The sequence below is a fragment of the Ochotona princeps genome, chromosome X, assembly GCF_030435755.1.
Source record: "Ochotona princeps isolate mOchPri1 chromosome X, mOchPri1.hap1, whole genome shotgun sequence".
NCBI classification, from domain to species: Eukaryota; Metazoa; Chordata; class Mammalia; order Lagomorpha; family Ochotonidae; genus Ochotona; species Ochotona princeps.
This window is the reverse complement of record NC_080865.1, coordinates 47,926,790-47,998,878: the sequence shown is the minus strand read 5'-3', so window position 1 is coordinate 47,998,878 and position 72,089 is coordinate 47,926,790. Positions and strand designations below refer to the sequence as shown.

Sequence of the window (72,089 nt, the reverse complement as noted above, 5' to 3'; positions counted from 1 at the left end):
AGATTTGGATAGAAGTGATATACTCATATTTTCAGTTCTATGTCATTATCCTCTCTACACATAATTCCCCACACTACTTTTTATACATTTTTTATGTAACAAACCAATCAAAAAGTTAATAATTTTGAAAAACAACCAATTGATTTGCTCTTAATTATTTGGATCAGCAAGTTATTTGGGTCAGTTATGCTGAAAGGTTCCTCAGGCTTCAACCATATGCAATCATGAATCTGTGTTCAGCTGCCAGGATGGAGAGAGGTAACATGACCTGTGATGATATTAATTCAATTTGATATCTACTCCATGTAGCTTCTAATTCTCCAACCAAACAGCTCAAGTTTGTTCACAAAGTGGACTCTCAAGACTCTCAAGAAAGTTAATTGATATATATGAGGCATTCTAAGGCTTCAGGTGGCCTATAATTATTTTTCCTATGCTCCATTATCTAAATAGAGTCATAAAACCAGTGAAGTACAATTCAAATATTACCTGTTGATGCACTCATCCCTCAGGGGTCACCCTTGTCAGCAGTCTGTAACTCTATATCATACTTTAGCTCTAAAAACTGTCATAATGTCCATGTATATGCAGCTCAGAGGTGAGCCTTGGATCTCACAGGAAGTTTTGTAAAACATGTTTCTTGAGTCTCCTCTCTGTGTTTCTCCCTTGTTTTATATGTACAAGGAACTCTATTTTCAGTATTTTAGCTAAAAATCTGATATTTACATATTAAATTCTATCATGCTCTTTCACATTTGCTGAGGTCTCCAAGTAAATTCCTGTGGAGAAATACAACAACAAATGAGATTTTGTGTCTACACCTTTGAGTGTATAAGGATCCTTTCCTAATTATTTTGGTCAGAGAGAGAAAGAGTTTTGTCTAAGTTAAAAGTGTCTCTGCATCTATTACTATGACTACTCCTGTTGCCAAAGGGGTAGAGATTTGGTTTGGAGACTCACCAGAGTAGCAAAAGCAGAAACAACAAAGATTCCCCCTTTCTCCAAATCACAGGTGTTCCCATCTAAATAGTCATATAAGCAAGAAGAGATGTGTTCTATCAGAGATTTTTCTATTCCTGGAAGCACCACAGTTAAAGGATTCAAGTCGCTTTGAATCTCTGCTTGTAGATACGGAAAGAAAAAGCAGAAAATTACCCTCTGAATCTTCTGTACTTAAGAGAGTTAATACTGAGAGAGTTGCCTTATGTGTTATGTCTAGGATTTAGCATTGTCATCACTGGAGGGTATAAGATTGAATGTACTTCATCTCATTTGAAACTCTGGTTATTTTTGACACAACTTCTGTTAATATACTTGTTTGTTTAGAGCCAATTTAATGATTTCCGTGAGCTTGTAATTTCTTTTTGGAGTTCTGTAACATCACTATGAGTCTAGGCATGAATTTTATTTCAGCTTTTTCTCTCAGGGTGTATACTTTTGGAATGTGAAGATCTGCAGTTTTCAAGAAAAATGCTTAATCAATATCCCTTTGAATATTCTCTCTCACCCAGAATATCCATTTATTTTGTAGCATTCATTTTTAACTGACTTGTTCATACTTATATTGTTTTTTGTATTTCTCCACATCATATAGGCCATATTTTAAGGAAAACATTTCTACTTCTACGTTATCACAAAGTAGATGACTTTAAAAAAAAAACAGAAATTTGCTTCTTAACAGTCTGGAAGCTGGAAATCTGTGATCAAAACACCAGTATGTTTGGTTTCTGGTTAAAGATCTCCTTATGGCCTATAGAATGCTGCCTTGTTGCTAAATCCCCACTATTCTGATTCAATTTCTATTAAGCCTCTTAAAAATTTGAGGGAAGGGCCTGCAGTGTAGCCTAGCGGCTAAAGTCCTCATTTTGAACACGCCAGGATCCCATATGGGCGCCGGTTCTAATCCCGGCAGCTCCACTTCCCATCCAGCTCCCTGCTTGTGGCCTGGGAAAGCAGTTGAGGACGACCCAAAGCCTTGGGACCCTGCACCCGTGTGGGAGACCTGGAAGAAGTTCCTGGATCCTGGCTTTGGATCGGCACAGCACCGGCCATTGTGCTCACTTTGGGAGTGAATCATCAGACCGAAGATCTTCCTCTCTGTCTCTCCTCCTCTCTGTATATCTGACTTTTCAATAAAAATAAATGTTTAAAAAAATTTGGAGGAAAACTAGAGTGGTTTTTGAACACAAGCAAAACTGATTGCCTGTAATTATATGCTTACATTAAATTCCTGTAAATTTGGGATTTAATAGTGCAAATGAAAACAAGACCTTTTCTTTATACTTATTATTTCCCATGATACAGTTGGATAGGTATAGGGATTCCTCTCTCCCCCTCCTCTTCCTCCTTCCTCATTTTCTCCTCCCACCATTTCCCTGCATATTATTACAGCAGTATATGTTACTAAACTCAGAAACAGTTACAAGTTTAACTTTCCACGATTTAACTGTTTCATGGCATTGTAGTTATAAGCAAAGATAGAACATCCAGCATCGTTCGGCCAAAGTATATTTAATCATTTCGTTGGGAAACCTCCTTTTATTCATAATTAGAGACACATACTGCAACGCATCTTCACTTTCTGGTATGCTAGTCTCCAGTATAGAGTTCATCTATGAGAATATTTGTATATGCTTGATTACACACACACACACACACACACACTATCTGATATTTATCCTTTGAGACTGGCTTATTTCACTAAGCATAATAGTCTCCAATTGGGACCATTTTGTGGCAAATATTAGAATTTCATTTTTATGGCTATAAATAATGTTACATAGAGTAGATGTGCCACAGTTTCTTTAACCAACCATCAGTTGATGGGCATCTGTGTTATTTCCATTTCTTCACTACTGCTTGTAAATAGAGGGTTGCAGATTGTTACCTCACATGCAGATTCCACTTCGTTTGGATATAGTCCCAGGTGTGGGATGGCTGAGTTGTGTGCTACATCAATTCTCAGTTGACTGAACACTTTTCATACTGACTTCCATAGTGGCTAGACTGCTTTCACTCCCACCGACAGTGGAGTAGGGTACTTTTCTCCGTCACAACCCTGTCAGCAGTTGTTGTTAGTTGGTTTCTGTATGTAGGCAGTTCTCACTAGAAATAAGTGGAACTTCAAAGTTTCCAATAATCTCTTAAGCACTCTAGGCTTCAATCCTTGCATTCCTAGAGTATGGTATTTTGTATTGAGCCTGACTTTACTTTCCACAAATGACCACCAGCAATGAGATCATTTGTGGGGTCCATGGGGAAAGGAAGAGTAGTGCTGTTTCTGCGAAAAATAATTGTTCTTCATCTGAAATGATTTAAATGATTTAAGCCCGACAGAGGAGAGCACAAATTTATGGCATTGGTAAGAAGCAAAAGCAGTTCCAATGACAAAACAGAATTATCAAGTGCTTTAAAACAAACTGCCAACACCTTGAACTTAGGTTTTCTAAACTCCAGAAATGTACAAAATATTTATGTAAATTATCTTGTACATGGTAATTTGTCATGGCAATTCTATATTGACTAAAACAATGCTGGGTGGAGTCTATATCAATTTCAAGAAAAGAACTACAATTCACAGGGTTCCATGTGATATAGGGTCCAGGGCAGAATTTTTCCTTTTCCAAGAACTAAGAGTCACTCTGAGTGCTAGTTTATCAATACATTTAATTTTTTTGTTATAAATCATCTTTTAAAGGATTTGTAGTAATTATGAATTCTGTCAACGGTTAGGAGATGACATATTATGATTTCTGGGTTTTTTGTTTGTTTGTTTTTACTTTTTTTTTTTTAAGATTTTGGATTCCTGCTTGCTGTTGGCTCTTTTGGAGAGTTAGAGCCTGTCTCAGTATAAGGATTCCATGGGTGTAATTAGGGCAGGCACAAAACTCCCAACATACATTTACTCTGTACTAATTACCAAGTCCCCTAAAAAAAACTTTTAAGAAACCCAAGGAGTACAATATTTTTCTATAAATTTAAAGGAGAATTCAGTGCGGCCTGTCATATATCCAAATAATCAACATAAATCAAGTAGACTAAGCCCCCAGTTGGTGCTTGAAGTTGCTTTCACTCACTGCCAGTGATCTTCAGAAGTATTGATTGAACATACGTTTAGTACTATCTTCTCTATTAATGTGTTAGTGTCCCTAATACATTAAAAATGTCTTCTCTCTGCCGTGTGGGAGTGTATGCCACTCACACTCTGAATGCATGAACACAGCTTCTGTCCTATCTCTACTCTTTCCAAACCCCCAGAGTGAAAGATTGTGATCGCTGTTTCAAAGGCAATCTATGAGACAAAACATTTCTACTGCATCTGAATGCCTTCTTTGAGTTACTTTAGCCAAAGTAGACTGAGGTGCAGATCAGTAGTAGTTTCAGCTAAATCTGAACAAGATGATGAAGTGGAAAAAGTAAATTTTAAGTTATCATGCCTTTTAAAAATAACACCCAAAGACTCAGTGCTCCCCAGTTTCTTCCTTCCTATTTCCATCTCTAATACTAATTTAGGAAATGCTCTACTTTCAACAGTGAGATATCAGGTTTGTAATATAGGCTTAATTCAGGTGGTAGAAAGAGGCCCAGGATGGGAAAATATTTTCTGTAGCTATTCTAGGAATCTACATGTACAATCCACATTAGTGGCTAGATTGCTATGGCAGGAATAGGACTGGTGTTCAGAAAACATTCTTTTTTGTTTTGTTTTTAAGATTTATTTTATTTTTATTGAAAAGTCAGATATACAGAGAGGAGGAGAGACAGAGAGGAAGATCTTCCGTCCGATGATTCACTCCCCAAGTGACCGCAACAGCCAGTGCTATGCCAATCCAAAGTCAGGATCCAGGAACTTCTTCCAGGTCTTCCATGTGGGTGCAGGGTCCCATGGCTTTCCCAGGCCACAAGCAGGGAGCTGGATGGGAAGTGGAGCTGCCAGGATTAGAACCGGCGCCCATATGGGATCCTGGCGTGTTCAAGATGAGGACTTTAGGCCCTAGGCCACAGTGCCTGGCCAACAGAAAACATTCTTGAATGATTCTCAGTAGAGTATTTCCTATTTGTTACATCTTAAACTAAGTATTGACACTTGCTTTTAGATTGCATATTTGACTTTCTACCATTTTCCAGTAGTACAATACCTGCTGGGGCCTGGTGCAACAGCTCAATGGTTAAATCCTCACCTTGAAAACATCGGGATCCCATCTGGGTGCAGGTTCAGATCCTGGCTGCAACACTTCCCATCCAGCTCTTTGCTTATGACCTGGGAAAGCAATAGTGCATGACCCAAATCCTTGAGACCCTGCACTGGTGTGCATGACCCAGAAGAAGCTCCTGGTTCTTGGCTTCAGATTGGCTTTGCTCCTGTCATTGCAGCCATTTGGGGAGAGAACCAGCAGATGGAAGTTCCTTCTCTCTGTCTTTTCTCCTCTCCAAAAATCTGATCTGCCTTTGCAATAAAGCAAATGAATAAATGAATCTTTAAAGAAGAAAGAATAAACCTTTCCTGGCTCTTGTCTGATTTTCTGCCCTCATCTTATGCTATGCTCTGTTTTTCTCAATGTTCCTGCTACCTAGGTCTTGCCTTTAGCTTACTGAATGGATTAATGTTTTTCTTTACAATAAGACCTTCACATATGCAACAGTCTTTTTTTAGGAATATATATATATATATATATATATATATATATATATATATATATATATATAAATATTTCCCCACCAAGTTAACATGTACTTATTCTATCTCAGCTCAAATTTTACTTTCTTTGGAAAGCTTTCTCTGATCCAAGACACTAGGAAAGGAACTTCCAATACATGCTTTTTGTCATCCTTATTATTTTTATATAGCTCTTACCAAATCATTTTTCCCTTCTATTCTATAAACTTCATGAAGATAGAATGCATGTGGCTTTTTTCTCATCAATGTGTCCCCAGAAGTTAGTACAGTGCCTGACAGAGATTAGGTATTTAACATTTATGAATGATTGAAAAAATTTTGTTAGCTACTTTACAGTTAATCCTACCCAGCAATGATATATTGATCTACATAGAAATTAAATTTAGTCATTCCTTATATATCATTTTTGTAGATTTGCTACTGTCTATGGGATTAATTGAAACTCGTTATCATTACTTACAAGCTTTCATAATCCGCTCCCTTTCTCCATCTTTAATTCACAATCTGGTGGTGATGTATCTTCAATTCTTATGATTTCCTTGCATGTGTCTCTCCCTGAAATTTCCTCCCCTATCCCCAATTTTTGTTGCCTTATTAATTTTTAATGCTCACTTCAAATGCCACTCAATCAAAATTTTTCTGACAACTCGGTTTCATTGTAATTCTTTTTTTGCATGCTGGCATTCCCTGTGCTTTGCAATCCAACTCTGACTGGGCTAAGGGCATGCTTTGTTCTCTAATTGCTTATTGTGAATACTTAAATTTTGTTACAGCGCATTCTGAACTATGAGGGCATAAAGAGATAAGAGATTGTTAGCGTTAAGAGTAGGTTTTCACTCAGACCTGAGGACTGAGCTTTAACTCTGTGCTCTGTCATATAGAATCATAACAATTCACTTTCCTCTCATAAAATGTAGGAAAGCAATATTACCTAAATAATAGGACAATTTTAGGAATAAATGTAATAATGTTATGAGGACTGTAACCAAAAATTCAGATTTTTACTTTACTGATCTTTTCTATCATCTTCGTTTAATTTTTGTTTACCTACTCTCTGATCTTAGTTATTTTCTCCTCTCTAATAATTGGGGGTTTGGGTGGATTAATTTTACATGTTCTTAAAGATAGATCATATATTTGATGCCTTTCTGAGTTCTTGAAAGACACTAATTTCTATGAACTTCCCTCTTACCACAGCTTTTGCTGTATACTGTGTTTGATATGTTGTGCAATAATCTTCATTCATTCCCTGGAAATTTTTAATTTGCATTTTAATTTATTCTATGACTCACTGTTCATTCAGTAGCATACTATTCATTCTCCATGTGTTTGCACGTCTTCTATACTTGCTTAAGCTGTTCAGCATCATTCCATGGTGATCAGAAAAGAAACTTGGTATGATTTCATTTTTTCATTTGCTGATACTTGCTTTTTGTCCAGACTTTGGTCTTAGCCTAAAGTAAGTTCTATGCACTTATGAAAAGAAATTATTCTGCAGCTGCGGGATGGAACGTTTTGTAAATAATAGGTTCATTTGGTTCATAGTGTAGATTAACTATAATGTTTCTTTGTTGATTTTCTAATATATGACTCATTTATGACAGTGGAGTACTGAAGTCCTTCATTACTATTGTATTGGAGTCTACGTATCCTTTTAACACAGTAAACAATTGCTTTAGCAAGCATGGGGACTGAGACCTGGTGGTTTGGAGGGGAGAGTCCATAAGATCTATTTGGGCCAGACTGACTCACCATCCCACATGGGAGTCCTGAGATGGGCTGTTAGTGTAGAGCATTGCTGACTACCACACACCAGTCCACACAAAAGCTATGGGTGGGGGCCTGTTTGGCAGGGCTAGGTATCAGTACTTGACTGAGTGTTGGAACAGGGGATGGGTCATATTAGGCAGGGCCATGACACTAACCAGCACCAGGTCCGGGGGTAGATTCTGTGGAGGATGAGTGGGCCAAACTGTGGAAATACAAGTCCTGCTGGTTAGCTCAAGAGTTGAGGTGGTGATGGGCTGAGCTAGGTGTGACCATGGAACCTGCTATCACTCATGGGTAAAGGAACTGAAAACAGTCTGGGAACGTCAAGGCAGCAGCACCCGACTGTGCATCCTAAAATGGTGTGGGGTGGGCCAGGCTGCAACATTCAACAGCTCATACAAGGTCAAAATAGAAGGGCAGACCATGCTGGGCACTGGCCTACCACCCACTGGCATGTATGAGGTTTGGATCTGGGAGTAGGTCAAGTGGGGGAACTTGGGAAACTCCCTTAGTGATCATTTCAGTGATGATCACATTGTCCAAGCCTGGGGGTCGGACAAGCTGGGCAAAGTAGCTTCAATGGCTGGCTAATGTGTGGATTGGTTATGGAAGGGGGCTGATCAGGCATGGACAAGCAAACCTTAGCTCACAAGCAAGAAGAAATTAGGATGGAGCACAGGTCATGCCGAAATAGGCTCTTACACCTACTAGTCTGCATGAGCCAGGGATGCAAAGCCACAGCATCAAAGGCAAAGGACAAGACAGGTGGGGGACTATGCCAAGCTAGGTCAGAGCAACCACTGGCACGTGTATGATCTATGGCTTCGAACAAGCCTGGTTGGGGAGCTAAGATGACAGCCTAGCTGGGTTGGTGTTCCCACTGGTGAGTGCAGGGGCCGGAGTGGGGGCTGAGAACAGTGTGGAGGTGTGGATACGGCTGCAGCATCCCTTGGCACAGGTGTGGACTGGTGCTGGGTGTACCGAGCTGGGCTAGAATCCAGCACCATCTGGTGCTCTGCAAGACCAGGGTAGATGCAGAACAGGCTAGGCTAGGCCTCTGCCCCTACTGACTCATGTGTGAGCTATGTCTGGAGACGGACAAGCCTTGGCTGGGCTGGAACATCCAACAGTAAGAACCAGAACTGGTTGAAGGCCAGTTAGGAAAGGCCACTGCTTCTGCCAGGATAGGAGATTGAATAGGGCTGGCCCAAGGACCCAGCAGTATGCGTGAGATCTGGTATTGGGAGAGGTTCTGATGGAGGAGCTTGACATTTGGCATAGATTGGGGGTGGACCAGGCTGAACCAGTTCACATCTCCCGCTGGCAAATCTGAGCACCAAAACAGAGTATAGGTCAGGCCAGGTTTGGTCACAACACATACCAGTACACATTACGGATGGAATTGGGTGCCTGCTGGGCTACGCTAAGCTGTAACCCCCACCAACGTCAGCTGGAATTGGTGTGTGTGGGGCTTGGCCAGTCTATAGCACCCACTGGCAAATGCCAAGGCGAGGGGGGCAATGCCAGACTGGGCCGCAGCACCCAACCAGCACTCGTGAGAATCCGTGGGGGAGGGGCAAAGTGGCTAGGGGGAATGTGGAGGGCTCCCCTGTCTGACCACCACTCCCACTGAAGAGCATGAGTTGGGATGGGGGCAGACCAGACCAAGCAAGGATATAACACCAGTCGGCCTCATGTGAGCTAGATCAGGGAAAAACTAGGCTGGGTTGACTGCCCCTACTGGCGTAAGCATAAATCAAAGTGGGTGAGAATATATTGGGCTTTGTTTTAGCATCAGCTGGGGGAGGCTAGTACTGGGGGCTAATTCTATCAAGTTAAACTGCAGAACTACCTGGAGAGTCCATGATCTGGGAGTGGGAGTGGCCCAGTAGGGAAATAGTGGGCACCTCCCTCTTGGGTTACCACTCCCACTGGAGAACATGAAAACCAGGACAGGGGCAGGCATGGCTAGACAGAATAGCACCCGCCAGGATGTGTGTGAGCCAGATAGCCAGTCTGCTTGGGTTGAACTAGTCTTCAAGGCCATTGACATGTATGAGAGCTGAATGGGATGTGGGACAGACTGAACCAGTCTGCTGTGCATACTGGCAAGCACGGGAACCAGGGTAGGGGGCAGGCATGGTGGGAATTATTGGGAGTCACCCTGACTAGGGTGCAGCTCCCACTGATTTGCATGAAGGTCGACTGTGAGGTGGGCAGATTGCAACACAGATTGGTTTGTGTGGAAGACAGGGCTGGAAACAGAACTGACCCAGCAATTGCAACCACCAGCATATGCATAAGCTGATTGGGGCGATGGACTGTGTCAGACCCTGTATTGACATTCACACACAAGAATCCAGCCTGGGATCACCTCAGAAGAAGTTTCTTTGGGGATCGCTCCAACTGAACTGCTGATCTCAGAATCCCAATCATGAAGAGAATTGCAGGTTCAGTGGTCTGACCATCGAGTGCATGCATCAAAGCTGAACCTGCTCAGAGGCTCAGACAGAACAGCGGACAGCATATCGTAGTGCACGTGGATGAAATGGTGGTCCACCTGAGTCTGCAGAGGACACCTGGTACCACAAGAAGATGGAGGACAGAACAAATCGATCAACTGCCTCAGCCATGTGTTGCCAATGAAGATCTGGGCAAATTCTAAGGTGGACTATGTCAGCCAGTAGATTCTGGAGAAATTTCATTGTGCTTGGAATGGCGAGATTGCCAGCAATTCAGAACTGTTGAACTATCGAAACCACTTCAACAGGACCCTCGGAGCATGCCCCACATCAGGAACCCTGGGATGGGGTGAGAGTTTAGGTAGGGCTTCTCCCTTTATCTCCCTCCTTACCTCAGATACACACACACATACAAAATGTGGAAACAATGGTCTTACCCACATTCCTGTAACCCTTGGCCCTTTGTGCCCTAATCAACTATGTAAAGATTATCAAAATTAAAACAAACAACACAAAACTCAATTGCTTTAAAGAGCCAGGTTTCCTAGCCTTGGGTGCATATATATTTGCCACAGTCACTTCTTGTTGAACAGACTCTTTAATCGTTATTCAATGCCCTCCATCCTCTCTTTCACCAGTTTGTGTCAAAGTCTGTTATGTCTGATGCTAGAATAACTAGACTTGCCCATTCTTGGCTCATTTTGAATTGTTGGCTTGGAATATCTTTTCCATCCTTTCACTTTCACTCTGTGGGTATGTTTTTTGGCGAGATGTGTTTCTTGTAGGCAGAAAACAGATGGGTCTTCCTTTATAATCCATTCAGCCAGTTTTTGTTTTTATTGGAGACTTTAAACCATTTGCAATCAAGGTTGTTATTCAAGGTAATGACTCTAACCTACCATTTTCCCCTAAATATTCTCATTGCTTTCTTTGGATTACCATTGTACTTTTACTAGGAGGTTTTCTATCTTCAGAAGTACAAAACAAACAGTCACGTTAAAAATTGGTAACAATACATGAATCATCAGTTCTCCAAAGAAGAAATGCAAATAGCCAAAAATGTTGGAAAAATGCTCACCATCATTAGCAATCAAAGTAGCAATGTATTTAACATTTGTTTACAGTGAAAACACAAAAATTCTTATATTTTTTTAATAGTGAAATCTGCAACAAATTAGCATTATGTATCTGCATGCCACTAGAAAAAACATTACCTATGACAGCATATTTTAAGTGATTAACATAGTAGCACACTTATAGAAGTACCCAATAAAAGTACAGATTTTTAAATCTGTTATAAATATAGTTTTATAAATACTTGGAATCTACAAAATATTGTCTGCTCTTCCCACAGAAAAGCATGTAGCATCCATTTCCACACTTTCTCCATTGGACCTTTCTTTTACACAAATTTAGTTCCTCAGTTTTATTTATCTTATCTCTCCCAAGCCTACAGTATGTGTTGCTGTAGTTTTTTTAGTGCTATATTGACTACTACGATATTCCAACCACATCACCCACAGAGAGAGAAATTATACTGCAAAGTGAGTTCTGCATGGATAGAAATGCAGTATGCAATTGGAGGATAACTTCATTTGCTTTCTGATAGCCATTTTCCTTGATCATCAGCTGCTTTTAGGGTCAGGTAGGAATTTGCACTATCTTTTTTGTTTGGAAACAACTGAAGCGTGATTTCCCCAGAACACTTGATGCATAAGCAAACTGGTTTTGCAAGTAATATTTGCTCATGTTAAAAAAAAAAGTGCAGTCCCTTGCAGCACCAAAAACTGTAATAGTAATAGCTGCTCAGAAAAAGAATTCGTATAAACATGTGGAAATGTGGTGGTTTTGGTCTCTTCAATTGGGAGTATTAATATGAAGATGTATGTCCCCTATCTGATTTAAACTTACATATGTAAAATACAAAGGGGTAATGTTTCATTTAGTTAGGGATCTGTATCTCCTTAAATGTAGTGATAGCAATATAATGTTATTCTTTGTTACTAGAAAATGAGAAAAATCAGCATAAGAGAATATGTAAACTATGGATGATCTCGTCAGCAAAGTGAGTTTAACTAGACTGTTGATGAATGAGATCTATACAAAATCAAGTCCTTCCCAGAATTCTACTGCATAGTGTTCCATGTTTTTATTAATGATTTTTCTTCTGAATTAGCTAGTATGTACAGCTTCAATCCATAACCACATGTCTTTTTATTCCAGCGTTACAAAATACTGCCCAACCCATTCATTTAAGATTCTATATATGAGCCCAGCATGGTAGCCTAATGGCTAAAGTCCTTGCTTTGCATGTGCCAGGATCCCATATGGGCAGCAGTTCTAATCATGGCTGCTCCACTTCCCATTCAGCTCCCTGCCTGTGGTCTAAGAAAGCAGTTGAGGACGACCAAAAATCTTGGGACCCTGCGCCCACGTGGGAGACTCAGAAGAATTTCCCAGCTCCTGGCTTTGGATCAGCTCTGCTCTGGCCATTGTGGCCACTTGAGGCATGAACCAATGGAATGAAGCTCTTTCTCTCTGTATCTCCTTCTATCTGTATCTCTGCTTTTCCAATATAAATAGATAAATCTTTTTTTAAAAAGTTGTTATCTACACATGTCTGTTTTCCTCATCTCTTCATTACTTGACACAGGCTATTTATTTTATTTATTTTATTTTATATACAATACCATAGACTCTGAGATTTCCCCAGCCCCTCTGCAAATCCCCTCAACAAACACACACTGATTTCCCCTAAATATTACAAATAATATAGTCCTTCATAATCAGTCATACTTTTTGGGGGGGAGGATGATTATTTATTTATTTATAAATTTAAAGAAATTTTATTACATGTGTATACATGTGCATACTCAAAATTTAATATATAGCTGCTGACCACTCATTGTTATTACTATTAGGAATAGCTTAAGGATCTCAGTAAATAACTGGTCCATAGAAAGTGCCTTCAGCTATGCTCAATGAATTTTGATTTTGTAATTCTTTTTTTTTTTTAATTTTGAATTTTATGGTACAATTCCATACGGTCTGGGATTTCCCTACCTGCTCCCCAAATTCCCACCCTTGATTGATTTTTCCCATATATTATTACAATGGTATAGTACTACACAAGCAGTCACACTTTTTAAGGATAATTTATTTTGGCTGCTACTTATAGAAGTTTAGAACCCAAGATTAGAGAGATTCGCTGGTTCAGCATTTGATGAACATGTTCTGACACAATTTCAAGGTGGCCCAGGCATTACAGGGCAAAACTAGTGCACACATCTATATCTGCTCATGCAACAGCAAAAATTCAACAATGGGGGCCATCCTAATGATCTAATCAAATCAAACCACTTTTCAATTTCTAATCAACATGACTGGATTAAGTTTCCACATCTTCTAAGTACCATTAATCTAAGGCTTTGACGATCCAAATTCTAAAAAGTGTAGGAGCCAAATCATGTTATAACTATAGGCAGAAAAAACAATAGTGGGAAGTTGTTGCTCTGAAAATTTCCCTGGACCCTGGTGTGTTCCAACTTCAGCAAATTCTGTTTTTACTATAAGTGTGAGCAACTTGGATTTCTCATACTGTTTCACATTAGCAAAAGGGCTTTTCTTGCCACCTCCAAAAAAGTGGCATAACTTTTTAGCTAATCCTGTCTACCCTAATCTACCCCAGCAAAAATCTGTACGTTAAGGAATGAACCCTGGAACAATGAAAGCACATTCATATACAATAGAAATCACACAACTACCTAATTTGTAGCCAGAACCTATCTTTTGCCTCAGTGCCTGTAAGAGTGCCCTCTTGATGACTAAGTGAACTAAGTAACTGCTGTGCACTTGTCCATGCAGAAATTCTGATACCTTCTCATAGGTTTGGGTGTCAAGAAACGTTAATTTTCAGGTAGGTAAAAGAGACAAGTCCCTGAACCAAAGGAGCTAATCTGGAAAGATTTTCTGTCATCTAGCCCTTTAAATTTGAACTATTTTCTGAAGACTTCTATATACCTCTCCTTTTAAAAAATCTATTGTGGAATAATTGTGTTGCATAATTCAATTCTCAGCTAAAAGACCATGGGATAACACATTCACATTCGAGTGTTCATAATTGTGTTTTGTCATTAGTCCCTCACTTTGTAATATTAATGTCTACATTTGAAGTTAGTGGAGCAATTTTAAATGCTAAAATTTAAAATTAAAGAAAAATAATGAGCCTATAATTAAAAAATAGTCAACCCCGCTACTGCAGGGTGGAAGCAGCAATGTATTTTATTTTATTTATTTTTTTTTTTAATATTCATTTATTCATTAATTACATTGCATTACATGACACAATTTCATAGGTACTGGGACTCCCCCCCCTTCACCCCAAACCCTTCCCCCATCATGAATTCCTTCACCTTGATGCATAACCACAGCTCAAGTTCTGTTGAGATTCCCTAATTAAAAGTTTACACCATACAGAGTCCAGCATCCCACTTGTCCAGTTCAAGTTCAACCGCCTCTTAGGGAGGCCCTCTCAGGTTTGTAGGCAGAGCCAGCAGAGCGTCACCTCGATCAATTAGAAGCACCAACATATCATCAGCAACAGTCCAGGTATGATGAGGCTGGTGCAGAGTCCACTGATTGACATAGTCCGTCTTAGGGTTTCCCCTTGTCCAGTTTTCCGCTGCAAGCATAAAGCTGAGGTGGTTGATTCATCTACTCCATTTTCCATCTTTTTTTGATTAATGCTTTGATTCCTCCATTTTGTTCAGGGGAATCCCCCTAAAAAAAACTTTGAGGCATTCCCAGTCCAGGCTCCTACATGTACTACTAGTAAGCACAGTGCCCGCCACCGTCCATCACTCCGATCAGCTGATGGTTTTAACCCCTGGGTTGGTTCTCTTCTGAGCCCCGACCTCTATTGGAACCAATGAGTATCGCATCTCTCCCCGGCTCTGCCCATCACACTCTTGTACCTCACCTAAACCAGTGGGAGGAGTGCTGGTCGGGTGTTGCATTCCCTGCTAGCACAGGCCATTTCACCTTGGCATTTTGTGTTTTGTACTGTTTTTTTTTTTTTTTTTTTTTTTTTTTTATCGCAACCAAACACGGCCAGGCCCCCACACAGTTTCAGCACTTGGGCTTGCCAGTGGATGACGTGAACCGACTCAGCCTGGTCTGCCCCAACCCGAGCCAAGTGTATTCCAGTGGGTCACATTCCAAAGCCTCTTCTGGGTTATTTACCTCCATGCTTCTTGCGTTTATTTGTAGAGTCAGTGTCCTGTCAGAGGATCTGTTCAGGTTCCTCCCTCCGACTCCTTCATGGTGTCGGGCTTCACGCATTCCAGCAGGTCCTTCGGCCAGCACCGCTCTTCAATCCATTCTGGTTCCTGCTGTTGAGAGTTTCAGCCCAGCCACGGCTCGTCCATACCCACGCATATCTCATATATGGCTCAGATGGGGTTGAGGCCTAGCCGAGCCCGTCCAACGTCTATCCTGGTCCTCCAGAGCACCAAACTGTGCTGTGGTCTAATCCGGCATGGTGCGTCAAAGCCGAATTGATATTTGTGCCAAGGGATTACAACTGTGACCCGACCAGAACTCAGCCTCCCTCCAGTTCCTGTGCCCCTTAGTGGTAGGCTCCACGCAGCCAAGGCCTCCACCACGCTCTCCAACCAGGCCTGTTGCCAGCCAGTGTTAACTATGCCAGAGGTTGCTCTGGTCAGCCCAGAGCGTCCTATAGACTGTCATGCCTCCTGCATAGACTCCACCGGCCCTTCTAAACCGTCCAATGGGGTCAGAGTGTCAGGGCATTGGTCCACGTATGCCTTACACATTCTAGCCCCGAGTATAGTTCTTGAATGCCAGTCAGTGTCATAGTAATGCCTTCTGTGACCCCTCTGCTGATCCCTCATCCTATCAGGTAATGGGGCATCCTGCTGGAAAAGCCCGGAATTTTGCCTTTTAAGTGAGCTGATGTTGGCGATCGGCACTATAAAGTGACTACAGGTTCTTCAGAGGAAGATTAAATGCCTTTGAAAAGCTTAAGGACTAATACATATTCTCAGAGTACTGTGGGTTCAGCACGGAGCGTCTCATGCAGCATATCAGAGAAACCAAATTCCAGAACTTCCTGGCCGGGCGGCCAGCAGGCGAAGCCTGGCGCCAAATGGCGCACTGGCCCCCGAGAGCCTCGCACCCCATGTACCTGCGTAGGTGGTGGAAAGCTTGGCTGTGTTAGGCTGGAATCATGGCAGGGACCCTCGCACCCGGGCCGCATGGCGGCCCGGGGCCAAGCTGCTTGGGCCCCCGCCTGGATCGTGCTAGCTAGCTCCACCCCCACTCCAGCCCCTGGCATGGCGGCTCAGAGGCGTTCCCAACCCGCTTCTCAGGGTCCTGGGACAACCTTCCCGCCCAGAAGGAGGCCATCAGACCAGGACCCCGGCAAATCGGAAAGCTGCCCGAGAGCCTCGCACCCCATGTACCTGCGTAGGTGGTGGAAAGCTTGGCTGTGTTAGGCTGGAATCATGGCAGGGACCCTCGCACCCGGGCCGCATGGCGGCCCGGGGCCAAGCAGCAATGTATTTTAATCAATGTGTATGCTATGATATAATAAGCTTTATTTTTAAAAAGCTCTTGTGCTTGGCACCGTAGCCTAGTGGCAAACATCTTTGCCTTGCAAGCTCCAGGATCAAATACAGATGCTGGATTGTGTCCCAGTAGCCATGCTTCCTGCTTATATTCTGGGAAAGCAGTCAAGGACAGCCCCAAACCTTGGGACCCTGCTCCCACGTGGGAGACCCTAAAGAGGATCCTGGCTCCTGGCTTTGGATCGGTGTATCTCTGGCTGTTACGGCAGTTTGGGGAATGACTCATCAGATGCAAGATCTTCCTCTCTGTCTCTCCTCCTCTCTGTATATCTGACTTTCCAATTAAAGAAACAGAAATGAAAATTTAAGAAAAATAACTCTTATGGCTCTATAAGAGATCACACAGACACATGCTCCCTGTACATGAAATGCTGTGCCATTTGAGACCAGCAATAATGCCATCACATGATGTCAAACAAATGGGGTCAGCTGCTCCTAGATGCTGAACCTCCACAATTATCAGCTGAAATGGACATCTTTCATAAAAAAATTGTCTTAAGTATTTTCTTGACATACAAAAACAATAGAAACTATACAGACAACTATACATATTTACCAAATACAATTCAATGTGTGTGGATACATGCAAACATCCTTCACAGCAGCATCACATTCAAAGCAGTAAACATTTGGAACTGCATCCTATATGAGCACTGGTTCTAGTCTCAGCTGCTCCGCCACTGCTCCAGCTCCCTGCTAAAGGCCTGGGAAAACAACAGAGGATGGTCCAAATGTTAAGGCACCTTCAACCACATGGGAGACCCAGAAGAAGCTCTTGCCTACCAGCTTCACACTAGCCCAGCTATAGTCACTGGGCCAATTTGAAGAGTGTAGCAGTGGGTAAAAGAACGAAATTGTACTATTTATACTGTCCTTCATGTGATGAATGGATAAAATATGGCACACCTGGAAGAAATGTTATTCATTGCTAAAGTAAGAAATGAACTATCAAGCAAAAAAAAAAAAATAGAAGAAACAGAGAAGCATTACTAACTGAGAGAAGCCAATATGGAAAGGATATATACTATATGATTCAAATCATATGAAATTCTGAAAATGTAAAACTGTGAAGACTGAAAGATATTAATGGGTGTTAGGAGTTTGTAGGGTTAGGGATGAGAACGCAGATTACCAAGACTTCTCTAGGGCAGCGTACAATTCTGTATAATACAATAATGATGGATACATGTTACTAAACTTTGGATAAAGTATATGTAACACACAGCACTAAGGGTGAATACTAGCATAATCTGTGGAATTTGGGCAATTATTTCCAATAATTTCCAAATTAACAAATGTCTCACTGTCGAAAGGAGATATGGCTGAACTGTATTTGCTGTGCATTTTTTTTCTGTATGAATCACAAACTTCCCTAGAACGTCCATATCTAGAAAGCTGCAATACATGCTATTGTAACATTCAGCCATTGGGGCCTGGCGCAGTAGCCTAGTTGTTAAAGTCCTTGCCTTACATGCACCAGGATTCCATATGGGCACTTGTTCCTGTTGAGCTGCTCCACTTTTCTGGGGTCTGTGCAGTGGGTGTGGCGGATGCAAAGGTGTGAGAACTGTTCCCCTGCAGGCAAGGCTGGGAGGAATTTTCCTCTGCATGGCAGGGCCCTGTAGATATCTCTGTAACCACTCCAAGGACACCGAACCACCCCAGTGAGAATTCTGTATTCTAGTTAGGCATTGTTTGCCACTGCTGAGTTGGTGTTTACTATCAATGTGAGCTTAGAAGTTGATTTGCCGATTGGCAGAAGGACCTTTTACAACTCATGCATGTCGCTGCACCCATTGACCATCCTTGATCTTTAGGTCCCTCCTGTGATGCATTTCCTCTCTTAACCGATTCAAGATTAAGTTGTAGAATGAGGATTGTAGTAGGAATGTGTTACTGATTGATACGTAATGTCTGTTGAGAACTTGCTGACCACAGGTTCAGGATGGATAACATCCTGCTTTAAGGTGAAACAAATGGCAGAATTATCCTTGGAAACACCCACTTGACCATAGGGTAAAAAGTCTGTGCCAGGTTTGTGACTGCTTCTGTATAAAGGGGACAGCTTTCTTGTATTGTCCATTATGATCATGAAATTGTAGTGGTTCATCTTTCCTCTTTACTCCTACTTCACACACCCTTCTTGAGTTCCAAACTCGGCTGGAGCTGGCCTCCAGCACCACTTCCCTTCCAAGTCCCTGATGGAAGAAGCTCCTGGCTCCTGACTTTGGATCAGCTCAGCTCTGGCCATTGTGGCCACTTGGGGAGTGAATCAACAGATAGAAGATCTTTCTGTCTCTCTATAATCTTTGACAATAAAAATAGATAAATGTTTTTTTTAAAACTGCAGTATTTTTCATGTTATTGAAAGAAAATGAATTTTTTCAAAAATGTCCAGAATTTTTAAAAGTTAATTCTGACCACTTTTTCATTTCCCATTGGTGTTCTTCAAGAATTGATTTTTTGAACAGCTTTACTCTTCCATTTTCACTGACTTCAACACTTAACAATTCACATAATCTAAGAAACATTCTATTGAAAGAATCCACTGTTTATATTTTTTTTAAGATTTGTTTTTTATTGAAAAGGCAGGTCAGATTTATGGGGAAAAGGAGAGACAAAGAGAAAAATCTTCCATTGACTGGTTCACTCCCCAAATCTCTGCAAATGCCAGAGCTGATCTGATCCAAAGCCAGGAGCCAGGAGCTTCTTCCAGATCTCCCACATCGGTGTGGCGTCCCAAGGCTTTGGGCCATCCTGTACTGCTTTGACATGCTATAAGCAGACAGCTGGATGGGAAGTAGAGCATCTAGGACATGAACTGGCACCCATATTGGATCCTGGCGCTTGAAGGTGAGGATTTAGCCATCGAGCCAATGTGCCAGATGCTCTACCACTAATATTTTGATGAAGAGATTTATTGTTTAGTCCATGGAGGAGAAATCATATCAAATTATAGTATTTGTCAAATGAGGAGCTAAGGTCAGGTATCAGTGCTGGAATTTGGTAAATGCACAGGGGTCTGATTCCTTGAACAGGAATGACATAGCCAAACTTAATAATTTCACTGAGGATTTCCATAGTGAGGCTGTTTCAAGTTGCCTTATGAGAATTTTGGAGTTGCTGAATGAAATGAGTTCTTCAGAAATAGTAGTTATTAAAGTTTAAAAGAAGGCATTTTCCAGGGAAAACTCGAAGTTCAAGGGAATTTTGAGTCCTTTAGAATTTACACAGAGCTGAGCATTGTGGGCAATGGATTAAGCAGTCTCATGGAAAGCCTACATGCAATATTGAAATTCCCTTTTGAGTCCCAGTTACTCCACGTCTGATCCTGCTTCCTAATACAGCAGATGATAGTCCAAGCACATGGATGTCTGTTACCCAGTACCAGAACCAAATAGAGTTCCTTTCTGATGTCATTGTAACTCCGACAAAGCCGTTGTTGCCTTTGCGGGAAATAGGTAAGCAGACAGAAGATCACTTTTTTCTCTCTGCCCTTTTCTGTGTTACTCATCCTTTCAAATAAATAACTTAAAAATTATTTTAAAAAGAACATAGCCATGCTTGAGAAACTTACAAGAATAATCTCTCCACAAAACTATTCAGATTTCCCTATTTTCTCATTTTTAAATCAATTTCTCATTGGAAAATCAAATATGAGGAAAGACAGAGGAAGATCTTCTATCTGCTGATTTACTCTCCAAGTGACCACAACAGCTGGAGCTGAGCCGATCTGAAGCCAGGAGCCAGGAGCTTCTTCTGGGTCTCCCACGTGGGTGCAGGGTCCCAAGATTTTGGGCCATGTTCAATTGCTTTCCCAGGCTACAAGCAGGGATCTGGATAGGAAGCATGGCCGGGACACAAACCGGCACCCATATGGGATCCCAGAGCTTACAAGGCAAGGACTTCAGCCGCTAGCCTATCACACCGAGGCCCTATTTTTTCACTTTTATGTTGGCTGAAAATGCCTCAATTCTTTCACTGTCTTACTTCTGTCTCTTGCAGAAATAACCATTTTTACTAAACAGGGAGGCTTGAGTAGGTTACTGCAGGCATTGGTGTTATAAGTTAATGGTGTTGGGAGAATTGTATCTCCACATACAGAAGCACCAAACAAGATGCCTATCTTACAATCTACACAAAAATGAACTGACAATGGATCAAGGGTCTTACCTGAAACTGTCAAAGCACTAAAGGAAAACTGGGGGAAATAAAGCAAGATATTTTTATAAGCAATGGTTTCTTAGCTAAGTACCCAGAAGCCTAGCATAATATCAATTGTGGACAAATGAGACTACATCAAGGTAAGAAGCTTCTGCACAGAAACGTAATCCTTCAAAGAAGTGAATAGGCGACCACAGAATGAGAGAAAATATTTGCAAACTATGCATGAAATACAGGATTAATATCTAGAATATATAAATTTCTCAAGAAATGCAACAGCAAAACAAATAATCCAGTTAGGAAATGGGCAAAGTATATGAACAGAAAATGTCAACGGATTAGATGGAACTGGGTAACAGAGACAGTAAAAACTGCTCATTATCACTAGTCATCACAAAAATACAAACGAAAGTCACAATGAGTTTTCACCTTACTCCAGTTACAGTATCCATCACCCAAAGACCAAAAAATGCAAATGTTGACAAAGACGTGGGTAAAAATCTACCCTAATCCACTGTTGTTGAAAAATGTAAACTAGCACAATCTTTATGTAAGACAGCATGGAGATTCCTCAGAAACTTGAAAATAAATCTACCATCTGACCCACTTCTCCCACTCATAGGAATTGTTCTAAAGGAGCTGACATCAGAATACGAAAGAAATAAATGTACTACCACGCTTATAACAAGCTCAATTCACAATAACAGATATGGAATCAATGATGACATCTGTCTTCTGAAGACTAGACAAAGAAAACAGTTTATATGAATGATGAAGTATTATCCAATCATTAAAAAGAATGAAAACCTGTGTTTGGCAATAGAATGGATGCAACTGAAGGCAAGTAAGAGTGAAATTGATCCTACATTATTATTTACAGTGTGTCTATATTTGTGGTGAAAAAGTGGTCTTTCTACTTTTTACTTGCTGAGCATTATATATACTTAAGCCTTATGCCTGTGATTATAAAGTATATTAAAAGTATGTCATCACAAAAAATAAAAGAAAAAGGAGAGGATGGAGGGAGGGAAATATCATTATGTCTTAGAATAATATCTATGCAATAACTGAAATCTGTTCAATTAACATTAAAAATCCTTTAGAAATAAAAATATAGTTGGGCAATTTTTATTTATTTAAGTGTGGATATTATCTATGTTTTCTTGCTAAGTTTGAAACACCAAATATTCATGTATATTAAAGGATGAAAATCTCTTGCATCAGTGGGAAATTTGGATATTTTTATTAAAATCACCAGTTTCACATCAAGCCTTAATCATTTAGTAATGTGTATTATATCGTATAAACACATCATCTTTATATTAAGCATTTATTGAAGTAACTATTGCTCTATATTTAACATAAAATAATTTATCTCCAGGTGGTACCTAATGATTTTTCAACATCAAATATATTGAGTGTTGTGCTTTTCTGCAATTACTTTTACCATAGTCCTTGATTCTTCTAACAAAAGCTGTATTCAGCCCCAGATGTAGGCAATGGCATAGGCTGCCTTTTACCTGGGCAAGTGTTACACAGCTGGCAGAAAAGAAGGTAATAGTGGCAGGCATTCTGGGCCTAGTTAATGTCAACTCTGTGTAAACTACAGCAGTGTACCAGCAAAGTTGCCTATTGTTTTCCTTCCTTCCTCTCTCCTTCCCTCTCTCTTTCTTCTCTCTTTCTCTTTACAGATATGTGGGAAGAGGGATGAGCACCTGCCATGCCACCATGGGTGCAACTCCAGCTGGGGTCACCCGATGCCTATCACCACAAGCATGAATATGTGCGTGTGGCAGGGGTAGGGGAGAGGTGTATGCATTGCCAGGGATTATAGGGGGTTGGGGACAGGTCATAATGTGAGCCATTGAATGCTTGTTTGAAATACATAAAATGATTTCTGGGACGTTTCCATGCACCAGGCCACTATACTACCCGCAGGCAAGTGAGGGAGCTGAGATGGGGTGGATCAGAACAGGAAATTCAGAAGGCCTTCCCAGGTTAGGCCAAAACACCTGCTCATATGCACAAGAACCAGGGCTGGGGGCAGACTGGGCCAGACTAGGTTGCAGCATCTGCCAGCATTTGCTGGAGTCATGTTTGTGGTGGGTCTTGTGGGGGTTTTGGAGGTTGCACAGAAAGACCGCAGCTTCCACTGGCAAGTGTCAGGGCTGGGAGCAGGCCAGGCCAGGCTGGGCTACAGCACCTGCTGGAACACAAGCCAAGTCAGAGGCATGCTTCTAGGGGGACTCAGAGGTCTGGAGTTGGCCGTGCCAGACTGTGAAACCCACTGGCATGCACAGGGGCTGGGGCTGGGCACGGGTTTGGTTGAAGTTCTTGGGACTGCTCCAACCAGGCCACAGTATCCATCGGTGCACACCAGGCTGAGTCTGGCGACCGACAAGGGTAAGCTGGGCTGCAACATCGTTAATACACAATCCCCAACCTCGGGGAATACCACAGGGATATTTGGTCTGGCCTCAGAGAACATGTTGTGGGACTGAGCCACTCCTGTTGCTGACTCTGTGTAAGGAAAGACAACATACTGGGAGACACACAAAAGTTAGGACAGCCAGCCTCTGATACAACTAAGAACCTGAATGCCTCACCAAAACATGTAAAGGAGAGCAAGTTAAACAACTCTGTAGGCCAATTTTTCCACCAAGCATCTAAGGCTATGTTCATACCAAAACTGACATAGATAGCCGTCAAGTATGGGAAGCGGTAGCTCACACCTGCTGCCACGAAGCCAACACCATCTCAGAACAATTTAGACTGTTCAGCGTCCCTGGGATGCAATCAGGGGACTGTCTCTGTCCCCTGGTGCTGATGTGATCTGGTAGCAAGGAGCAGTGTAACACTGTCATAGGAAAGTGGGATCGTTTCCCTCACCTACCGTTCTTCCTCCATCCCTTCCCATCTCATTCAAAGATCTTCATGGGTCTGCAAATCCCCTCACCTATGTTACAAACATATAAAAATAAACAAATGCAAATTTAAAACTTGGAAGGAGATGTGCAGTAGCACATCATCACATTACATTTTCACAGGAGGCAGAAGTATACTCAAGAGCATAAACATGAGTAAAACAATTCATAAGTAATATTTCTGGTGTGTATTCTGTTCACTTCTTGGAAATAAGTTTTTTGAAACATAATTGTTTCACAATAAATTCTGTGTATTTATTGAATACAGTTTGCTTTTTGATACATACCTAAAAACCCTTAAAATCAGCTGTACTCAAGCTTATGTTTTTAGACTAACTGCTTAGGGTCATGACTTAGACATTTTGAAAGTACATGATGCTTGGGTAGACAGACTATCTGACTGTTAAATATGTGATATTGATAGGTGTTTATGGAGGACTGGAGTCAATACCTGTCATATCATTTTGACCCATTTCACTTTATCTCATCATCAATTATGTACTTATTCAATGGGCACACTGCTGCATGTTTCACAGTGATTTTATTTCAAAGATGATCTTAATGCAATAATAGAGTCTGTACAGTATTTTTCTACAGTGTACAAAGGCACAAAATAAAGCAAATGGAACAAGTAAACAAGCTATTAAACAGTAATTTTCATAATATAATAAAATTTTAAGTTTTCACAAAAGGCCTTGCACTATTCATACTACATTAAATTTTTCCAACAATAAAATGTTTTCCAAATAGTGCATACAAGTATTATAGTTCTATAATGAACAATATTAAAAAACTATTCTGATTTAACATATATTTCAAAGAAAAATACGTTTTACTCAACTTTGAACATTTCAAACATCTCTTAGATACCAAACTCCTAAAAATTTTTATTTACAAAAATATAGTAAGTTAAGAACACTTCAAAAATTTTTGCACTAAAATACTAAAACTGGCATTGTGAACTATAAGGCTAAAAAGGCACCTAAAAGCTTAATAAAGCTACATTTATTTTTGTTGAGTCTTTAATTGTTAAAATGTAGCTCTTTCTATTTGATGAAATAGTAAAGGAAATTGCGTCAACCAATCTACTGGGCTCTGGACAACTGTATTTAGATTTTTCTATTATATTTCCCATTCAAACACTGTAATTCCTCTCATCGATATTATAATAGCAAACAATCAATTTTAATTATAATTTGCAGCATATGTTTGAGAAAAATATTGATGATTCAACCTGCTTAGTAGTTTTGAAGTCAGATCTTCTAACTTTAAATTTATTCTTTCTAAGATTATTTTGCATTAGTGAAACAGTAACATATGATTTTTGCCATATCCAATAGTGGACCTACTTTATACTGGAAAACATTTATTTGGAGCATGGATAATTTAGCTCCACTTTTTATTGTTTACTTGTCAACAACATATTTCTGATATATGCTTTCTCAACAGTATTTTGGCTTTGCAGGTCCAGGCATCCACTTAAACACAGAGAACTTCAAACAATTTTCTAAATGTTGACACTTTTTAAACTGAGAGGAAATTTTACTAAATTTTATGTTACTCTACAAACTGCAATAATATATGAATAAACAATGAGCCACAAGTTTTCAAAAAGCTTTGCTATTTTTCAATTAAATGTAGTGACAATGTGTGGTTATAAAGTGAATGGAGGCTTCAGATCTACATTGAATTTTCATTTTCACAAAGCTTAACTCTCAATGATGTATCAAGGCAATTAAGTAATTCCTTCATATTCAGTTGCAGATAATTCCAGGGCTCTTCAAGAACTGAAAAGTGATTGTTAATATCTAGAATCATGGCCTCTAAATTAAACTATTGCTAGTGTATCCTACTGAAAAGAAATCTTGAAAAAATCATAGATCCTGAAACAGGATTTTGCACAATGTACATATAGAGGCTTAACAAAAGTAAATTGCTCCCAAGCCTTCCTTTTGCTGCATGCTACCACTGTGAGCACATAGGGGATGTAATTTTATTAAGCAAAGAAAAGGTGGAAGGAAAGTAGAATCTTATTCTTTCATGAAAATGAATCTCATGCTCCTTATTTGGAAACTGTCACTGCCAACATAAAGATATTCAACTTCATAAACAGGCATTGGCGTTCATTTAAGTCCATTTACAATGTATTAAATCATGAAACTCTCCCGGAATATTTTTTATTCTGGCACATTTATTACTTGCCCAGAGACAGTAGCTTTTACCTTGAAAACACATTTAGATGCTTTTAAGAGTCCATCTTAATCTTAACACTATTATAATAATTTACACTTCTTATCTGTTAATACTATCTGAAATCATTTTACCTGATAGTAAATCTGAAGGTGTAAGAGTCATTTGAAAACAGTTACTTGAAGTTCACTTCCTGAGCAACCATAGATTTTTGAAGGCATTTTATTCTCAATATCCCAAAACTAGTCTACACAACTCCCAAAACTATAAAGAAAATAATATACATGAAAATGCTTTTGTTCAAGGAGGTCACATGTAAAGTTTAAAGAAAATTATTCACAGTCCTCTTTGTTCAAATATCTGCTAATATGTATGTGTTGACCTTTCAGTTTATTGGGGGGAGGTGAATATTTGCAAAATTCTTTTGCAATACAAATTATAAGTATTAATGACTACCTAGCACCTACTTTAAAGAAACTTTTTTTTTAAATGTGATGACTACAAGTGTAAAGGGATTCTCTTTTTAACTTCAACTTAAAGGTGAATAAAAATGACAATATATTATTTTTTCTTTGGGAATTTAAGCCAAATTACATATACAAAAGTACTGCTCATGCTGTCACCCAATAACGAAAAAAATGCTGAATAAAATATTAGTGGGTCCATTCACGCCATTCTGTACTGTCATTTCCAGGGAAACCAATCTTCCATAATAGTATCTTTAGGAGTGTACCAATGCTAAAACAAGAATTCATTTTCAGGTTTCTACGTTCTCTAGTTGAGTGCAAGGATCAAATATTAATTTACAAGGTTAACTGGACTGTCTGACAGCATTTTAGGGAATGATTCAAAAGCTGCCATCAGTGTATAATGTACAAGGAAACTACCACAAATCACCATGGAATTACAGCAATGGGCTATGAACTCATCACCTTTGAACTGGCACTGTATAAGAAAAAAATTCGCAAAGATATGTTTCTCAGGAGTTTCCTCACTTATAAAGATCATTTAGTGCATTTGCAGGGGTTCATTCTTTGACCCTAATATGTTAATCAAGTTATAATTTTTGAAGGGTCATAAAGAGCACAAATAATTAATCTATAATCATTTGTTGCTCTTCAAGGGCTAAATCCAAACAGAAAAGATTATTTTTTCAAATGCTGACACAATTTACACACTGCAGCTTTAAACACAAGAATTTTGTGAAGAATAAACTCATACTCTTCCCTAATGAAGCAAAAAAAAGGTAATCTTTTAAGCTCAAAACTAACTACCAGTTTTATGTGAAACTGGTGTCAAAACAGTGGAATTCAAAACAATGGTTTCAAAACAGTGGTTTCAAAACAATGGAATTTTGCTAAAATTCAAATAAGTGGAATGCATACTGCCGAATGCATAAAGTAAAATATGGTTGTACATTTGGATGTATTTTAATAGAACCTTGCTGGTATAAGAACATGGGATTTGGGCACATGATACTTTCACAATTAAAAAAAAAGTTTGAGGGCACAATCATAGCTGTCCTAGATCTGATTATTTTTACTTTAGTAAACTAAAGTAGGTTATCTTTCAATCAAAACAGGCTGGCCTTGTGTCATGGTGGGTAAAGCTACAGCTTGTAATGCCAGCACTTCACACAAGCACTGGTTCATGTCCCTATTACTCTACTTTTGATTCAGCTCTCTGCCAACTGTCTGGGAAAGGCAAACAAAAAACAGGCCAAGTACTTGAGCTCCTGCTACCCTTGTGGGACACCTGCAGGAAGTTTCTTGCACCTGATTCAACACAGCCATTGCAGTTAGCTGAGGAGTGAATCAAACCAGCAGGTGGAAGATTTTCTTTGTCTTTCAAATAAATAAATAAATAAATAAATAAATAAATAAGCAAGTATTCCTTCACTTTCAATTTTCTTTGACTAAACTAGACATCAGCCAAAAGTATAATAGTTTTGAATTTAAAGAACAGCCTACTAATAGAATGTTACTAATAATGCATAGATATTGTGAAATAAAAGAATATTCTTTTTAAAAAGAATAGGTACCTTGTAGTTGATACCAAGTTTTTCACACTGCATCTTTTTTTCTTTTTTACATTTCTTCCCTTTTTCTTTTTTCTTTTCTTTTTTCAATTTTTAGATTTCTGGGAGAAAAAACTTTTCTCTGGAAATATGATGATATATGCTCTAGGGTACCTTTTTTCTTTTTTTAAAAATACTAACTCCTTAGATTAAGAAATGACTCTTCATTTACACAAAAGTATTCCCATGCATTATCCTAATAAACAGAACGAGATAATATTGATTTTCATGGGATCTACTATAATTCTACAGAGATATAAGTACTAAAGACAAATATTTTTGAAGTTGGTTGGGGGCAATGGAGGCTCTCATTTGGTGATGTTATCTGGAGAAAGACAGTCAAGCTAGAGCTTTCCCACCAGTGATACCCTTTTGCAACAGGTATGGACTACCTCTTTTGAGAAAATGTTAGATGTCAACTTTGAAATTATTTACAATAAGGGGAACACATGCTTGGACTCTTTAAAGAAAGTATGTAGTTTTCAGACATTAGTTGATACTGACATAAAGCTTTTGAGAGAATACCACAAATAACTTGCTTTTTAAGGGAAGGTTTGGATTCCCAATAAACCAAAGGAAACTTGAGAGTACCACCAGCATTTTGCCTTTCAGTGTAAAAAGCTATTCTGGAAAATGTGGAATCTTCATCTACAATATTAAAATAGTCCCTTCATCCTTAATATTTCTCGTATGTTTTTGAAATTTTTGGTACTTAGGGATGCTTTTAGTTTTATGTGTGAGGACCTCCACTAACTGAGAAGTACTTAAGGCAAGTATAATGATCACAAATTTTTAGCCAGAACAGCATATAGACAGATTATTCATTTTCTTTCAATATAGTGTTTACAAATTCTCTATTGACCCCTAAGAAAAGGGTGAACTTGTGTGTTTTGAAGACTTGGGGTTCTGTGTTATACACACAATTCTTTAAAAAACGTAGTGTTGGTGTGATATAAAACATTTCAAAAATACTAGTTATTTGAAAACTTGGCACATTTTTTTCTAAAACTGTAATACAGAGTAGACAGGTTAAACATAGTCTATAAGTGACAAACTTTCAGAATATGACTATTAGTTCACGTTGTAATAGAGCAAAATTTGATTGTCGATAAAAATAAGTCTGCATAATAAAAAAATTAAAAACAGTGATTCTAGGTATTACTAGCCCTGAAGTTTCATTATGGGAAGATAATACATTTATGATTTTGTTTATAGATTTGTTAACAGCATATTTGTTATAGGGAGTAGATGTTAAGGTATGTGTTGAACAGATCCAATCGAAGATAAATTATAAGATTATACAAAAGCTGAAGTGAGGAGGCACTTGAGTGGCATGTTACAAACTGATCTTTGGTAAAGGTAAAATGAAAAAAAAAATCTTTGTTGACTAATAATGAAAATATTATCAACTGATAAGACTGAATGTTTCCAGACATATTAGGGTATAGGCCTAATGTGTCATAAAAATGGTAGATCACATGGCTAAATACTTCTGCCTATGCTTTCCTGTTTTCCAGTTAGTATATTTTAAATAGATTACAATAGAAAGCTTTACCATTCAGAGGTGTTCATTTTCACTCTTACTATTGAGGAGGAGACAGAAAAAAAGTACGCAACTACTTACAGCACTGTTTGTACAGCTGGAGTGGTATTTTTCAGATTTACAAATAAGCCAAGTGAATTATTTTGCAGACTATAAAATATAATGCGGAGTGGTTCCCAGAAGCATTTTTTGTTTAAACTACACCAGGAATTTGCATGCCACCCAGTTTAACTTAGAATAAAATAAGTGTTTTCATGCCCAAAGCAATATTTTCCCAATTTATTTTCTTTGAAATTGGGCATTTCTGCTAAGTGTTAAAAAATATCTGATGGCATTATTCACTAGAAAAAGTGAAGAGAGCATAACAAAGGAATTGGATTACTATAAAAATTGTGGCACTTGTATTTGCTCTATCTCTGGAAATTGCAATATAAGTATTCTTTTATATTTTAGTCAAAGATACATGGATGCTGTTTTTGCAACAGCAAATGCAAAAATCAAAAATCTTGAGTAGTCAGCAATTATTAAAATTATTTCAAGTGAGCCATACAGATAACTTGATCTACACAGTTCACAGGTTTTAATGTATTTACTATCACCGTTTAAGTTGTAACAATGGAAAACAGATGGTAAACTCACGCAAAAAATAGGTCAATTGTACAGAATTTGTAAAGTTGCTTTTAAGAGGAGTTTAAGTAAAGCAAAGCCTCTATTATATTTGTAATTTTACACCATATTGTGTGGTATACAAAAGTGCACTGGGTAATATGGCTGAAAGAAAATAGGTGGTGGCCCAGATGTTACATAGTAAGTATGATACCCTCTTTCAAGAGCTAAGTATGGAGCAGGCTGATAGAAACAAGTTACATTGTCTGTGCTCGGTAAAATATTCTGCTCTCCCAGTACTTTTAAAGCCATAAGAGTGATCATATTGAGTGTCTGCCTTCTTTCATGTCCCATGAGACAAACGGTGCTATCACTCACAACTCCATGCAAAGTCATAAGGTAGTTGTACTTGCTCTTTTCTTCACCTATGAAGTGGTTGCGGAGGTATGATTCAATTTTCTTTTGTTGTTCAACTACATCAGGAAAATCAATGAAGAATCTAGAACACATATAACGTTCCAGGACCTTGATTTCTGTTTCACACGCTGGCTTGAAATCACGAACCAGTAAGTTGCTATACTTCAGAAGGCCACCACCTCTAATCTCTTCAGGTTTTCTGGTAGATATAAGCTTGTATCGCAAATGTGTCATTGCTTCTTGAAAGTCTCCATACATGCTTTCAGCCACTACAACTGGGTAGGATTCTTTGTTGAGTTTGGCATTTTTGTCACAATAGAAGTCTAACATAGTATCTAAAACTATTTGAAAGGAATCTACACTAAATTCAAATTGTCGTCTGAGTGAATTCACAAATTTTAGCTCTACATTCTTACCAGTGTTATTTGAGAGCGAGATGAGACTCCACCGATCACTCTGATCGCAAACTTTAACCATCTTCTGCACGTAAGCATCTCTCATGGTCTTAGAGGTGATCTTTTCCTTTTTCACACCTTTTGGTAAAAAGTCAAGTAGACAGCCCAGAACTGTATCCTTAATAATTTGAAATTCTTGATCACTTGGAAGTTCAACACCAAAAATAATGTCCAGATCCTTATAGGTGATTCCATTATGGCTTGCAAGTACGTAACTTGCTGTGGAACCATTTAACCGTGTATCTTTGACAATAATTCCTTGTTCTATGAGTTCATTTTTCACAACATGAATGACATCTTTTGGTTTCACCTCCAGTGTGGGGAAATTCCCTCTTCCATGAACCGGAGTTACTCCATCTAAAACTTGGTGCAGTGTTTTGATTTGATCCCAAGTAAGATTGCTGAATCTGATTTCAGACATTGTGAAGTCAGCAGACCAACTAGAGAGCAAACAAAATATTGAAAAACATTTTAGCTTATAAAAACCAGCTCATACCTAAAGCAAATAAATGGTCAGAAACAGATTCATTATCAGTGTAAGTCATGTTAATATTAGGAAGCAAATTTCAAATTATTATATTATGTTTAAAATTAAAAGTGAAATAAAATCCATAATTACCAAAATATTTAGATTTATTGGTTAAGGAAAACAGATGCTGGAGCTATAACTACTGTTGATACAAAATGATTGCATTTTATACTGAAAAAAACTGTAGTAATGGTATCGATTTTGTTCATAGGACAATCTTGGTACATTTTTAAGGTTAATCATCGTGTTTAAAATGACAGTAGCCACTATGTTTGCATGTATTAGGACCACTGGATAGAATGGCAATGTTTGAAAACAAAATATAGCCTCTTTAATCCACAAGCATCATGGTATTCTTTTTAATATAGCTTAGTTACATAAGGTGAACATATTTACTATATTTCACAAGATTTAAGATCTTAGTGATATTTCCCAGCCAATCCTCCCTACTGACCCTATTCTCCACTCACCCTGTTCTTCCCTTTTTCTTTTCTTTAGATACTTAATTATTACAGTGGCCTACTTTCATTTCACTTCTGGATCATACCATATCAACACACATCAAGCAGAACATTGAAAGGAATAGCATTTATTTCACGAGAGTATAGGCAAACATCTTTTTGCAAATGAAAAACTTCCTTTCCTTCGTGGCAATTTATTTTTGCTAATGTTAGTGAAATGTTAAAATTCAATGATCTAAATCTTAGGACTACAATCTCTCTGTAACTCATCTATGATCTGAAAGCAATGGAGAACATTTATAGTGGTAATATTGACATTATTGAAATTACTAAATTCCTTCCAATGCAGGAGTTGCTAGGATTTTTACTTGCAAATAAAATCACCCAAAGAAAAGATTACATTAAATATCTACTTTCCAGAATGCAGAAATCCTTACTCAAAAAATATCCTTAAAATCAAGAATTAGGATATCCCACAAAATATCTTGGATCTGCTCCCAGACATTAGAAGACAAAATGAGTGAGCAAATTTTGTTTCCAGACATAATTACATACGAGGAAAGTAGTATACGAAAGATGTTCATCAGTGTATAACTTTACAATCACCACTTGATCACCTATCGATTTCCTGTCTCATCTTTAGAATTATACAGAGAGCTTTAAGAATATATAGAATAGTTCAGACTTGATACTATACACTTCAGAGTTCACAGGATATGGAATTAGTACTTACTTTATTGTAAACATTTTTGCAGTCCATGTATAATTTTTTTCATAACATACATTTCCCATGCATTTTCTGAAGACCCTTGTATGAGCATTTTAAATTTTTCATAAAAATAAATTTATTTCATTGTATTTTCCATGCCATGAATTTTAATTTTTTTCATATTTTTAATAAAAAAATTAGAGTGAAGACTACGAACTAGAACATAGTGAAATGGTATTTCTGGCTGAACAATGTATTACTCAGCTGCCAAAATCAAGGTTTTAATAACTGGTTAAGTTGATTAGTTTTTACATTTCTCTTACTATAGCTAAAACAAATGCTTAATATTTAAAATTCAGTCTATATTTCTCATTAAATTAAAATATTACTGAAGTATTTTCAAGTACTACCCTATTATTTCACTAAATGTACAAAGAAAACACAAATTCCAAATGTAATGAACAGCCTTAGAAAAAAGTAATATGCCTATGAGACACATACATATACAAAAATAGAAGTATATATGGCTGATCAAAAAAGGAGGGAGAATTACAAATCAATAGGATCAGACATGAAAAAGAAAATACAACAACAGATACCTCAGACATCCGTAGAATTATTAGGAACTGTTATAAGCAACTATATTCCAACAAATCAGAAGACTTAGAAGAAATGGATAGATTTTTGGACACATAGAATCTACAGAAATTGAATCACGAGTCAGCTAATAATCTAAATAGACCTATAACAAGAACTAAGATGAAAACAGTAATTAAATGCTTCCCAACCAAGAAAAGCCCTGGACAAGATAGGGTTCACTGCAGAGCTCTACCAAATGTTTCAAGAAGGATTTGCTCCTAAACTCCACAAGCTATTCCAAACAATAGAAAGGGAGGCAATCCTCCCGAACTCTTTTTTAGGAAGCCAATATCACCTTAAAACTAAAACCAGATGGAGGCACAACAGGAATAGAGTACTACAGACCAATATCCCTGATGAGCACAGACACAAAGCTCTTCAACAAAATACTAGCCAACAGGATCCAACAGTACATCAGGCAGATCATTTACCCAGACCAGACTGGATTTATCCCTGGCAAGCAGGGCTAGTTTAACATTTGCACATCGATAAATGTGACTTACCACAACAACAAATTGAAAAACAAAAACCACATGATTATCTTAATGGATGCAGAGAAGGCATTTGATAAAATCCAACACCACTTCATGCTAAAAATATTAAGCAAGATAGGCATAGAAGGAATATTCTATAACACTATCAAAGCAATAAACGAGAAACCCATCATACTAATCCAATCACATTGAATAGGGGAAAACTGGGAGCTATTCCACTAACATCTAAAACTAGACAAGGACGTCCACTTTCAACACTGCTATTCAATATAGTATTAGAAGTCCTTGTCAGAGCTATCAGGCAAGAAAAAAAAATTAAAGGAGTTCAAATTGGAATTGAGGAACAAAAATTATCCCTGTTTGCAGATGAAATGATTCTGTACTTATGAGAACCCAATGATACAATCAAGAGGCTACTAGAACTCATAAGAGAATTTAGCAGGCTAGCAAGATACAAAATTAATGAGCATAAATCAATGGCACTAGTATATACAAATAACTCCATGACTGAGAAAGAAATTGTAAGTCCTGTCCCCTTTAAAATAGTGGAGAGTAGTCTCAATATCTTGGAATGAACCTACCCAACAATGTGGAAGACCTCTATAATGAAAATTACAGAACATTAAAAAGAAATAGAAGAAGACATTAAAACATGGAGAAATGTACTATGTTTTAGGATCAGCAGGATTAGCATCATTAAAATGTCCATATTACAAAAAGTAATATACAGATTCAACATGATCCCATTCAAAATTCAAACATTTTCCTCAGTAATAAAAAAGAATATACAAAAGTTCATCTGGAAACACAAGAGACAACAAATAGACAAAGCTACCCTGAAAAAATAAAAATCAAGCTAGAGGAATCACAATTTCAGACAAAATACACTACAGGGAAGTGGTGATCAAAACAGTCTGGTACTGGTATAGAAACAGAGATCAGTGGAATTGAATAGAAACCCAAGAAGGGAACCCACACATGTACAGACAGCTAACCTTTATCAAGAGATCTTAAAACAATCCAGGAAAAAGCCTGGTCTCTTCAACAAGAGCTATTGGGAAAATAGGATAGGAGTATGCAGAGGTAAGAAGCAAGACCCCTACCTGTCATCTCATGCAAAAATCAGCACTAAATGAATCAAGGACCTAAGTTTGCACCCAGAAATCATCAAACTGTTAGAGGGAAACATAGGAAGAACTCTCCAAGATATAGCAATGGGGAAAGACTTCTTGGAAAAGTTACCAAAAGCACAATCAGTCAAAGCCAAAAATGGGACTACATCAAGCTGAGAGGCTTCTGTACAGCAAATGAAATGATCAACAAAGTAAAGTAAACAAAGGAATGGGAGAAAATCTTTTCACACTACACAACCAACAGAGGACTAACATCCAGGATTTACAAAGAGCTTCAGAAACTCACGGACAGCAGAACAAACAACCCTGTGAAGAAACAAAGAAAATAAACAGCCATTTTTCAAAAAGAATGAATTTAAATGGCTAATAGACATATGGAAAAATGCTCAGGCCCCCTAGCAGTCAGGAGACATAAATGAAACCCACATAGAGGTTCCATCTAATTCCAGTGCAATTGCCCTACATTCAGAACTCTACTAACAACACCTGCTGGCATGGATTTGGGGAGAAGGGTACCCTCTTTCACTGGTGGTGGGAGTGTAGGCAGGTACAAACACTATGGGAGTCAGTATGGAGAGGTTTTTGATTTCCTTTTTCATTTCTTCAGCAACACATTGACCATTCGGTAGCATATTACTTAACTTCGTGTTGTAAGTTTTCTATTTTTCCTTCCTGTTGATTTTGTTTTATAGCTTTTCATTTAAGGGGATGCATAGTAACTGTGTAGTAGAGACTCACATCCAGATGTGACGATACAACACTGTATGCATCTCTACTTTCAAATCAAAGATGGACTCCTAATGAAACTGTTGAATGTATCTTGACAATACGATGCTGGACTCTGCCATTGTCTATATGTACAATGTCAGGAAACACGTAAATAGCAGAATGATGGACTTATGACTGATTACGAAGGACTATATTATCATAATAATATAGGTGGAATCAGTAGGTGAGGGGAAGTTTGGAGGGGGAAGGGAAATCCCAGAGTCCATAGCACTGTATCATAAAATAATAAAATAAATTAGATAAATATGAGTGAACAAAATATAGTGAACTATTTATCATAATAGATGTAAGCCATTTTTATGTGGAATCTGAGCACACCGCATGAAAGCATTTATCTATTAATATGAACAACCAAGACTTTATACTAATATTGTACTTTTCTGGCACATCTACCATCCATTTTCACATTATATATGATAATGTTATTTATAGAAATTATAAATATGATATCAAAGTAATAAAATGTATATTCATGTGTAGATTATTTCATTAATTAGTTGTATTTCATATAACATGGTCAACTCTCCATGTATGAAAACAATACTTTAAAAACCTATTGGAAACTTAATTTAAATTTCTTGAACCAGAAAATATAGCTAAACATAATTTGGGTGACTGTTGTAGTAAGATACATAAAACTCATCAACACTATCAATGTTGGTTAGTATCTCAGAAACAGTACAAAATTTAGTTACTGAAAATGAGATTAGTGAACATAAAGTATAAAATAATCTTTCATAATCTTTATAAAGACACAAATTCAAGAGGGGAAAACCTTCAATAACTTGCCACATAAACAAATGAAAGTACAAAATCAAATATTCCTTATTTTCCTCCCCAAATACTCTTCATGACCACACAAATCTTCTACCATTTCTGAATTTAATTTTCTTTTAAACTAACATTTTAACCATCTAACTTACTAAACATCAGCATGTTTATAATGGGTCTCACTGTAGTAAACAATGGAATGAAAACAGTATAGTTTCTTAATAATAATAATAATAATAATAATAATAATGATAAAAGGTTCTCTGACTTGTGGCTGACTGGAGGTGTCAGATGCTTTTCTCCACACAACAAAGGACTAATACAAAGATAAAATAGCTGTCTGGAGTGTTTAAGGTAGAGGCTTAGAATTCAGTGGGGAGGTGACAGAAATGTATAGCACAGATATATAAAGAAGCAGACCAAGCATATTGCATTTACCATCCCATTTCTTGAGATCAACACTTTAAAAACAGGGCCTCTGTTTTGGATGGGAAAAATAAAGCAGGAGTTTCCCAGCAGCCTCACTCATACAACAAACATTTGAGCCATTAGCTGCTGGAGAACTCTGTCGCATTCATAGACTCTGAGTTGAGTTTGGAGAGCTGTTAGGTAACTACACTGCTGCATTACCTTACAGAAACAGACCAATGTTCTTCTGATTCTGCCCATTTAACATCCTGTAAAGAAACTGTGCTGGGGTCCCTAGTAGCTCCACTGCATCCCCCGTGACACTCATTCAGGAGCTTTGTTCCATAACCCTGGGAAGCACCTGGGTCACTCACTCTTAGTGGTTTAGCATGTTAAACCACACAGAAACTAGCTGGGCAGCACTACTCACCTTCCCAATGCTCCAGAAATAGGGAGTCCTACTCATCCACCCTATACTGAGCAGCTGATTTTCCACAGTGGCCTTAGAGAAAAATATGAACAACCTTCCTGACAACCCAAGGAAGCAAGTGGGCAGCCTTTTCTGAGTGGCCTAACTCACAAAGCCTCCAGAAAGCCAAAAGATAACCCTATTCACTCTTCAGAAGTGTTAGGCAGTTGAGCTGTCCACATCTAGGAGCTTATCTCACTAAAAGAACCTAGGAAACCGTGTCACAAAACGAAATTTAAAAAAAAGAAAAAAAATGCCTTGAAAATATAACGTTGGAAAGATGAAAAAAAAGTAGATGATCATCGGTTAAGTGTTAAGAAACAGACTTGCGACCTCCTAACCACTCCTTTGGTCCTGGAAAGCAGTAAGATGAACCTTCCTGAGCAGATATGCTCCTAGATGCCTGAAAAAGTCACTTGTGCTGCCCTCCCACCCTGGCAAACACATCACTGTTGACATCAGATGTACTCTACTACATCCACCTGAGCAAAGCAAGGCTGCCCAGCTCTTACATGACCCATGAAAATTGATAGGCAACCCCATACAGAAACAGGCACAAAGACTATTAGATCAAATAAGTCAATCTGAGATAACCACAGACATCATCAATATTGATGACAGTTGAAAAAATTACAGATTCATGGCCCACTGGTCCCCTGTCTCCCAATAGCTCCTCTTCTCACTATACCCAGAGCATCACTCATTGCTGTTGGTACCTATGAAAACTGGGTTCCAGGAAGGGACTCCAATGACCCTGGTCTGGTCTACCAACCAATGTAAATAGCTGTGCATATGCTGAAGACTGTGTCAAACTCTCAGCAATAGCAACACTCTGGTGGGTTGGTGGCTTTTCCACACAGCAGTCCTAGCTTTACATGCCAGGCTTATCCCATTCATATAACTGCTTCTTTAAATCTGTTCCCTAACAGAGGCAGTGACTAGAAGTTCCAAGCACCAGTAATCCAAGTGCTGCTGCCACTCTGGTGGCTCCAGCTCCTCCCACAGTCAGCTGTCCAGAGTTACATTCTCCCCATTTCACAGCATTCTGCAGTTAAGAATCATTTCATTTGGCTCCTGCTCCTCACTCCAGTGATGTTTCAGGAGCTACCTACCCTCTTCATTCCACTGCTATTATTGTTCCTGGGGATCAGGACTCACCCATGTGCAGTGACTGGAGGTCTGTGAGCACAGTTTGTTAACAGTACCAGCCTGATCTGCTCTCACTGCCAGTGTTCTGAAAATTCTGACATGAGGTGGTTGGTGGATGGGAGCCTGTATGTTTGGTCTTCTCAGGTACCAGATGAGACTACCTGATCCCGGCACCAACGTAACTCCTGTGACTATGATCCCTTCTTTGAGAGGCAGCTGAAGAATTGTACGACAAGATTAAAGCAACTTCACCGAGCTTCAGGGGTACACCAAACTCCACCACTGCTACCCATGATTACAGTGAAAGAAAGCATAAGGAGATTACACTACAAGGTGAAACTGGAACTAAAGCAAAAGTATTCTACAGATCAGAAAACCCAAAATATACCTTCAGAAAAAGCTTTCAATGCAGGAAAGCTACTCTTTAAAAGCAACAGAAGCCATCTCCCGGATGCACGTATATCAATACAGCAATATAAGCAGGTGATGGTTCATCTGGCACCCATTTGACAACCACTTGGGGAGACCCAGATGGATTACTAATGACACTTCCAACAACAACAACAAAAACTACAAATTTCTATTATGTTACAAAAGATACCCCAAAGTCAAAATGATCACAAGGAAAAAGAATAAAACTAGAGGAATTCAATACCTAACTTAAAATGTACAATAAGGCATCAAACACCAGTATAGCATAAAAGCTGATATATAGATCAATGAAGCAGAATGCAGAACCCAGAAATAAATCTAAATATGTACAGCCAACTAACAGGGGCAGCAAGGATACACATTATAGAAAGAGAAGTCACCCTGCGCAGTAGTAAATGATGACTCAGGTACATGGTTTCCTGTCACCCAATTTGGAAGACCTGGACTGAAAATCTGAGCTGCTGGGCTTACCCATCTTAAGTTAATCCTCCCCATGAGATACCAGTATCCCATATATGCTTTGGTTCATGTCCTGGCTGCCCCACTGCTGATGCACCATAGAAAACAGTGGAAGATGGCCCAGGTCCTTGGGTCTCTGCATCCACATGGGAGACCAGAAAGAAGTGCCTGGTTCCTGGCTTTTCAGCAGCCCAACTCCAGTCACTTCAAACATTTGAGGAGTGAATCTGCAAATGGAAGATCTCTCTTTGCCTTTCCTTCTTTCTCTCTGTAACTCTGCCTTTCAAACAAAAACAAATAGATAAAAAAAAAAAAAAAAGGAAATCAGATTTCCTGGTTTGCACTGGCTCAGCCCATGCTGTTGCAGGCATTCCATTCATATGAAAAGTGACCAGTGGATGGAAGCTAACCCTCCACCTTTTCAATAAAATGAAAATGAAAAAATAGTAACAAACCTATCACTGAAACACTTTTAACATTTTGGAAATAGTAGTACTACTTTAGGTATATTGCCTAAAAATACAAAAAAAAACCCAGAAGTTTTTTTTGGAATAAAGTCAGTGTCCTAGAAAAATAAGACTTTTGATACTTCATCAACAATACTTTCATCTAAATTTCATCATAAAGGTTTCATAATACATTTTTGGAATAAGTTGCACAGTGAATACAAACACGCACACCCCCCCCCACACACACAGTTTCACATTCACACTCACTACTGAAGCAATCTATTTAGTCTTGTAAGTAATGATGGTGACAGCAACTCAATCTTTCTTAACATACTGCAAGAAGCTATTAAGCAGCACAAGCGAGAATTAAAAAATTACCCAGTTAACTGAAAGAATCGTAGAAAATAGTTCATATGCTATAGTATAACAGAGTATGGGAAGAGGAAGAGTTCCTACTACTCCTACTACAATTATTGTAGTACTGTTGCAGTTGCTCTCAACAACAATGAACCCTGCCATTGACCACTGGTTGTCTTTCTTTTAGTCAGCGAAGTTCTTAAAGTATATTTTCACATTCAATCCATAGGACAAGTCTATGAAGAAGGTATAACTAACGTCATTTTATAATTGAGACAACTGACTTATCAATATCACAGGTGGCAGAGTGAAGATACAAGGAAATCAGCTCTAATTCCAAAGCCCATGCTCTCTAAAACTCCCCATTCTTGACATCTATTATGTCCAGGAGCTCTAGTCTTAGTCTGAATTAAGTACATATATAAAAATACAATTTTACTGCTTTTTCTACATATTTTCAAAATAAAAGTAAAGTCATAGAAGCCTCTTCAATGGATGACTACAGAGAAAAGAAGCAGTTTTTAATTCATAAGGTAAAATTCATTAAACAGTAAGGAGCATTACAAAACAGTAAGGAGCATTACAAATTGTGGCATTTTCTAAAAAAATATTTTGCAAACATAGAAATATAATTTGTGGTGATTTTTTCTGATTACATACAATTTTATGTATAAAGAATATAATGTCTTGGTATTGTCAACATTTGGGTACTAGCATCTAAACTTTACACCTTTCCCTCTCTCTGGCCAAGGGGAATAAGGTGACCATGGACCCTGTTATCATGAAGAAGGAATCCAAGATAGTGGCAAATTCCACTTGAGAAAAGTCCTAAGAACTTTGGCATTGGATGGAAAATTTAGCCCAACAGGAAACACACTCATTTTAATCAACGACCCTACTACATCTGGTTGTAACAGAAGAGGGCCATCCTACACATGCAGCAAAAGGTGACTCCTGTCCTTAACTAATTCACCTGGTGCCCTTACTGCTAGACAGCTGAAGTCAGTCCATGGTAGTAGCCAGAAATGAGACAAGAAAAGAAGCAGAGGTTGGTGTTTGGGGCTGAGAAATAACTGCTAGCAAAGGGGATGTTTCCAGCAAGAGACAGGCATTAGGAAGGCTCAACCGGTGGTGATTGGATCTAGCAAGATCCCATCAAATTGGATGTCTTTTTGCTTTCCCAGTGTCACAAAATGGATGATTTTTCCCTTACTGCACCCTCAGGGGAAGGTCAGGGTAGTGCGCCAGCTCCACAGAAAGGCCTTCACACAGGTGAATTCAGTGTGGCTTAGGCTAAGCTGGTAGAAGCTATCAGCACTAACTATAATGACAAATATGATTAGATCTGCTGCTACTGCTGAGGCATTGGTCTGGGTCCCAAATCTGTGGCTCACATTACCAAGCTGTAAAAGGCCAAGGCTAAAGAACTTGCCATGAAGCTGGGATCAATGTTCACTGCTGAGCTTCCTGCACATAATATTCTCATCTAAAAACCCTTAAAAATAAAAAAATAAATTTCACAATTCACAAATTCACATGAAAATATCAATGAAATATGTAACAAAAGAAAAATCCTATCTCAGCATTGGATACTTTGGAAGTTGTATTGATACATGAGAAGTGAATTTGGGGGGGTTATTTTTAATATATAGCAGAAGAAGCCAGGCTTAAGGAAAGCACCAAGAATTAACTCTGCTCTCCCTCTGCTGATAAATTAGGTCCTTAATAAGTGAGGACCTTGCCACAGACTTTTGACTTCACACACGGAACTTCCACTCATGGGAAAAAAAAAAACACAAAAAAGTGAAATGAAACAAAAAATCTCTGGTAGACAAAAAAAAAACCACCATATGTTTATATTTTCAACTAGCCTATGGAATGATATTTAAGAATAATGGAGGGCCCAGCACCGTGGCCTAGCGGCTAAAGTCCTCGCCTTGATTGTGCCAGGATCCCATATGGACGCCGGTTCTAATCCCGGCAGCTCCACTTCCCATCCAGCTCCCTGCTTGTGGCCTGGGAAAGCAGTCGAGGACGGCCCAAAGATTTGGGACCCTGCACCCACGTGGGAGACCTGGAAGAGGTTCCTGGTTCCCGGCTTCGGATTGGCGCAGCACCGGCCCGTTGTGGCTCACTTGGGGAGTGAAACATCGGATGGAAGATCTTCCTCTCTGTCTCTCCCCCTCTCTGTATATCTGACTTTGTAATAAAAATAAATAGATCCTTAAAAAAAATAATGGAGATATTAGGTTACCTAAATGTGAGTGAAGAAATGTAATATATTTATATATTTTACACATTAGCATATACTACATATGTAAATATTTCTGTGTAAATTTTAAATATGTATTTTTCACAAAAAATACATATTGGGGAAAGGCAATTATTTCCAATAGTGCCCAGAAAACTATTGCAGGACAAAGTAATCAGACCCTTAACTCTTATACAAAATCAGTACAAAGCATATCAAGGGTTTAACGGTAAAATCTAAAACTATGTAATAACTAGAAGAAAAACGAGGGCACATTCTTCAGGAAATTTGTTTGGGTGAAAGCTTTGTGACACCAAAAGAATAGACAAAAAATGCAAAAATTCACAAATGGATTTATATCTAACTAAACAGCTGTGCAAGCAAAAGAAACAACTGAGTGAACGGATCTACTACAAAAAAACAGGTTAAGTTTTAGAAACCATTTATCACATTGGAGATTAATTTCCACAATATACAAGAAACTCTGCAGAGAAAATAATAATAATCTGCTTAAAAACTGAGAAAATAATCTAAAGGGACATTTCTCAAGAGTATAAATGGCTAGAGTTTATAAACACAACATTGAACATCAATAATCATCAAAAATGTAAATCAAAATAAATGAAGCATGTCTATAATCATAAAAACAGTGAACACAGTAGAGGGGCTGCAAGGGGTTCCCCTGCTGGGCCACACTGGGCAGAGCTACAACACCTGTGAATCTTATGTGAGCTGGATCAGAGGAAAGCCAGGCTGGGTTGACTTCCTACTGGTGCATGCATAAGCCTGAGTGGTTGTGAGTTGGTTTGGCTTTGCCATAGCATCTGCTGGCAGATGCTGGCACAGGGGCAAATTCTGTCAAGTTAAACTGCAGAACTACCTGGAGAGTGCAAGATCCAGGTGTGAGAGTGGGAGTAGGTCCAGTAGGGAAACAGTGGGCACCTCCCTCGTGAGTTACTACTCCGACTGGTCAGCATGAGAACCAGGACTGGGACAGGCATGGCTAGACAGACAATGGCAACTGCTGGCATGTGTGTGGGCTGGAAAGTAGGGCTGGTTGGGTTGAACTAGCCTTCAATGTTCATTGACATGTATGAGAGCTGAATAGGATGTGGGACAGACTGGACTAGACTGCTGCACATACTGTACCAGGGCAGGGGCAGGCCTGGTAGAGGTTATTGCAGGGTTATTACGAGTCTCCCAAACTAGGCAGCAGCTCCCACTGGTTTACATGGCCAAGTGTGTGGTGGGTGGGACTGGGCTGGGCTGCAACATCCATTGGTTTGCGTAGAAGACAAGGCTGGAGACAGAACTGACGCAGCAATTGCAACCAGCAGTGTGCATGTAAGCTGATTGAGGTGACAGACTGTGCCGGACCCTGTATTGGCAAGCACACACAAGAATCAGGTCTGTGATCACCTCAGGTGAGGTTTCTTTGGGGAAACCATAACTGAACCACTGGACTCAGAACCCCAACCATGGAGAGAATTGGAAGGTCCATGGTCTAATCGTGCAGTGCATGAGTCAGAGCTGGGCCTCCTCAGTACCTTAGACGAAACAGTGTACAGCATGGCAAGGTTGCACATGGAGGATATGACGGTACATTAGAACCTGCAGAGGACACCTGGTACTGTAACAGAGGACAGAGGATAGAACAAATTGATCAGCTACACAAGCCAAGTGTTGGCAGTGAATAACTGGGCAAAAGGAGACTCTAAGGTGGACTATGTCACCCAGTAGAATCCGGAGAGATTTCTTTGTGCTTGGAGTAGTGAGACTGGTAGCAATTCAGAACTGTTGGACTATCAGAACCTCTTGAGCAGTGCCCTGGGAGCATGCCCCACACTGGGGACCCGGGGATGGTTGGGGGGCTGGGTATGGCTTCTCCCTTTATCTCCCACCTTCCGCCAGATACAGAAAGGAAAAAAGAGAATGTGGAAACAATGTTCTTACTCACTTTCCTCAAGCCCTTAACCCTTTGTGCCCTAATTAAGTATGTAACATATTTTGTATGTTACATATATATGTGTGTGTATATATATATGTATATATATGTGTGTCTGTGTGTGTGTGTGTATAAAATTTACCCTGGGAGGCAGCAAGTGATGGATTAAGTATTAAGTAGGTGAGTTCTTATCATAAGCATGCCATTCCATGCCATTCTCAAATAAGTAAAATAAACTTTGAGTTTTTGTTTGTCTAACAATCTAATAATAGCTTTAAATTTACAAAATAAAAATGTTAACTAGTGGTACACAGAGTTCCTATATGCCCAAATTACTCGCTTTCCTTATTAGTCTGTCATATTCATAATTTTTGTCACTATTACCCTGGTTTCCAAATCCAAACTTCTTTTATTCCACACCCTCCAGCCTTTACTAATCAGCAGTCTATATTCTGATTGAGATTCTTTTTTTATCAGCATTTGTCTTTCTGTGTCTGATTTATTTCACTAAATATTATGACCTACAGTTGTTTCTATTTTGCTGCAAATGGCAAGATTTCATACTTTTTCATGATTGATTGGTATTCCTGTGTATATATACCACATTTTCTTTATCCATTCATGTGATGATGATACCTTGGTTGATTCTGTAGTTTACCTACTGTGAATAATGCTATTTATAAACACAGTAGTACAAGTGTCTGATATAGTGAGTTCATGCATTTTGTATATATTGCAAGTAGTGAGATTATTGGATGATATGACAGTTCTACTTCTAGTTTTTAAAGAAATCTTCATATTATTTTCTACAATGGTACATTAATTTACATTCCCGCCAATAGTTTGCATTCCCCAATGTCCTCATTCTTGCCAGCATCTGTTACTTTCTTCCCTTTTGATTATGGCAATTTTGACAGTGCTAAAGTGATATCTCACTGTGATTGTGAATTGCATTTTACTGTTGGCTAGTGATGTTGAACACTTTTTTTCATGTATTTGTTGGCCATTTGTATTTCTCCACTCGAGAACGGCCTACTCAGTTCTTTAACCATTTCTTAGCTGGATTTTTTGTCTTCTGTTGTCGCTGCAGGGCTATTTCTTCATTCAAAAATCAAAACTAAATATGGAACTACTGTATGATGATCCAGTAATCTCACTTCTGGGTATATATCAAACAGAACTGGAATCAGTAAGGCAAAGAACATCTGTACTCAAATGTTTCTGTTGGTATTATTCAAAACGGCCAAAGGAATCAACCTAGGTTTTCACTGAGAGATGAGTAGAGAAAAAAAAAAATTGTAATTTACATATACAATAGATTATTCCGTCATAAAAAGATGAAATTGTCACTTGTAACAATTTGAATGAAATAATATTATATTAGGTGGAATAAGTCAGACACAGAAAGACAATTCCTGGAAATTGATACTTAATGTAGAAGGTAAAAAGTGTGTATTGAAGATCCAGAGACTACAATGATTGCTAGATCAGCCCATAAATGGTGCCAGAGAGGGAAGGATGGAGAAGGGTCGTCAAATGGGTACAGTGGTGAATTTGGATAAGAAGAATAATTTTTAATGCTCTATAGCACAGTATTAAATTATAGTTCATAACAATGAGTTTAATGTTTCTCAGTGCTTAGTAGGGAAGTTTCTGAATGTTCTCAACAAAAAAAATGATAAAGCTTTGATGTCATGTGTATGACAATTACACTGAACTGACCAATAGACACTGCATACCTGGATGGAAATATCACACGCAACCTATCATTATGAAGGTACTTCAAAAAGTCAATGAAAACTCTAATTAAATGATGTTTATTTTGGTGCAATAATTTTCGAAATTCACATCCAGTTTTTTTCTAAATGTGCATTGTCAAGAGCTTTTTTGAAGTTCCTTCATATGTATATCATATTTCTATGAAAACATACAAAATAAAATTAAAAAACAAATCAGAATCTGGTATTTTAACCAGTTAAATTAATCTGAAAATACAATGTAAAGCAATTGAGTTACAACATTTTTCATAAACACTATATTTGTGTAACACATAAAACATAATTACTTTCTTTACCACGATCATATAATCCCTATATGAAGAAAAGCTACTACTTTCCTGTTAACATTAATGCCAGAACTGAATTTTAAAGAGAATAAGAACATCCTTAAAACTTACACTGGAAGAATTATTTTCAAGAATCAGATGAGGTTATAATCAGTTAAAATTATAATTCAGTGGATACTTCAGCAAAGATAGGAATTTTCATTTCATGAGAATAAACTCATGAATCAATCACAGTATCTGCAGAGAAAAGAAAAGCAACATCAGAGGGTTTTTTTTTTTTTGATACAGCAATGTGATGCTTTACAGCAGTATCCCAACAGTTGTATACATCTACACGAACACACAGATACAGGGAGGCAAAAGTGATTATTCTAAAACAGTAGTACCGAATTTTAGTATGCATCCAAATAGCATGGAAGTTTATAAACACAGATTTATGTTTCAACAGCTTAGAGGTGGAGCCTGAATAATTTGCATTTCTATTCACATTTAAAATGGTGTTGATCTTGCAGGACAGGAAAACTTTAAGATGTACTACACAAAAGAAAAGTCTGAGAAGGAATATTAAGGGAACAGAGTTTCAATAGCAATACTTAGTTCATCATAATTTAGCTATTTTTATTTAATTAAAAGCATTACAATGAAGAATTCTGATCAAAATGAACATTTTCTTTAATCATAAGCTTGTGAGATCATCTAAGTGCAACAATATTATTTACTCAAGCAAACATTAACACTAACAGGAAGTCTTTTTAAAGCTCATACTGTGATGCTAAATCAAAAGTCTGCTATCTATAATAAATTATTGCATATGAAAGATAATTCTTGCACTTTAGAAACTTTGAAAATATTTCAGCATAAACACATTCCTCCACTAACAGATAATAAACATTTTGCCCACTGTATTATATTTCAATTGTTAAAAAAGTATGAAATATTATTCGACTACTTGGAAAGTGGTATTGGATATGTTATTTGATACACTTCATTTGTTTCAAAGACAAAAGTCACTGCCACTAAGGAATAACAATGTAGTTTTTAATTAAACTGTGTCTTACTCATAACCAAATATTATCCCTTTAAAAATACAAATACCAACTTCAAAAAGCTCCATTTTCTTAAATCAAGAAAAAGGCATCATTATCAAATGATTTCACTGCCATTTCTATACTATATTCAATAAAACAAAATTCCCTAGCACTAATAATATAAGGCACTTTTTAAGATATAAAGTGTTTATCATTTGACAGAAGCACCCTGAATTGCTTTCACTTTGTCAAAAGCTTTTTTTTTTTATTAAATCTATTCATTAATTACATTGTGTTGTAATTACATAGAATCTGGGATTCTCCCCCCCCACCCTCCCCTCAAAAGCTTTTAACCCAAAAGAAAATTCTAATCTATATTTCACTCATTCATATGTGAAAAGAATGACAGTTAATAAACCATTGATTGTGATATCTGTGAATCAATAGCTGTTAAGACTAGCAAGGGTCAGATAGAAGAGACAGAAACAGAGCTAGTTGAAGGAGAGGAGAAAGGAGGGGAGGGAACAAAGGCAGGGAGGTAGGAAGGGAGGGAAGAGGAGAGAAGGGAGGTAGATGAAGTAAAAGGTGGGGAGGGGAGAAGTGAGACAGGAAAAGAAGAGGAGAAGGGAAGCAGGATGGAAGGGGAGAAGGGCAAGGATGGGAAGGGAATGGAGGGGAAGTGAAGGGTAAGGGAGGTGAGGAAAGGGTAGGGAAGTGGAAGGGAGGGGAGTCAAAGCAAAGCTAGGCAAGTGAAGGCAAAAGGAAAGGCAAGAGAAGATGAGGCAATGCAAAGCAATACAAGGAAAGGGTAGGCAAGGCAAGGCAAGACAAAGGGAATGGAAGGGAAGGAAAAGAAAACGACCCTTTTATGGTCATTACTTTGTATTTATGCAAGATGTTCAGTTATCATTTTGTACCTCAAAAGTAAATTTCAATGTCAATAGGGCCCGGCACCGTGGCCTAGTAACTAAAGCCCTCATCTTGAATGTGCCAGGATCCCATATGGGCACCAGTTCTAATCCCTGCAGCTCCACTTCCCATCCAGCTCCCTGCTTGTGGCCTGGGAAAGCAGTTGAGGACGGCCCAAAGCCTTGGGACCCTGCACCCACGTGGGAGACCTGGAGGAGGTTCCAGGTTCCAGGCTTCAGATCGGCGCAGCACCGGCCGTTGTGCTCACTTGGGGAGTGAATCATCGGATGGAAGATCTTCCCCTCTGTCTCTCCTCCTCTCTGTATATCTGACTTTATAATAAAATAAATAAATCTTTAAAAAAAATTTTAAGTCAACCAACTAATTAATTATATTTAGATTCTTTTAATAGTTTCAAGGAAATACAGGTGGCAACATAAAAACATTTTATTCCTTTTATAGAAATATAAATAAATCAACAATATTAGTAATTAGGTTTAGTTTTTTTTTTTTCACTTCTCACAGTGCACAGAAATCTTGTTTGCTTATTAGAACAACCAAAAGCACAAGGAAACCAGAGTTAGTCAAAGCAATGAAAGGCAAAACAAATCAGGTTCTTTAAGTAGGACAAAAATGATTTCTGAACCAATAGATAAATCTAGTGCTATAGTTAGCTGAATATAAGAGTGAGCAAATTAAATGTAGAAGTCAGCTTCTGGTAGTCCTCATTATATCAATAAGAACAAGATGGAAAATAAATATAGTTATAATTCAACTTGCCTTGAAAAATCACGCGTATTTTGTAGTTATCAATACATATCGGAGATTTTCCAGTTACTCTGAATCCACAGTAATTGCACATAGATTGTTTCCAAATATCTACTCTATCTACCTATGTCACTCTCATTTGGTGACTTAGGCCACAAAATGAGAATATCTGCTCCTATAGAAAGAGAGATGACTCGACAGAAATATTGAGATTGAATGCCAGCTAAAGCTTATTAGCAATAGGTATAAATAAGTAAATAAATGTACATAAATGTGAAGTTCATGCAGCCTTGTCTAACTTCCCTTTAAATGAAGTTTCTTAGTTGCAGTATTTTAAGACGGACTCTTTCTATCTAGGGATGTTATAGTAACTCATGTCTGTGATGACTTGAGTGTTAGTCGTGTGCATAAAATAAAACAGAAATTTTAAAACTCTAAATACCAGGTTTTCCTTCCAATTTATTAGTTCCTTGATCCACTGTCATCAGATTAGCTTTTTCTTAAAAAAATTAAATAACATAAAATCTGTGTTTACAATTCAAATGTAGACAAAAATACTAAACAGAGTTTTCTCTGTAAGAACTAGTATTGTATTAACATAATCTATAATTTTTTTATAAATACCATAGTCATAATTTCTCAATTACTCCAAATAAGCAGCTATTTTACAATCTGTTCAAAGTGGATGCTTTGAATATAATAACGTATCATGTCTGTTCCTCCTTAGGGACATTATTTTAGCCCACTGCAAGCTAAAGTTTCAATTACAAAGCTATCTTAAAATATATTTAAGGTTAATACCTGGCAGTAGATGAATGTTTAAATGAAAAAATACAAATATTTAAAGGAATGCCTTATATGTCTCCTATTTTCATTACCTTGCCAAAAATATTGGATTTGGAATTACAATTTAGATGTGTAATATTTTAACAGTCAAGCACAAGAGACATAAATAAGCCTGAGGAAATAACAGTAAGATTAATGTAGCTGAAAGTTTGCATGAACCTTTCATTATTGTGTACATATAGCTTTGTACAATTGACTGATGCTTATGAAACACTATATTATTTTATCGCATAATGCATGGTTGACATTATGAGTCTAAGAATTTAAAAATTCAGGAGTGAGTTTTCAATACCAGTTCACTTTTAGCATTATTTATTTTCAAATGCAGTTCTAAGAAATGAGTCACATATACTGATGCTAAAATGATTCTAATTTAGATCAATTCAGAAATTTATTTTAGTTGTAACAAGGTTCATATCCCAAAGCCCTGACAAAGACTGACTTTTGTAGAATTCTATTCATGAGATGAATACATTCATTTAGAAAGTTTATAGCCATTCACAAATTTATACTGGATAACTATGAAACTTAAGAGATATTTTCTAAATTTTTAAAAATAACCTCTTTAATTATACTGTAAATGGTATTTATTTTTAGCAAAATGTTCAGATGTGTAATTAAGTTTATGACATTCAGACTTGGCCCTTGTTTGGAAAGGAAGGACATTATCAATTATCAATTTCTACTATACCAAAAGATAATGAGAATATTAAAGATTTCAGTTTCTAGTTAATTCAAAATAAGACAAACATATGCATTCTATTTTCTGTGTTAATTATATCCTGATGCATTAATCTCTTCACTTTATGACCATTTCTTCAAATATGATGCTTAGCTCAATTTCCTGTTCTAACAGTCAAGGTGTTTTTACTGACTGAGAGTTTATCCAAATTTCTAGTTTCCTAGCTCTGATATATATGTAAATAATTTTTCAAAATTATAACATGAAGGTACAAGCATATTAAAAGAATGTTTTTGATATGAAAGTTCTAGGTGAAACGTGCAATGAAACAATTGAAAGAAATATACCAAGCACATAAACATACCTAGAGAAAAGCACACACAGATCCCCAAACCGAACAGTTAAAAAGCTTGTGCTCAGAAATATAGTAAGAATGCTTTACTGCAGGCTGAACCTCTGCACCTAATCCCAGAGAAATTTTACCATTTTCTTCTTTATACTGACCCACTTACTGAAAATTGTGCTTTTTTTCTTTATAGTTCATGCTGTAGTGATCTGTTGTCTTTTACATTTAAGTGTTAAAAAGCACGTGCTGCTCTAAGTATATTACCTTCCAACTCCTTTCAGGTTTAGCACCAGTTCTTTACCGTGAGAAGTATGAGTCTGTGGCAGCACGCCTACTTTCTACTCTCCTACTTTTTGTAGTGGCTGGTAAAAGTTGAAAGCTGTGAAAAGTGAACAGCCACCACTCGGGCTTCTTTTGGTTCTGGTGCACCTGATAAATCTGCTATTGTTCCCAAAAGATCAACAGCCTCAGAAGCATGCTGGCTAGACAACTTCACTTCCTTTAAAGGGAGATGAGGGTTAAGGGCATCACTGAAAAGACTAAATAGCATTGGGCTTTCTGGCAAGCTGAGAGCTAAAGGCTACTAATTGGATGCCAAAGTGCCAACCCTTTACACTTAGTGCTGTGCAGCTCACTGTGATTCTCACAATGAACTCAGTAACACAAGTCTTTCCAGATCTCTACCTCCTCTTTGTGGCTAACCCTTTTAATATTTTAGGAAATAGCAGTTCTCTGGAAGTTGAAGGGTACTCCAAAATTATAGCCAGAATATATATCTTACAATCATTCACAAACATTATCTGAAGCAGTAGCAAAGTAGGAACTCACCAGAATGCTCCAGGAGAAAGCTTCGAGTTGTTTTTGTTTTGTTTTTTAAATGTCTGTTCACAATTCTCCCCCACTCTCTCACCGCACCCCTCTCAGCCCTTAGAACTCACTTTACCAGTTGCTGTTCTCTTCAAACTGGTCCCATCAAGAAGCAACTGTAAGGAAGGTGTTGTGAGTTAGACTCCGGAGAGAGCCTGATGATAAGCAGAAGTGGGAAGGGTTACTACGAGAGAAAGAAAAAAAATTCAAAAATATTTTAAAAAGCAGAAGGAGAAATAAGGAAAAAAGGAAGGGAAAAAGAAAGAAAAAGAGAGCCTTGCAAGCTCCTGCAAAAGCTGGCAGGGCTCCTAAGCTGCTGCTGTCCAAGGCAAACTGGGTGCTGAAATGACTCTTTCCAACACATCCCTTCAGTCCCATTCAACCACTCCACACACTTCCCTTCCTCCCAGGCTCACCCCCACCCCCGAGTAGCGTAGAACCATTTCCATGGCAACCTGTCGTCACACGATTTAAGGTGGTCTGAAGTATGCGTTCTACCTACCCTAAGCGGGGTGCTCTCTCTACTTTTCATTCTTTACTGCCGAACTTTCTCAAGCGGGAGAATACTACCTTTTCTCCTTTGTCACACTGAAACCCAATTTCTCCTTTCCCTTTTAAATACTGCCCGGCTTTCTCTTTCCTACCTGTCATCCATACAACCGTTTTGCTTCTGTGCACCAGCAGCACAGCGCGCACGGGGCCAGGGATACAACACACACACACACACACACACACACACCCTCATACAACACACACACACACACACACACACAAACACTCACACACACACCATCTTTCGTTTCTTTCATAATTTCCAACATAAACCTAAACGGAAGTTCATGCCCAGAAGGCAGGTTTTCTGAAACAAGCGCTTTTTTTTTTTCTTTTTCCTGAAGAGGTTTCCTTAATGCGTCTTGTCTTGGAGAATCCCCTCCCTCACTTAATCAACTCCTGGTTTGGCAAGAAATATTAGGGCCCTCATTGTCAATATCTACAGGTGCTTCTAAGAGAAAGCAGCTGCATGATAGCACTATTGGCTGTTTTAACATGCAACTATCTTAATGAAATCCACTAGATTGTAATTAGTGTGATGACTATTTCTAATTTTATTTCCATTAAACTATTCTACTAGAAAAAAGCAAAATAAGTTCACATTTAAGGTATTTTTAGATTATATAAAATTGGTGCTTTAAATGAAAAGCATTGTATATGAGAGAAAAAAAAATCCAGAAAAGATGCTTAGGATTATACAGAATACATATATATGTAAATATGCTCGGTTACATGATCATAAATTTCTATTACTGACATGTAATGATAAAGAACCTGGTTTTGTTAAAAATGTATATAGATTTAATGTAAATTCTCACTTTAGAAATGTCTTAAGTTTGAAAATCATTCATTATCAAATTATTAACTATTAATATGCCAGCGAGCCACTTGATTATTTTGAGGAGTTCTAGAATTCCTTCACTCTAAAATTTTACATAAACACAATTTTACATCAACACATAAGTTCTTTTATGTTTCTCATCTGTTATTCAAAAATTAGCTATGAAGATTAAATTCTAAAATAGTTGCTGTTTTTTGTAAGTTAATTTAGAAAATAAATTTATCTATTCAAAATGTTGACACATCCATTATTATGGACAGAATTAACAAAGCAGTTTCCTAAGGCATTAAGAATATTAAGAATATTCTCTTTAATAAAATTTCTGAATAAAATATAAATTGGACTTGAGTTTCAATGCCTATACTCTATCTACAGAAACCCCAAAAGTACAGAACTGTTTTTTCACATGATTTCTCACCATAACTTTTGATAGCACAGACTCTTGAACTTAATATCACTTTTACTCTGAAGACTTCCTTCTCCAGAGTTGCCCATAAACTGATTTTCACACATTCTCTGCACCTCACTTGCCACAACACCATGGATACTGTTGCCAAGAGATAAAGAATATTATTATTGCATCATTAATGCTCTCATGTTAAGGAGCATTTTCAAGTGAAAAGGTTAAATGAGGCAATTTTAGGCATAAGTTTTAAGAAAGACTGCTATGCTGGACATATTAAAGATTAGAAATATGCTTCACAATATACTGGACTTAAGTTAAAAGATAGTGAAAATAAACAGGTTATAACTCATACAGATACACTTAGATAGCCAGAATATTTTTGTTTTATACTGATTATAACTGCCTATTGGTGAATTCACAATCAAGACAATTTTGAAGTAAATTTTTCAGATATGTATTGTTCATTTAATTTTGAATCTCTAACAGACCCATTTAAAAACTCTAAAAAAGCCAAAAGTATTGTAGCTAATTTAACATTTTGTATTTGCTTTGAGTGTTAACAACTAATTAAATATATTTAAAGGACAGCACTTCCAAATATTATGTATTGCTACAGTATTACAAATTATAGAAATTATTCCTAGATGTTTTAATAATAATATTGAAATTAGAAAGACAAGTAAATATATATAGGAATAAAATTATTCAGGGAAGCCAATGATTAATAGAACATATTTTAGATAGTCCATCTATAGCACTTTTTCAGTAAAATATAGGAAAGGACCCAGAACATTTTGGAAGCATCAACTGAATCAAGATATCTGGTAAATGCTTTCCTGGCACAGTATGTCAAAAATAACAATAATATCATTTCAATAATATTTAAGGCTATAAATTCTGTACTTAAAATAATGTTAAAATTGTAGCATAATATAGAACCACATAGAAAAATATATCTATATAGTTATCAAGGAACATGTGGAAAGTATGTGACATGACATAATAAGTAATTAGTCTCACTTAAAATTTTGGGGTGTGGAATTTTTAAGAATAGATGCTAAAATGAGCAATTATATAACATTTATAATGTGACAGGTACTAAGTTGTGCCACTAACTCAATGAATCCTCAGAAGATTGTAGACAATATCAGAATGGCTCATGATCTTGAAAAACCCTAATTACACAAAGAGATTGAGTAACAAATAAAATGACTTATTATGGTCTATGAATTATACATGTAGGCAGAGAGTGAAGGAGATGTTTTCAGTAGAATTAAAGAGCTGATATGTGTAAGTATACCATTTAATATAAAGGCAAGGCCTAAAGAATTAAGAAGATTTCAACAGTCATCAATAATCAAGTGAGATATTATATGTCTACAATAAACATATATTAAATAGCTCATATTCTCAAATATTAACATAGTTTTCAAAACATTTACAACTGTTACAAATTTAATATATTATCAAAATAAAGCCAGTGTCTCAGTGGGGAGAATGTTGGAAGAAGTCACTGGAAAAGGAAACACAGCAGAAGCCAAAAGACAACCAACACTAATTTTAAGCTAGCTAGCAATACAAATATTTTGTTACTCTACCATTCATTCCAACAGTCAAAATTCTCAACTTGATTAACAACCTCATATGTCTTTTGACTGATACATGTTCTTTAGATCATTACATATCATATATATTTTCAAACAAGAATGATTTTTAAAGTTACAGAATGAACTGTCACACTCAAGATAGCATACTTCATTCTTTCCCGGAGTGCCAATGAGAAAAGTAATAAAAAAATGCTCTCTGTAGCATCATAAGGATAGAAATCAGGGTAATGTTATTTGAATTTATTAGAAACAGTAGAAAAGCATCCTTGAATCTGTTACTGACAATAAACCAATAGTAATCAGAAAGACTGTATTGGATGTGTGTATTGGACGCACACACATTTAGATAAACACATCCATGACCAATAACATCGGTCTTGAATGAAAACAATTTTTCATCAATAATGATCTAGTCAGATAAAAATACTAATATTTACCTCCACGTAGGCTTATGATAATGAAGAATAGTTTGCCTAGGATTTCTTACATTAACTGATAAAAGGTAAATATATTTTGGTTATTTTCAGTTTTATTTATTAAGTCAGGAAAATCCCTAAGAAAATATACCTACTGGGATAAACTGAAACATTACAATTGGCCAACAAATTTCATTAAGACTCACATGTTAACATCCATCTAACATTATTTTGGGAAAGAAATGAGCAACAGCAAGCTAAAGACACTCCAAGACCTTGATATCAGATCCTTCCAAACAAGTAAAGTTATGATTGGAGGTATAGTACAAAGTTTTGTCCTTATATTTCTTTGTATATTAAATAGCCTCTATTCAAATTAAAACAGCTAACTCTGCATGTGGAGTGCAGGGAAAGATGAAAGCTTATGTAAATAATACTATACTATCACTTTTTATGTGTAACATTTGGGGGGCTGTTAACAGATAACTTAAATTTCAGAATTTTTCGGATTTTAGAAAGACAATACAGAATCATGAGATATATATAACATATAACATCTTCATTAAGATGAGACATCAACATGCAATCAAACACACTGATATTCCTACAGCTAAAAGTGATTATTCAGGGACTGGTGCAATAATGGTTTGGCAGGCTAATTTGCCTGAAACAGCCAGCATTGCATATGGGTGCAGGATTCTGTTCTGGCTGTCTGCTATGGCCTGAGAAAGCAGCGGAGGATGACCTGAGATTTTGGGACCCTGCACCTGCATGGGATGCTGGAAAGAAACTCCTAATTCTCAGGTTTGGACCACTTCAGCTCTGGCCATTGTGGCCATTTGGGGAGTGAACCGATGGAATATTGATTGATGGAAGATCTCTCGCTTGCTGTTTCTCCTCACTCTGTAAAATGGTATGCCTTTCAAGTAAAAAAAATCTTAAAAAATAATTGTTCTTCTTACTAGGAAAAATAAATACATGTAATTAGAACCTCACATTCCCATACTTTCATATCAAAGCAGGTCAAGTCAGGCCATAGTTTGCCATCAAATCTAATTAAATAGCAGACTACTAAACTTGTAACTTACTAAAGAACTATACTGCTATGATAATATAGAGGAAAATAGTGGGAGGGGGAAAAAGAAAAGGAAGAAGGGTAGGGGGAGGCTCAAACAATAATAAAAATAAAGCCCAGACTCTCAGAATATATACGCATTGAGACTCTGGGTTAAAAAAACAAAAACTCATGGAAATACAAATCAGTTTAAAAAGCATTCAATTTCAGAGAAGTTTTCTTGTGGGGGAATGTCTTAATTGTGGATAAAGAACCACATATTGACTGGCATTTATAAAATAAAATACTGTTTTCCACTGAAAATGACTTCAGTCACAGAAGTACAGTTAGGAAGTCAACAATGAAATCATATATATCTATCTATTATACCTGGCTGAATAATGTTTAAGATATCCATGCAATATAGCATATAAATGCCCATAGTAAATATTTATTTCCAAATTTACAACTACATTTGAACTCCATCAGTGTGCCCACACACAGTCAACAATATATTTTAAAAGATTTATTTATTTATTTATTTATTTATTTATTTATTTATTTATTTATTTATTGTTACTTTATGATACAGTTCCATAGGCTCTGGGATTTCCCGTCCCCCCTCTCCAAACCTCTCTCCCCCTTCTGATTTCCCCTCTAGTACTGTAATGTGTAGTTGTTCATGAACAATCATTAAGTCCATCATTGCGCTATTGAAGTGTTTCCCAACACTGTAGGCATGGACAATGTCAGAGAGTCCTGCATCCTACTGTCAGGATATATTCACCAGCTTCACCAGGAGTCCATCTTTGGTCTGGAAGCAGAGAGGCATGCTGCACTGTGTCTCCACATCTGGATACATCTGTCTCCACTATTATTACACATCCCCTTAAATACCCATGTGGCACTGAAGAAATGACAAAAACAAAAATATCATTGCCCATGACATGTAGCAAAAACAGTGTTGAAAGGGACATTTACAACATTTGGTGCTTATAAACAATCAGAATGTCTCATGAATGATCTACTAATGAATCACAGCAAAAGTAATTCGTTTTAAAACCAAAACTACAAACTGAAACAAGAAAGAGCCATTCCCTAACAAGATGAGAAATACAACCTTTCAGTCATATTAGCAATGAGCATCATGAAAGAAAAACCACTTAAAATTAGAGATGGACGAGAAATGGTTCCAAATTTCTGCTCTTTACATGGGTTATAACACAATTGCCAGGAAAGATAGATTTACAGAGAGAAGGAGAAACAGAGACAAACATCTTTGGTCCACTGGTTCTCTTTCCAAGCAGCTGCAATGGTCAGAGCTGAGCCAGTGTGAAGCCAAAAGCCAGGGGCCTCTTGCAGGTCTCCCACACAGTTGCAGGGCACCAAGGCTTTGGGCGATTCTACACTGCTTTCCTAAATTACAACAGGGATCTGGACGGGAAGTGGAGCAGCCAGCACATGAACTGGCACCCACATGGGATGCTGGAAGCTTGCAATATGAGGAGCCACTGAGCCATCGCACCAGGCTCAACACTATTTTAAAAAATATTTCCTTCATTTATTTTTGCATTATACAGTTGCATAGGTTCCAGAATTTCCATTTTTTCTCCCCAAATCCTCTTCAATCAATTTCCCCATGTCATTACAATAATACAGCCCTTCACAGTTAGTCACAAATCCAACACAATTTTTTAAAGATTTATTTATTTATTTTTATTGCAAAGTCAGATACACAGAGAGGAGAGACAGAGAAGATCTTCCATCTGATGATTCCTCCCCAAGTGACCACAATGGCCAGAGTTGAGCTGATCCGAAGCCAGGAACAAGGAGCTTCTTCTGGGTCTCTCATGCGGGTTCAGGGTCCCAAAGCTTTGGGCTGTCCTCAACTGCTTTCCCAGGCCACAAGCAAGGAGCTGGATGGGAAGTGGGACTGCTGGGATAAGAACCAGTGCCCATATGGGATCCTGGCCAATGTGGAAACAATGGTCTTACCCACTTTCCTGTAGTCCTTTACCCTTTGTGCCCTAATCAACTAATGTAAAGATTATGAAAATAGAATAATTAAGAAAAAAATCACTATATTTGTTTGAAAGTCAGAAAAAGAGAGAAAGAGAATCTTCCATAATTTGGCTAACTACCCAAGTACACACAACAGGTTGACTGGGCCAGGCAAAGACCAGAAGCCTAGAATTAAATGTGGGTCCTCTTCATATGTAATAATGACACAACTGCTTGAACCATCTTTTGCTGCCTCCAACTGTGCACATTATCAGAATGCTGGAACTGAGAGCATAGTTGAGATTTAAATCAAGGTACTTCAATACGGAATATGGACAGCCTAAACGTTTGTCTTAACCACTAAGTCAAATGCCTACAACCTACGACAACACTTCGATGCTTGACATTTATTTGAAACAATAATCAATCACTCTAAACTAAATCCTCATATTTCTGAAACACTTTAGTGAGCCTGGCGTGGTAGCCTAGTGGCTAAAGTCCTTGCTTTGCATGTGCCAGGATCCCATATGGGCACTAGTTCATGTCCTGGCTGCTTCACTTCCTATCCAATTCCCTACTTGTCGCCTGGGAAAGAAGTAAAGAATGACGCAAAGCCTTGGGACCCTGTACCCAATTTGGAGACCTGGAAGAAGCTCCTGACTCCTAGCTTTGGATCACCATTGTGGCCACTTGAAGAGTGAACCAACGGATGGAAGATCTTCCTCTCTGTCTCTCCTTTTCTCTGCAAATCTGACTTTCCAATAAAAATAAATAAATTTTTTTACAAAGTCTTTCATGTTTACAAATTATTTAACATATGTGCCCTCATAATATGTATGAAACATGGACAGAGAAGTCATTGCAACCTCTCCTTGCAGATGAGGAAACATAAAGGAAATTGGCTGTTACACATCTACTGTCCAAGGCTGTTTTCTCAGGGCTTTTTGTAGCAAAAGGTGACTATAACCAATTAATGTTGAAGGCATAATGTGTGGAGGGAACAAAACACTGTTGAGTATTTAAAGAATTAGAAAGTTGGGCAGCAAAAATGTTGATCCATGTGCCTGGTGTCTTTGGTTGTGTTTTGTTTTTATTTTGTTTTTTATATATATTTTATTATTATTGTTATCATTTTATGATACAGTTCCATATGCCCTTATCCCCTTCCCAATTCCCCCCCATCTAGATCTTCTATATTATTACTAGGATATAGTTCTTCATACACAGTCATATGTCCATCATTGCGGGCATGGACAATGGCAGAGAGTCCAGAATCCTATTGTCAAGATACACTAGACAGTTTCATTGTAAGTCCATCTTTGTCTGGAAGCAGAAACGCATACCCCACTACCTCCTCACATCTGGATGCTAGTCTCCATTTCACAGCTACTGTACATTCCCTTAAATGAAAAGTCATGATACAAAATCAACAATAGAAACAAAAATAGAAATTTACAATGCCATGAAGTTAAACGACATGTTACTAGATATGACAGTCTCCATTACACAAGTACTGTACATTCCCTTAAATGAAAAGTCATAATACAAAATCAACAATAGAAACAAATAGAAATTTACAATGCCTGAAGTTAAATCACATGTTATTTGATATGACAGTCTCCGTTACACAGCTAAAATACATCCCCTTAAATGAAGAGCCACAAAACAAAATCAACATCCGGGAGAAAAAAGAAATTAACAGCACCAAGAAATTAAATAACATGCTATTAAATGACTAACGTGTAGCTGAAGAAGTGAAAATCAAGAACCTTCTTGAAGAAAATGATACTACTGTATGATCTACGAGTCACTGAATGATTTAATCAGAAGGAAGTGTTCTGAAGAGATGAAACCAACAGAAAACAACAAAACCCATGTGATATAGTTTCCACTGATCTTTGTTGAAGTGTGTCTCCTCCAGACAATAAACAGATGGGTTTTGTTTTTTAATCCAGTCTATTAATCTATGACATTTGATTGAGCTTAAGCCATTTACATTCAGAGTTTAAAATGTATGCGTGGTACTTTGGTCCTGTCATTTTAGGAATGGGTTGTTCATTGGTTTAGTCTTCTGTTGTCTTTTTATTGGGATGTTCTTCACATTTGCCTTTGGTTTTGGTGGATGTTATTCCTCTTCTCTGTCAAGAGAACATCTTGAAGTATCATTTGTAAGACAGGTTTGCAAGAGATATATTCTTTTAACTTCTCTTTACTGTGGAAGAATTTTATTTCATTTTCAAAGACAAAAGAAAGCTTTGCTGGATACGTTATCCTAGGCTGACAATTTTTTCTTTTAGAATCTGGAATATGTCACTCCATTCTCTTTTTACCTGTAGAGTTTCATGTGAGAGATCTCCTGTGAGTTTAATTGGCATTCCTTTATATGTCAATTGATTTTATTCACGTGCACATTTAAGGAGCTTTTCCTTATGTTCAATTGAAGAGAGCTTGATTATCATATGTCGTGGTGAAGATCGCTTTTGCTCAAGCCTGTTGGGAGTTCTGTGCCCCTCCTGGATGTTGTTTCCTAATTCTTTCTATAGATCAGGGAAAATTTCCTTTATTATTTCATTAAATACATTTGCAAACTCAGCTTCTCTTTCTGCACCTTCTGGGACTCCAATAACTCTTATATTTGGCCACTCAATAGTGTCTTTCATTTCTTCAATACTTTTTTTGGCCTGCTCCAGCTCTGCTTCCAGCTTTTTGTTTGCTTCCCCCTGATGACAGGAAATACCTTCCAATTCTGAGATTCTTTCTTCTGCTTGCTTCATTCTATTTTGGAGACTCTCCACTGCACTCTTAATTTGCTCTACTGCGTTCTTAATTTCTGATATATCAGCCTTGATTTGCTTTATTGCTTTCTTAAATTCTATGAAGTCTTGTATCTGCTTCTCATTGTTGATCAGAATCTTTAAAATGAGTTTTATGGATTCTGTGTCCCCCATTTTCTCGATGTCTTCCTCAGTTAACTCTGAGGTTGGCATAGGGCTTTGCTACTTTGCAGGGGAGTTTTCAGTAATATTCATTGTGCCTTTGTCTCTTCTTTTGCTCTTGAGCATTGTACTTCTGGTTAGCAGAGTCTTCTCCTTGGGGCAGGTTTGTAAGCTGTGTCACCCACATGTCTACAACGCCATTTTACTTATTGTAGTTGGTTCACAACTTTTTGCATGCAGCCGATTGTGCCACAACCTCCAGTGAGTTCCAGGTCTGGGTTCTTATGTCAGATTTCCACCGTGGTCTCCACAGCTCCAGCTTCTGGCTCACCACTCTCTACCTCCTGTGACACCGTGCTGAGGCTGCACCATTGTCTCTGCAATCTTTATCCCAATTTCTGTTGGAGCAGGTCCCAGGATTAGAAAGACACCAGGTGTCCTATATAATTAGGCTGTTGGTGGCGCTGATCTTGCTGGAACCTGTTGGCCATTAGGTCTGGGTGCCACACGGACCTATTTTGACCTGTACGATGCCACAGTTGGTATTATTTTCCTGTGGGACCAGTTCAATTCGTTGAACTCAGTGAGTTCTCACGAGCTCAGCACATGCGCAGTTCACTGTTGTCCCTGCAGTCCTAAAGCTATTGCCACAGTGCACAAAATGGCACCTGACGTACCACTACTAGAGTTCTGGATTTGCTGGCCGTCAGGTCTGAGGGCTACCCAGACCTGTCTTGGGTGGAACCCGTAGAATGTCATGTCGTTGCAGTTCACCGAGCTCACTCCCAGCTCAGCGCATGCTCCGTCCTTTCCCTTTCCCTTTCCTCCTTACGCAAATGGCGCCCAATTCAGTTCTAGGGGGCTGACTGGGCTATGAAATCCACTCTTTTCTCGCACTGCTCATCTGGGATCTGCTGTTCTGTCTCTGCTTCTGGTCAAATCAAACGGACCAACAGAACAGATAGTTCTTTGTCTTGGTTCACTTCCCAAGCTCCCAGTGAAAGTCCCTTCCCACCTGGTTGCTGGTGGAGTTCAGATTGCTGTGCTGGAGTATCAGTCTCTGCAACACCACAGCATTGTGTCTGCTGCTTTCCTGTATCTGTCGGTCTCCAGGTACCCCTCTGCTGTTGTTCTGTCCTTTCCTATTCCTGGAATTTGCCCTCTCTGCTTCAACCTGATTAAATGTTTTTCCATCCATTTAAACGTTTTCTTACCCTATTCCGCCATCTTGATTTTCCCCCATGTGCTTGGTGTCTTAAAACTAATGCAGTGTATCTCACAGATGCCTTCCTTCACTTAAACACACAGCTTTGCATCTGGCCTTTATGACAAGCTGCTTTACATTCCAAGGAAAAATGTAATCAGATCCTGAATCATTAATGTGTTCATTAGTCTTCCCAGTACAGACATACACAAGGCAGCACTACTTGGTACAACAAGTTCCCATCATTAAAAAAATACAATGTGCCTCATCATGCTTTAATTTTGCCACAAATCATGTCTCATTGCTGAATTTTATCTAATAAAACAAATTACACTCAACAATAAAAATGAAAGATTATTAATCACAAGGCCTAAAAGTTATAAGAAGCCAAAAAGGCCATGAAGTCAAGTCATGCAAGATTCCTGAATTGTTTATGTAACACGTTTGACTTACAATCACACAAGCAGCCCCTAAACTATCTCCACTGACAAATAATTTGTATTTCCCAAAGTAACCCATTCTTGCTTTACATAGCTATGCTAGAAATGCTTCCCTTAGACTGGACTGACATATTTCTGCTACTTTTACTCACTGGCTTCAGTTCTACTATTGTATTACAAAAAAAGCTATCCTTCATTGACATGAATGTTTTTCAAATACATGAAGATTTGAAAATTGCATTTGTGTATCTCATAAGTTGTCTTTTCCCAGGCAAATAAGTGTCCCATTTCCTTCAACATTTTTTCATATTAATTAGTTTTGAATACACTTAATATTCTAATTATGTTATTTTAGTCATGTTCCAGTCCTCTAACCTGCTTTTAGGTATATAACAGAATTTATCAAATGTCTCTGTCTGGAATTCTTTTAAAAGAACAACTTACATACCTGGGAATTGCTATTCAAAACTATACATTTTACTATACATAATGTCCTTCCAAGTACTAAGAGAGGAGGTGTTCATTTCATTAAAAGAATTTCAGAAAAAGTTGAAGGCAGAAAATACAACATAAAAAGAATGGCATATTTTAGGTGCTAATTCCTAAGGTACAACAAATTAGACTTTGATTACTTGCTGTGATTTCATTCAGTTTTATAACTGAAACTGCTAATTGTTAAATTGTTGAACTCTGCTTTATCTAGACAATATGATTAATCAATATACTGAAATCTATCATGTAAGAAAATTAAATGCAGTAAAAGAAAGTTTTTACTCGACAAAGATAGGAAAATACGAAACTCTCAAGTTGGAACTGGCATAAGAGGCATATTTCAATTAAAAAATACATATAAGAAACTGAGACTGAATTGCACTTAATGACCAGCTGAGGATCTGCATGATACAAAAGTTGGTAGGTGTAGTATAAATGACCAACATGCAGTAGATGAACACTCTTTAAACATTAGTGTCAGGATCTCGTTATAAAGAATAGAGGAACTTAAGAGCTTTTGTTTGTGTGGGTTATATTTTATCCAGATTCACTCTATCAAAAATAAAGCAGACAACTTTTTAAATCTAAAATTGTAATTTTTACAAATTTACATTTTGTCATTGGCCATGATTATGATTGCTTTTCTATTCTTGATTGAAAATCCATCCTAGAAAAAACATCTGCAAAGCTAATTAAAATAACAGTTTGTAATTCTTTGAAGTGAACATACATTGTCTTGCAATTCATTTCTGAACCACTTCAATGTATATGTAAAGCTCACTTTTCTGATTTTTGTTTGCACCTCAAATTTATTTAGGCAATGATATGCTTTTGTAAACTATGCATTTATTTACTTGAAAGAGCAGCAGAAAGACAGAGAAAGAAAGAGAGAGAGAGAGAAAGAAAGAAAGAAAAGAAGAAAAAGAGACAGAAAGAAAAAAATAGAGAATGAATCTCCCATTTGTTGGATTTGTTGGTTCCCTCCCTAAAAGGACTCAAAGGTCAAGGTTAGTTCAGCACAAGTCATGAATCCAGAACTCCATCAGTGTCTTCCATGTGGGTAGCTGGGGCCCAAGTTCTTGAGCCAATCTCAGCCACCTTTCCAGGTGCATTAGTAGAGATTTGGATGGGCAGCAGAGCATCTGCGACCCAAACCTGCGTTCATATAGTGTGTCGGCATCACAAGCTCAGCTCAATTTGCTGTGCAATAGCACTGGGGCCCTTAAAATATATTTTAGCTAATAAACTTTAAATATGTTTATTTAATTGAATGGAAAGAGTTTTTTTTTTTCCCTAGGAGAGGCAGAATTACAACCTTATGACTAATTTCTATTTCCAACTTCATTTACACTTGAAAATCTTATAACTCTCTACTGCCACTTGGATACAGAAAACTTACATTACAAGAAAGAGAATTAATTAAATAAAAATATTTTAGTAAACATAAACATGATAGTGTACCACTTCTGGAGATAGTGAAATAGACAGCAATATAAATTTTATAAAAACTCACAATGGGAAACTTAAAGTAACATTAAATTTTATAACATATAACTAAAGCTGCATTGGAGCCATTTTAGCTTTAATATCACTTCATAAACATTTGTTGTACATGTAAATTTTCTAACAAATTAATACAAATCCCTTAAATACAATATAACACTCTTTTTGATAAGGATGTCGTTTGAATACCAGACTACAAAAAAAAAAAAAAAACATTAATTTAATCAGCTAAAATCTAATGGGGCTTTACATCAACAAAGTTTCTCACTACTTCTATATTACCTTACTCTCTTCAAGAATTTTCCTGTTGTCTTTCTTTTTTTATTAAATTTATTCATTAATTACATTGTGTTGTAATTTCATAGGAACTGGGATTCTCCCCACACTTCCCCACACCCTCCCCCCATGGTGGGTAAAAAAGCAGCCCACAGAATGGGAGAAGATCTTTGCGCACTAAGTAGGTGTTTCAAACATATCCTAATGTTTCTGCCATATATTGATTCCTTTACAACAGTTTTTAGCAAATTCTGTTTCCTGTTAAAGCTTTCATATTAGATATATCTCTTCCTAGCGCCCTCCTCCCCCAAAAAATAGTTGTTTACACTGAAGAGTTACAGAAATAAAAGAAAAGACAGAAAGTCAGGGAGAGATTTTTGCATCTTCTGGTTCACTCCACCAAAGGTGGCAACAGCTAGCATTGGAACCGGCTGAAGGGGCGAGCCAGGAACAACATCTGGCTGTCCCATCTTCCACTGCATTTCTCAGGTTATTAGCAGGGAACTATACCCGAAGTGGAGCAGTCTGAACAAGAACCAGAACCCATATGGGACGCTGGTATTTCAGACAGCTGTTTTACCCACCATGCCACAATTCTGGCCCTTGGGTTTATATCTTTGTATATTTTTCAAGCTCTAGCATAATGATTTTTTTTCCACTAACAATAGACTGAATGATATTTACAAACATTTATTGAGTTGATACAACTGGTAATAGTCTGGTTAAGTAGTACATAAACGTATGAGCCACAGACTTCTGTACTCTTACAATACATCAGGGAAAACAAAAACAGAAGTGAGCTAAGTCTAACAGTTTCTTTAATTAAAAAAATTGCTTATTTTTATTGAAACGGTAGATACATAGAGAGAAGGAGAGATGGAGAGAAAGACTTCCATTCACTGATTCACTCCCAAAGCAGTCCCAACAGTCAGAGCAGAACTGATCCGGAGCCAGAAGCCTCTTCCGGGTCTCCCACATGGGTGCAGGGTCCCAAGGCTTTGGGCCATACTTGACTGCTTTCCCAGGCCACAAGCAGGGAGTTGAAAGGGAAGTGGAGCATCCAGGATGCAAACTGGTGCCCATATGGGATTCTTGTGCACACAAGGTAAAGCCTTAAGCCACTAGGCTACTGCACTGGGCCCAAGCTACTATAATAATTTCAAGGATAATAACTCAGATAGTAAGTCACAGGACAATTATGGGAAGAAACCTATACAGTTACCTCTCAGCTCAAAGCTAAGGAAGAGACTTTGACTATTTCGTTAAATATTAAAGTTTGACAAAAAGTAAATAGTATTTCCAAAGTACCGTGTCTACTCATTTTTAACATGTTTTAATATAAAATAATATTTCATCCATTTCATAGATATAAACTCTCAGAAAACAGTTATACTTGCCTCCATTCCTCCTTCAAATCTTTCTTTTATGTTCCTCAAATTCTTGCAATAACTTTTTTTCTATTTCATATATACAGCTTTAAGAGCATAATGATACTTTTGCATGCAAATATCTGGTAATGGCTGGGGACTTTTTTTGGCCATCACAACAGTAGACGAGGGGATTGCTACTAGCATTTAGTGTGTAGAGGACAATGATACTCGTTTTAATCTTTATTTTTTACAATATCATTATTATACATGATAATCTTAAATATGCTACAAATCACATGACAAGTTCATACAATAAAATACTATCCAGCTGAGGTACAATGATGCTGAGACTGAGAAACTGTTCTCAGGAGCCAGATAATTACTGAAATCCAATGAGAAGTGCTATTAATAATGGTTATTAAAGTTTGTAAAGCTATCACGAGTCTAAAGCTGTGAGAAATTTCTGATTTAAGAAAGGAAGATAATAGCATGTTATGAGGTAATTAAGAGGAAATTAAAATTGTTTGCCTCATCTTGATGATATTTTGTAGTAGATTCAGTTTTTAATTCATTTTTTTTAATTTTAGGAAGCAACCAGTGTAGGCTGAATTCCTATTTAAAATTCATTTGATTGTTTACAGAGTGAGTTTATTTTAGTAAAAGTAATAATACATGTTCACTTAATGAGTAAGAGTGAAAAAAACAGAGCAACAACAACAACAAAGCCTTTGGTCCAACTAGTGTTAATATCCAAGGAAGCATATTCTGAAGTAACTTGTTCTTATTGTGCTTGCATCACATGGCAAGCCATAAATAATTTTATCCCAACAATATAATAAATTTTTATTTTATTTTAAACATAAATATTACGTTAAGTTTAAATTAATTTAATAACAATAAAATGCAGAAATTATAGATTAACGTTTAAATATTTCATTTATTTTAGAGCTTGAGTAACAGCGAGAATGAGAGCCAGAGTGGTTTTCCATCTCCTCTCATTCCCCAAATAGCTGCAACAGTCAAAGCTGGGTGAGGTGAAGACAGAAGCCAGGAGTTTCATCCAGAGTCCCCAAGTGTGCGGGGTCCGCAATTACTTGGTCCATCATCCTCTGCTTTTCCACAGCATAAAGCTGGAGGAGAAGTGGAGTAGCCAGGACTCCAGCTGGTGCACATATGGCACTCACAGGCAATTCCTTAGACCATAATGCTGACCATAACAATAGATTATTTTCTTTAATTTATTTATTTTTCTTTGAAAGGCAGATTTACAGAGAGAAGGAAAGACAGAGAGAAAGCTCTTCCATCCACTGGTTCACTCCCCAAGTTCCCGCAATAGCCAGAGCTGAGCCGATCCGAAGCCAGGAGCTTCTTCCGGGTCTCCCACGCAGGTGCAGGGTCCCAAGGCTTTGGGCCGTCCTCTACTGTTTTCCCAGGCTACAAGCAGAGATTTGGATGGGAAGCGGAGTAGCCGGGACATGAACTGGCACCCATATAGGATCCTGGCATATGCAAGGCGAGGATTTAGACACTAGGCCACCAGGCCAATTCCAATAATAAATTAATTTTTTAAAGATTATTCTAACATTAACCAAAATTATTCATCTATACTACTAATAAATGTTTTTTGTATTTTTAATCATGTATCTTAACTTTGACAGAATTCATTCATTACAGGCTACAAAAGTAATTTCATCCCAAGTATGAGAGTGAAAGAACAAAATTACTGTTACAAACTACAGATAAATTAAACTGCTAATGGATACATGTTACAAACTGATACAAATCCAAACATTAAAAAAATACAAAGATAGGGGAAGAGTAACAGCATAGCTTTGTAAGATGCAATCAAAGCTGAGTTATTATCAGGTTGAAATTGACACTTATAAGTCTAATTTTTCTAGATAAGTCCCATAGCAACCAAAAAGAATATAAGCTAGAAAATAAGGAACAAAATGGCATGAATAGATTCCCAATTATCTTTAATTATTTTGTGTGTAGGTATGTTCTATTCTCCATAGAAAGATGCACAGACAATGAGTTGATTTAAAACAGACCAAACTATGTGCTGCCTATAGTCTATGTAAATATAAATAAAAAGAAGACAGGGAAAGTTATACTTACAATACATGATAAAAATTTAAGTTAAAAATCTGTAAAAGGAAAAATTAGATAATATAATGAAAAAGAAGTCAAGTCATACAGATATTATATAGGCAATAGTAGAGTGCCTAAATATGTTAAGCAAAGAAGGGATATGCAAGGAAAAAGAAACTTTTACAATTAATAAATGCTCAACTGCAACAGAATTCATATTCCTCTCAATCATACACAGATGGCTCTGTAGGACATTGATATGTGTAGACCATAAGACAAGTCTCAGTAAATTTAACAAAAATAAAATTATATCCATTACCTTTTTCCATAATTGTATTACACTAGAAATCAATAGCAGAAAGAATATTGAGAAATTCATAAATATGTGGAAATCAGCAATATGGAGTTGAGGAACCAATGGATCAATGAAAAAATCAAAACAGAAATTTGTAATTATCTTGAGAAAAGTTAAAATAGAATACAACACATCAAAATTTACACCTAAAGCAAAATTAGTTCAGTTACAAAAATTTATAATCATAAATATATGTCAAAAATAAGATCATGAAAAAGTTAAATCTCCAGGAGACAGAAAAGAAAATTACGCTCAATGTTAGCAGAAGGAAAGAAATAACAATGAGCAGAAATAGATGAAACAGAGCCTAGGGAAAACACACATAAGACAAGCAAAACTAAGTCAGTTTTGCCAAAAATACAAACAATATCAAAGTATTTAGCTATACTAACTAAGAAAAAAAGAAAGACAAATAAATAAAATCAGAAATGAAAGAGGACACATTCTAACTAATATCACTGAAATACAAAGGAATATTAAAGACACAATAAACATGCTCATTTAGGACAAATGTAGACATTCAATCCACAAACTCGTAAGACTGAATCACAAAGACATAGAAAATCTCAACAGACCAATGTGTGATAAAACTGAGTTGTTTATATATTTATAAATCCTGTCGGAAAATAAAGCCAAGGATCTGATGGCTTCACTACTGATTTCATCCAAACTTCTCACAACCTAATACTAACTTTCCACAAGTTTTCTAAAACAGGAGAGAAAACTTTTAAACTATTTTTAATAAGACAGTATTATCCTAACACAAAAGCTAGACAATGTCATAATAAGTTAACAAAAACCACAGGTCAGTTTCCTTCATGAGTATACATGCAAACTTCTTCAACTAGCAAAATGAATTTAATAACACATCAAAATTGGTTACTTAGAGAAATCAAGCAATACTTGAAAATATATTTTAACTTCACAAATCAATAAATGTGATACATTATACTTTAAAAATGAAGATCACAATGCTTTTCGGCCTTTTGGCTAAGATCAAGTGTAAAAATGAAGATCATAATCCATATGATAATCTAGATACAGAAAGCACATATGATAAAATTTAACATCCTATTTTTAAAACCCATTCAATAAATTAAGTATAAAACAAATGTAATTCGAACAATGACATATGTGATAAGCTCAGTAAAATACTCAGTGCTGTAAAAAACTGAAACCCTTTTGACTTACAACTAACATTCAATATGGTTTCATAAGTAATTTCCAGGTGTGCAAAGTAAGAGAAACAAATAAATAGGATTCAGAAAAAGAAGTGAAACTGTTACTGTTTGGTAATGACATGATCCTACATACAGAAAACCTAGCAGTCCCATCAAGCATCTGTTAGAATTAACAAATGCAGTGAAATTTCAGGACAGAAAACCAATACACCCCACACCCACACCCACACACACACACACACACACACACACACACACACACAAACATCATTGGGGGGCAAGCAGTGCAGCACACCAAGTTGAACTGCCAAATACAATACTTGCATCCCGTATTGGAGCCCTGGGTTGAGTTCTGGCTGCCCCACTTCTGTTCCAGTTTTCTTCTAATATGCCTGGGAAGGCAGTGGAAGATGTTCCAAGTGCTACCCATGTGGGAAGCAGAATGTTTTTCCTGGCTCCTGCCTTTGGACCAGCACATGGGAAGGTCACTATGTCTCTCCTCCTGTTTCTGTGTCTGTCACTCTCTCTTACAAATAAATTCATATTAAAAAGGATAAACCATTAATGTTTAAATATAGTTACAGTGAATGTTTGATAAGAAATCAAGAAATATAACACATTAAAAACCATAATATTTACAAACAAAATGAAAAGTACTACAATGTTCATGGATTAGAAAAACTGTTATTTTATTACTGGTAAAATGCATACACTACTCAGATCTATAAACTAAAGGCAATTCCTGCAAAAACTCCAATGTCATTTTTGATAAGCACACAAAAATGCTAAAAATCATATGGAATGACACACACACACACACACACACACACACACACACACAAATAGCCAGCCAGAGAACACAGCCATTGGCACTGACTGAAAATCCTCTGGCTCATGAGGTAGATTCACTACATAAGATAGGGAGAAATTTGCAAAGTTTGCAAGGCCTAGAGCCCTAATCAACAGAAAGTATTATACAAGACTTGATGAATGTGTATCCTTCAGCAAGCCTTAAAATAAGGGTTGACAATTTCTGAGTGGGAATGAAATGGGACAGGTAGTTAGTTAGCTTATGGAATCAAGTGGGAAGCCACACCTTACCCTGGCCTAAGAAATACTATCCACATGTCAACAAAATGACCACTTTCCCAGTATGTACTTTCTCTCACCAGGAAACCAAGGGTGTTCTCATATAACCACTCTGCTTCCCAGGCTTGAGAGCCAGAGACCAGAAGGTATAAACACTTCTATCATTCTGATCTTTCCTTCCTGGTCTATTTTATATGTCTGCAATTTCGTTATCTCTTAAATGTACTATAGAGGCTGACACTGTGGCAAGGTAGGATAAGTCTCCAATTGCAGTGCCAGCATCCCATATGGGTCCTGGATTGTGTATGGCTGCTCCACTGCCCATCCAGCTCTCTGCTTGTGGCCTTGGAAAGCAGTGGAATATGCCATAAATCCTTGGGCCCCT

General features: G+C 37.5%; 1 protein-coding gene across 2 annotated transcripts; it reads right to left on the bottom strand.

The window, feature by feature from the left end:
• Positions 1–29,889: 29,889 nt before the first annotated feature.
• On the bottom strand, positions 29,890–53,779 carry TENT5D (terminal nucleotidyltransferase 5D). Of its 2 annotated transcripts, XM_058658759.1 has the most exons (4): positions 53,699–53,779; positions 51,959–52,071; positions 46,553–46,678; positions 29,890–31,372 (listed from the first exon to the last, which is right to left on the bottom strand). In XM_058658759.1, the coding sequence occupies exon 4, from the start codon at positions 31,351–31,353 to the stop codon at positions 30,181–30,183; it is 1,173 nt and encodes a 390-aa protein (XP_058514742.1). In that variant the 5' UTR covers positions 31,354–31,372; positions 46,553–46,678; positions 51,959–52,071; positions 53,699–53,779; the 3' UTR covers positions 29,890–30,180. The 2 variants fall into 2 exon arrangements, with proteins under 2 accessions (XP_058514742.1, XP_058514743.1); XM_058658760.1 differs by lacking the exon at positions 53,699–53,779 and having other exon boundaries at positions 51,959–52,253.
• Between the last annotated feature and the right edge of the window lie 18,310 nt (positions 53,780–72,089).

Excerpts from the sequence above, each read along its gene's own strand:
- TENT5D (XM_058658759.1), bottom strand. The coding sequence starts at position 31,353 with ATGTCTGAAATCAGATTCAGCAATCTTACTTGGGATCAAATCAAAACA.